The following is a 72,089-nucleotide window of genomic DNA, read 5'->3' as shown; positions in this document are numbered from 1 at the left end:
TATTTTTTGTATGCTATATTGCTTTATTGTCCCTCATTTCCTTCATTACTTTTTTTGTTTCTAATTGAGTTTTTGTATAAATAGTTTAAATTCCTCCCTCATTTCCTATTTTACATATTCTATAGCTATTTTTGTGTAGTTATCATAGAAATTGCATTAACATCCTAAAAGTATAACATTCTAATTTGAATATATAACAGCCTAACTTTAATAATAAGATTTTAAAAAAACTGTTTATTTAACTGCTCTATACCTATTCCTTTCACTTGTTGAAGGTACAAAATTATACATTGTGTGCCCTAAGATATAAACTAATAATTATTTTAATTACTTAGGCTCTTATAATTTACAGTGCAAAATGTGGACCTATAAACCAAAGTTGCAATAATGCTAGCTTTTAGACTAATAAGTTTTTTTAAAAATCTATTAGTTTCTTAAATCACACAGAAAACAAAAAGTGGAGTTAGAGAACATTGTTACAATAACAATAGTTTTTATACTTGCTCATGTATTTATCATTGGGTACTTTATTTCTTCATATAGCTTCAAGTTACTGTAACTACTTGAGTATTTTTTTCTTCTTCCTTCCTTTCTTTCTTTCTTTCTTTCTTTCTTTCTTCCTTCCTTCCTTCCTTCCTTCCTTCCTTCCTTCCTTTCTTTCTTTCTTCCTTTTTTCTTCCTTCCTTCCTTCCTTCCTTCCTTCCTTCCTTCCTTCCTTCCTTCCTTCCTTCCTTTCTTTCTTTCTTTCTTTCTTTCTTTCTTTCTTTCTTTCTTCTTTCTTTTCTTTTTTTTTTGGTAGGGCAGATCCAGTGGTTACAAACTCCCTCAGATTTGTTTATCTTGGTTGACAGGGTTTTTTGTTTTGTTTTAGCACTTTATATATATGATTCCACTTCTTTCTGGATTCCAAAGTTCTGATGAGAAATATGTTTATAATCCCTCATAAGTGATGAGTTGCTTCTCTCTTGCTGCTCTCAGGATTCTATCTTTGTCTTTTAAAAGTTTGACTTTAAAGTGTCTATTTGTGATTTTCTTTGAGTTCATCTCAGAGTTTGTTGAACTTCATAGATGTTTATAGTCATGTCTTTCATCACATTTGGGAATTTTCAGTCATTATTATATCAAATATTCCCTCTGCCCCCTTGTCTCTTTCTTTTCCCCTTTTGGGACTCCCACAATAAATATATTGGTCTACTTAATTATGTATCACAAACCCCCTTAAGTTCCGTTCACTTTTTCCAATCTTTGTTTTTTCTGTTCTCCAGCTTAATAATACCTGTTGTCCTGTCTTCAAGTTAATGGATTCTTTTTCTTCCTGTTTAAATCTGCCTTTGAATCCCTCTAGTGACTTTTTCATTTCAGTTGTGTTTTTCAGCTCTGGGATTCCATTTTGTTTTCTTTTAGATTTTCAGTTCTTTATTGATATTTCCATTTTGTTCATATATTTTTTGTTGCTGTTGACTGTCTCACTTCTTCCTATGGTTTTTGGAGTATCTTTAAGATGGTTGTTTTACAGTCTTTAATTGTAGATCTGCCATCAAGTCTTTTTCAGGACAGTTTCTGTTTATTTATTTGATCCTTGGAAGGTGCCATATTTTCCTGTTTCTTGGTATGTATTGTGATTTTTTAAAAGAAAACTGGATATTGAAATCTAATGTGTTAACTCAAAATATGAGTCCATTCCTTTTCCAGGATTTGCTGTCTTTTTTATTTATTTATTGTTTTCTTTATTGTTCTTATTTTGTTTTGTTTTGTTTTGTTTTATTGTTATAGGCTGTTGGTGTGCCCAGAATCAGCTTGAGATATAAACTTTAGGTCTCCTTGGGTCTTTTCTGAACCTGTCCCTTTTCCTGAACATATGTGGTCACTTTCTAATTTTCCACATATATGCACTTGCTTTTGAATGTTCTAATCTTTAATGTCCGGTGCTCAACAGGGGAAAAAGAGGAAAATAAAGGGGTGAATGAAAGGATGCTGACCCTTTAAATTCCAAGAATGTCACTTCAGTTAGAGAGGAGTGGCTTGAAAAAATAGAAGGTACAATACTTGCCTCTTTGACCTGCAATCTCTGTGATTGGAAGCAGCAATCAGTGATGACAGCACAGATCCCCAGTATTTGAAAGGCAGGGTCCTTTGAGCTTACTCAGGATCCCATAAGCTATGTGAAAGCGTATCCAGGGAGAGTTGCACAGTTGCCGGCCATTGGGCTAAAGGTGGGGATTGGGTAGATGCTACTGTGATATGAGCTAAAATGGATCACAATTAATGCAATTTACCATCCAAGCTTTCCCTTGGAAGTTGAAGGCCTTCCATAGTCTTCAGAATTCTAAAATAGTTACCTTAGACAGATTCTGCCAGTGCAATTATTGTCTAAGTAGGGATTCAGATTCCTGGTGCTTTTTGCTCTGCCATCTTCTTAGAACCCAAGTGAGTATATGTTAAAGAAAATAATGTAGTAACATAGATCTTTTAAATAAATAAAATATTGATTTAGACAGATATGTTCAGAGCTGAATATTTAGAATGTGAAGGTGTGATGGGAATAATAGTGTGTCCTTTAATATAAAGCAACAAAGATGTAGTTGGCCTCAAATTTACCCTGTAGTTTTCTATCTTTCTCTACAGAAAAGTGGACAGTGACCATTCCCACGGGACACTTGGTGGCTATGGTAGGAGGACAGACTGAGCTAAGCTGCCAGTTGTCCCCACCACAAAGTGCAAAACATATGGAGGTGTCCTGGTTCAAGGGTGACCATTCTACTAGTAAGCTTGTTCACCTGTACAGAGATGGCCATGAAGTGAAAGGGAAAGCTGCCCCAGAATATATGGATCGCACAGAGTTTGTGAAAGAAGCTATTGGGGCGGGCAAAGTGACTCTCAGACTTCACAATATCCGCGTTTCTGATAATGGAACATACCAGTGTTCCTTTAAGGATAGCAACTTCAGCAATATGGCAAGCATGGACCTGAATGTAGCAGGTATGTTTATGGTGGAACATTGTATATCAATGGCCTTGTGACCCCAGGAGCTGAAATATGTGGAAAATATATCATTTTTTATTTATTGTCTTTTTTATGTTTTACAAAGTATCTCAAGTTTTCTAAATAGAAGATGACCCCCTATATCTAATGCAAAATTATACTATGCAGTAAATAAACAGTGCTGAGTGACCAAAGATAGTCTAACTTGTAGCTTGGATATAGATTTGAGTATTACTTCTTCTTATATTGAAGAATACAAGATTAATGAGATATTTTTCCTTTCATCTTTCAACTCAACCTCAATACAATAACTATTTTGATTTCTGTCTCATTTACCTAGCATTAGGCTTGGAGACACAGATCCATATTCAGGCTCCTGGAACTGATGGACTTATGGTGGAGTGTAACTCAGGAGGCTGGTTCCCACAACCCCAGATGGTGTGCAGAGACAGCAAAGGAGAGGTAATTCCACATTCATCACAATCCTATTCACAGGATGGAGCTGGATTATTCCACATCAAGATGACTCTTCTCAGATACAAATCACAGGGTGATGTGATTTGCTACATTCACAACCCTCTCTCAGATGAAGAGAAACAAATAAATATCATCTTAGCTGGTGAGTGTTTGGCAGGCTTTGGTTGTCAATAAAGCAACATATAGAGAAAATAAATGAGATAATTAATGTTAAAAAGCTTTGTACGTTATCAAGCACTCTCTGAATATGACTCTATAAATGTTATGGGTTTGGGTACACAGATGTTGTCAGGTGCTGAGAGGAAGGCTTTAGAGGAAAGAATTTAGAAAGATAATTACAACCCATGAAATGAAATACACTTTACAGCTTTAAAGGAAAGTGTGTTATCTCATTAGACCCTCACAATATTGCAAGAATGACCAAACCTGTGAAGAATTTTTATAAGGGTTTATTTGAGCCAAACTGATGAAATGCCTGGAAGGAAGATCTAAAATGCTCACAAGGACAGTTTTGCAGTTCCTTTTATACATTTAGAATTAAAGAGGGATGTAAGACCTAGCCAGTTTGGCTCTGTGGATAGAGTGTTGGCCAGTGGACTGAAGGGTCCCAGGTCCAATTCCTGTCAAGAGCACATGCCCCGGTTGTGGGCTTGATCCTCAGTAGGGGGTGTATAGGAGGCAGCCAATCAATTATTCTCTCTCATCATTGATGTTTCTATCTCTCTCTCCCTCTCCCTTCTTCTCTGAAATCAATAAAAATATATTTTAAAAAATAAAGAGGGACTTAAAAAAGATTACATGGAGGTGGGAGAGAACAATGCAGGGAACTCTCTTTGATTAGATTACACAATAGTTAACAAGATTGTGTGATCCATTGAGGGTGCTTATGCCTCCAAGGAGTCTTGAAAAGAGGATTACTCTGGCATTTCAAAGATCTGTTAACTGAGGTGCACAAGATAAGTCTTGCTTAAGGTGAAAGTAAACCTTTTACTAAAGAAGTTATAGGCCTAGGATATGACTATCCACTATGACCTGCTCAGTTAGGACTTTATGATCAAACTGTTGGCCTGGTGCATGAATTTGTGCATATTGAAAGGAAATTAATTAGAAGAAATATTTTAGTATCACTATTCATCCTTTCTCTATAATAGAAGTGTCAACCAAATTCACGATGGACAATGAATGATGGAAACACATGCGTGTGATTGGCTCCAGCAAGAGCTTTATATGTATCGTGCATGCACGAGTCAACTTAGCCTTTTATAGATATAGAATAAACTTGCTTAATTATACCTGTTTTCTGATTTAGCTAAACCTTTTCCAGCCCAGTGAAGCACCCCAACTTCTCTTTCAGGTAATTGTCAACAACACAGCAGTAAATATCAACATGAGGCAGATTATTATTGTAGATCACACAGGGAGACAAAGGGTAAAATATTTACCTGCAACAGTGTTTGACTATATTCTGTGCAGTGAGAAAACCTGAAATCATTTTCAACATCCACTATTTCTTACTTTATTCAGTCGGGTCAAGTTTCTAAACTTTCTAAATCTCCATTTTCCAGCTAATGAAAAGAAAATAGTATTCCACTGAGTCTCCTATCTACCTACTTCAGGACTTTGGTGAGGATCAAATGAGATGAGGCACGATATATATATATATATATATATGCCTGTGAGTTTACTTTTGGCACTGATTTATTAAAGAGCCCTATCTTTATTCACAGTATTCATACGTAAACTTAACAAGTTTCTAGCTCAGTGATTTAAAAGATTTCACTTACCTTCCTGAATATAGTTTTCTTACCTTAGAAAGAAGTAAAATCATACTTCATGGGTTTTTGTGACAGTTTGTCATACAAATGTATTAGTAGAAGGGAAAATCTTTAAAGTATTAATAGTGCCTTTAAAACTTACTGAAAATTCAGTAAGAAGGCATTATTATGACATTTATAGGTAAACAGAGGTTGAGAGAAGCCAGTCAAACTGACAGTAAGTGAAATTTAGAACTAAAGCACAGGTTTCTTACTATTGACCAACTAGAAGCCCGGTACATGAAATTCGTGCATGGGGGTGGTATGTGTCCCTCAACCCAGCCTGCACCCTCTCCAATCTTGGATGCCTCTCACAATCCAGGACTGATGGCTCCCAACTGCTTGCCTGCCTGCCTTCCTGATTCCCCCTAACTGCTTCTGCCTGCCAACCTGATCACCCCTTAACCACTCCCCTGCCAGCCTGATCGATGCATAGGCCAGGTCAAGGGACCCCACCAGGCCTCTAGTATGCATATACAATCTTTGATTAATCTCTTCCTGCCCTTCTCCCTCCCCACTTCCCTCTGAGATTCATCAGTCTGTTCCATGTTTCCATGCCTGTGCATTGAGCATCTTCCCCCTGGTGGTCAGTGCGTGTCATAGCTACCGGTCGAATAGTCAAACATTCACTTAGGCTTTTATATATATAGATAACAAATAATTTCCATTAAAACCTCTTTATACTCTTTTGGGTATTTTCTGCTGTTTCACTAAAGATAGTTGTTTCTAAATCAGACTAAAAGGAATCTATAATAATAAAAGCATAATATGCTAATTAGACCAGACATCCTTCCAGACGTCCTTCCAGACAATCTTCTGGATGAAGCTGGGGCTGCAAGGGAAGCCCGGGCCCCAGTTGCTGGAGGGATTTTCGTGCCGGCAGCTGGGGGAAGGAGGGCCTACTCTTGCACGAATTTCATGCACTGGGCCTCAAGTTATGTAGATAAATTCAAATATTAGTTTCATATAGGATTCAAATTGGAATAGGCTTTAAAATAAGCATAGCCCTAGTTGGTTTGGCTCAGTGGATAGAGCAGTGGCCCACAGACTGAAGGGTCCTAGGTTCAATTCCAATCAAGGGCATGTACCTCAAGTATAGGCTCAATCCCTGGCCCTGGTTGGGACACGTGTGTGAGGCAACCAATCGATGTGTCTCTCTCTCTGTTTCTCCTCATCCCTTCCACTCTAAAAAAAAAAAAAAAAAAAAATCAATGAAAAAATATCCTTGGGTGAGGATTAACAAAAAAATAATATAAGCATAAGATATGAAAATTGAGTCATATCTTATGCAATTAAATGGATATTTAAAATCAAATGACAATAATAAATTGTGAAGGAAAAGTCTTTCATGGACTAGATGAGCAAATTGTTATGTTTTCACATTTTATGTAATAAATAAAGCTCTTACAACTTTACTTAATTCACAAATATTAAAACAAATTAAACATTTAACACAACATGAAATCTGTAAGAAAAAAAACACTACATGGTAAACTTTGCTTTTCCTGAAAAGCTATCCAAAAAATGTTTTTGTGATCATTAAAAAGTACCAAATATATGGTACAGGCAAATATGCAACCAAAAGACAAATATGTAAGTTATTTTCTTAATTCTGAATTAGAAAAAAGATATAATAATAAGAGGTTAAAACCCCCAAGGAAAATCTGGGAAAAAATAGCATGCACGCAACATTAGCCACAAAATATATAGAGTCAAATGGCAAATGCAGAACTTACTTGAAAAACAATACATACTAGTATTCTGTCTAAAAGGCCTCAAAAGGACAAAAATGTTTGTAGATAAATGCTTTTGTTATTGTTGTTGTTGATCCTCACCTGAGGATATTTTTCCATTGATTTTTTTTTTTTTTTTTTTTTTTTTTTTTTTTTTTTTTTAGAGAGAGAGTATAAGGGAGGGGAGAGAGAAACATCATGTGAGACACATTAATTGGTTGCCTCCCACATGTGCCCCAACCAGTGCTGGGGATCAAGCCTGCAACCAAGGTACATGTCTTTGACTAGAATCACCCATGGGAACCTTCGGTCTGTGTGCTGACACTCAACCCACTGAACAAAACTGGCTAGAATGTGGGGGAATGCTTTGAATGGGAATATTTACATCCACAAAGACAAAAATAATCCAAAATCAATATAATCACTTCATTGTAGTCAGTTTTTTAATATTTTTTTATTTTTAAATTATAATTGACACACAATACATTTCTTTTAAGTATAAAGCATAGTGATTAGACATTTATATAACTTACAAAGTGATCATCCTGATAAATCCAAAACTCGCTGGGCAGCATACATAGTTAATATATATCATTGACTATGTTCCCTATATTACACTTACATCCCCATGTATTATAGGCAGTTTTTTTTTAATCTGATAAAAGAAATTCTATCTCCATATTTATTTAATCTTTTTTCTCCTATTTACAGATATTCACTCTTCCATACTAATTTCAAAATTACTTTATCCAACTTTTTAAAAAATATATTTTATTGATTTTTTTACAGAGAGGAAGGGAGAGGGATAGAGAGTTAGAAACATCAATGAGAGAGAATCATCAATCAGCTGCCTCCTGCACACCCACTACTGGGGATGTGCCACAACCAAGGTACTTGCCCTTGACTGGAATTGAACCTGGGACCCTTCAGTGCACAGGCCTATGCTTTATCCACTGAGCCAAACCAGTCAGGGCTATCCAAATTTTTTAATAAAAAAGACCTCCAAAGCATTTCTGCCTGGAAAGTCTTTAAGTGAAGAAAGTGATTATGAACAGTGAACAGTTAAACAATTTATGATAATTCATGACCACAGAATATTATTTACTGTCACAGGAATAGGTCATTGTACCAATAATAAAAATCAAGGAGAGGTAAAAAAAAATCCAGATCATAAGGAAACAGTGTATACCAAATTATAATTAGACTAGAGGCCAGATGCATGAAGTTCGTGCAAGAGTAGGCCTTCCCCTGGCTGCCTGCACCAGCTTCCCTCTGGCACCCAGGACCCGGGCTTCCCTCGAAGCCCTGGTTTCATCCGGTCTAATTAGCATATTATGCTTTTATTATTATAGATGGCCTCAGTTTCAATTCTGTCCCCAAACAAGCTCAATCCCAGGCTCTGTATTTGTCATTAAAACAATTTCATTGCTCTTTAGCCCTGACCCAAATACAAAAAAATAAAAATAAAAATAAAAAATGCAGGATCTGGAGGGGAATCCTGCTTATTAACAGTAAAATTCCTAATGCGATAGTGATGCATGTCATGGGTTATTGAACTTCACATTGTTCTGCTCTTTCTTTCAGATGCCCTGTTTATTCCAGTCCACATTGGACTGGCGATTTTAATTTCATTTTTCTCTGTGATACTGGTTGTTATTGGTGTGCTCCTTATCTGTGGATATTTCAGAAAAACAGGTAACTGCTGTAACAAGGGTGGAATCATTTAGGGCATCTCTCTTAATGTTATGCCTAAGTCACATGGGGTGCTTAAGTAGAAGAGTATGACATTTGTCAACAAATACCAAGCCTTACATAGAATGATTTAGGGCTCATTTCTCACTTTAGAAGTGCTAAACTCCACACCTCTCAATTAGGAGCTTCCCAGGACAAGGATTATTTGAGGAATAAGGTGAGTATAAATGTCTGCTGAGCTGCTTAGCCCAGTTGCTTCTATGCCTCCCAGGAATGCTTTCTCTCTTAGGTGAGAGTCTATTCAATCAAAATTAAATGTATCTAGGATACACTTCATTTGATCACAGTCTCCTTGCCTGCACAGATTGCCATCAATGTTTAAGATACTATCTCCTTTCGGGGACTAGAACAAAATTAACATGAAAAAGAAATAGGTCTCTAAACCAACAAATCCTTTGTAACCAGACTATTCCCTCTGGTTTTATGGCTGAACTAAATGACTGTATCATCTTTATGAATAGAACACTGAATGATGCAGTAGCCCATCAAGTACAAGGATACCAGACTTTTTAAAGAAGAACTCTTTTTCTAAAATATGGCCAAGCAAAATAGGTCACATATAGTTGAGTAAACTGCTAGATGGGGGATGTGAATTTGGAGCTGGAGTACACAATTTAATGGAGATGAGTCAACAGAGAAGATAGAATTCGTTGTGCTCTTTTTTTTTTTTTTTATCAGATCCTTAAAACCTGGTACCACACTTATTCAGTGCCTACCTTATGCTAGGCATTGTGATAATAATTTTACAGAATTTATCTAAATTAATCCTGAAGGGTAGTGCTATTGTTGTCACCATTTTATGGATGAGGATACCATGGCTCACATAGCTCTTAAGTGGCAGAGCCAAGATTGGAATGCAGATGTGTTTGACTCCAATTCTCATGTTCTAATCATTTTGCTTCTTTACAGTATTTAGTTTCAGGTTTCTGCCAGCACACCTTAATTGTCTCGGAGGTTATCTAGTATGGTAGCCTGTTACATAGCTATCATGAGAATTTTCTTCATTGTGAAAATATAATCTACTGATGCATATTTACCCATTATATAACAACTAAAGGCCCAGTGCAGGAATTCAGGCATGGGTGGGGTCCAGCCTGCCCAGCCCCAATCAGGCCGGATCAGGCTGGGCCTGTCAGGAGGAAGAAATGGTGGGAGGTTGGCCAGCTGGCCCTCACAGATTGGGACCCAATCAGGGCCCCCAATTAGGGCCTGGCCAGCTGGGGAAAGGGGCCATGGGCGATTTGGGTTGAGGAGCCAATTGGGGTCGGGGCTGGCCATGGAGAGGGGCTGTGGGCGATTGGGGGCCAGGGGCCTGGGGGAGGGGCCATGGATGGTTAGCTGGCTGGCCTTGCCCTGGATCAGGGTGAGGGGGCCAATCTGGGGTGGGGCCAGGTGGGAGGTGGAAGGGCTGCAGGAGATTGGCTGGCCAGCCTTGCCCCCTTTTGGGGTAGGGGGATGATCAGGGGTGGGGCTGGCTGGGGGTAGGGGCTGCGGGCTGATCAAGATGGTGGGGGCCCATCAGGGGTGTGGCCAGCCAGGGTGAGAGGCTGCAGGAAGTTGGCCACACAGCCCTGCCCCCTATTGGAGTGGGGATGGGCTGGCTGGGGGGAGGGACTTCGGGCTTATCGTGGTGAGGCAGGCTAATTGGGGATGCAGCTGGCCAGGCGGGAAGGGAGGGGGCGTTTAGCTGGCAGGCCCTGCTATTGATCAGGATGGGAGAGTCCTATTAGGGGCAGGCCAGCAGGGGGGAGGGGCCGCGAGCTTGGCTGCTGGCCCCACCCCCTGATCAGGCTGGTTAGCTGGCCACAGTGGGTGTCATAGCGACTGGTTGTTAGGTCGTTATGGCCATTATGGTAGCTGCCTTTTTATATATATAGACTAGAGGCCCATTGCATGAAGATTCGTGCAATAGGCCTTCCTTCCCTTGGCTTCCAGCATCAGTTTTCTTCTGGCACCCAGGATCCAGGCCTTTGCTCTGGCCAGAGTCTGCCTTCTTCGTCTTTGCTGCAGACTCTGGCTGGAGTCTGCCATCTTCATCTTCACTGCTTCACTGCAGACTCAGGCCAGAGTCTACCATCTTCACTGCAGACTCCAGCCGGAGTCTGCCTTCTTCGTCTTTGCTGCAGACTCCAGCTGGAGTCTGTAGTCTTTGTCTTCACTGCGGCCAGAGTGCTGCTCCTGTAGATCCCTTCGCCCCCTGCCCTCCCTCTCATAGCAGGCGTCTTGCCCCACCTGGCCACTTCGCGCCTGGAGCAGCTGGGTGGTCGCCATCTTTGTTCTTCTAATTTGCATATTCACTCCTGATTGGCTGGTGGGCATAGGGGAGTGATGGTCAATTTGCATTTTTCTCTTTTATTATTGTAGGTGATTAGAATTTCCTTGCTTCCCCATGAAAGGCTTTGAGTGGAGATCGTCATTTTACTACAATTGAGTTTCTTTAGAAAGTACCTGAGTATTCTGGTTATTTTCCTCTGGAAGGTGATATAAATCAAAGAATAAATGAATGCATATTTTAGTAATACATTAAAAAACATTTTAATAATTTCTGTTTAGCCTGTAGAAATAAGTTTCTTGACAGTGGAATTCAGACTGAAAGGTGTAAATATATTTAGAGTCTGTGGATACAGATAGATATTTCTTTCAGACAGCTCAGTGTCACCACAGCTAGAGCTGGTCAGTCCACAATCCTAAGAATCCCCAGAAATCTGATGAAGATTCCTAGGGCCTCTCTTTAGTCCCCCCAGACAGATTAATCTTATGGTATGTTAAGTGGTGAGAACTAGGAATGGAAACTCCTCTTAGCCCTATTAGTCTACAAGTCCAATTTTACTAGGCCCTGCCACCACCCACAAACTAAACTCACATCCTGAGTCCTATCTAGGTTGAGTGGGCATGGAGCAATAGCTATGCTTTTTCTAATAATGACCCTTAGGTCAGTGACGCCCCTGATTCCTGCATTCCTCATTAATTAATTCTCTCTCTGTTCTAGTGTTCCGATATGACTACATTCACATAATGAACACAATTCCTGCTCAATTACTGGGTTTTATATGCTTTTGTATAATGCTCGGGATATATCTGAAATTCCGGATACAAGGTAAATGGGGTCAGGGACCCTCTCTATTCCTGGAAATCTGTTTCCTGGGGGGTTGCTTAGTCAAGCTGTGTGACTCTCTAATTATCACCATGAAGTGATTTGGGTGACATCTTAGAGGACTAAATTCCCACTGAAATTGTTGTGGGGATCAAGGACTGAAGGTACTGTAACTACTGACGATGTTCTCAACTGAGCTTAAGGACATAGCCCTTCCACTACAAGGAGGGAAACACATTCTGGCTCCAGAAAATATGGTTAGGTTCAACCACTCATTTACTTTACTGAGCCACTGATGGTGTGCCTTCATGACTCTAAGTTAGTGCTTTTCTATTTGCAGCTTAGTGTCTATATTGAATATACAGTGTTCCATCTGAGAGTAATATTTACATAGTAGAGGACCAGTGCACGAAATTCATGCATGGTGGTGGTGGTGGGGGGGGAGTTCCCTCAGCCCAGCCTGCACTCACTCCAATTGGGGATCCCTTGGGGGATGTCTGACCACTGGTTTAGGCCCATGGGATCAGGCCTAAACCAGCAGTCAGATACCCCTCTCACAATCTGGGACCGCTGGCTCCTAATCACTCACCTGCCTGCCTGATCACCCCTAATTTCTCTGCCTGCCTGCCTGCCTGATCACCCCTAACTGCCCTCCCTTGCTGGCCTGATCTCTCCCCCAACTTCCCTAACCTGCCATCCTGTTCTCGCCCCCAACTGTCCTCCCCTGTCAGCCTGGTTGCCCCCAACTGCCCTCCTCTGCCAGCCTGATAGCTCTTCCAATGGCCCTCCCCTGCCGGCCTGATCTCACCCCTAACTACTCTTCCCTGATGGCCTGATCACTCCTAACTTCCTCTACCTGCCTAATCACCCCTAACTGCCCTCCTCTGCCAGCCAATTTGGTTCTGATTGGTCAGTTTCTATGCCAGTCAGCATCAAAAGCTCCACCTCCTCCTAAATGGCAGCAGAATAGAGACGTGTTTCAAGCCTTTTCCAGGAGCAGAAAGAAAGAACAGCTGAGGTTCGCATGGGCAGTGTTTGTTAGCAAGCTAAGGGACAGCTGAACTCCAGGAGAAGGTAGGGGACTGCTGGACGGGGTTCCCCTGACAGGGCAGTCCCCACGGCGACTGGGTCCCCTCCCGGAGCTACGGGCTCAGAGGGGGAAATCTCGCCATCTTGAAGGGGAGAGTGGATCTTGTCAGAGGCCTGAAAATCCACAACTGCAGCGACCGCTGAACAGTTGTGAGACCCAGAACACTGCTCCCCAGAATGATTGGACTCAAAGGAGCTCTTCACTACACCATGGAAAGGTCAGATTTCCCCGGGATAGCGTAAGGTTTCTGATCCTGCCGGGAGAGAAATGCGCGCACGCACGGTGGGAGCTGGAGGACCGGGGAGGTCCCTGCCTGGAGAAGCCCATGGCTGTTGGGGCCGGTGTAATCCGTGATTGTGGAAGGGGGTCACCAGAGCTTCTAACAGGGGCGATCTCTAAAGAGCAACCCGTTTTGATCTGACGCGGAGGGATAGCCTGGGAGTTTCAGGGGTGAGCAGTCTGCTTGAACTTGCCTGCCAGCCTCCACAAACTGGTATTGAGTGCCATAGAGAAAAAAAGGCTAGAGAGGCCTTAGAGTCCTGAAAGTCAACCCAGAAACACTGCCACCCAGAGGCTGAATCACAAATTGACTCTGGTGCAATTAATAAAGGAATAGAGAAAGACACTGCCTGCTTAAAAATCAGGTCTGGCTTACAACACTGAGGAGCAGTGAAACGCAGGAAACTGCAATACTGTCTGGACTGGGAAACAGGCATGCCAAACAGAACAATAGAGGAAGTGAATGACCTTCACTACTGCACATTTTATTTTTTTTATTTCAATTTTTTAATTTTTATTTTTATTTTCATTTTGGGCATCATTTACTTAAGAAACTATTTTTTTCCTTTTTTCCTCACTTGATTTTACCTTTTTAATTATTACATTTTTATTTGCAATCAGCATTATTACTACTACTATTTTACCTTTTTATTTTATTTATTTATTTTATTATCATTATTTTTTTTAAGTGTCATTTTATTTTCTCTTTATTTTACTTCACGTTTAGTGTTCTACAGTCTATTTCCATCTTTCCTTCATCATCGTTTTATTCTATCTCAACTCTACCTTTATGCCATCACTCTCTTCCTAACCTTTCCCCTTTTGGTGTCCTGTTAATCTTAACCCTTTCCTGCTCTAGATTTTCCCTATTCTTTCTGTTTACCCCCTGCTAAAATTTCACCCTACTTATATATCTAATTTCCAATCCCCTGCTCCAAATCCATACACACCTCTCTCTTCGCTGTCTTAACTATAAAAAAAAAATTGTTTTTCTCTCTGTCCTTTTGTTGTAGTTTGCTTGAATGTTGATTATATCGAATTTTTATGCTTTTTTGTGAGATTGTTTTGCTTATTCATTTTTGTGTTTGTTTGTTTTTCTGTTTGCTTTGTTTTTGTTTTTTACTTCTGTTTTCCCTTGCCTCACTTGATATTAGTTGGTGTTGTAGTTTGTATTAATATCCAGGTACTTGTTGTTAGCATTTGCTGTAATTAGTGGTTGTTCTATTGGAGTTTTCTCCCCATATATATAGTTTGTTCCCCTTTTCTCTCTTAGTCTCGTCCTAGTCTCTCTTATTTTTTTTCTTTTTTTCTCCTTTCCCAATTTCATTTTGACACTCCTTTATTTTTTTCTTTTCTTTATTTTTACTCTTCTTTCTCTCCTACCTCCTAATTTGCCTTTCTCTGGTGGTCACCTTTATTGGAGGTCATTAATATCCTGAATACATCTCTGTTCAGTGCCTTGTGTGTTGTACCTGGTTGTGTTGTATTTCATGCCTTTAAATCAATGCAGGAGAGAGAGAACTACATAACCAGACATCTGAGAAGAGAGACCATGGGGAGACAAAGAAACAGCCCAAATATGAAAGAAAAGCAGGCATCACCAGAAAAGGAAGTAAACAAATTAGAGGCAAGCAACCTATCAGAGAGAGAATTCAGAAAAATGGTCATAAGGTGGCTGTAAAGAATGGAAGACAAATTCGACAATATGAGTAAGAACCAGGGGGAAATGAAGAAGAACCAAGAAGAAATGAAAAATGACATCGCTGCTGTAAAAAACTCAATAGAAAGCATCAAGAGTAGACTAGAAGAAGCAGAGGACTGCATCATTGAGCTAGAAGACAAGATGGAAAAAAATACCCAAGTAGAGCAGCTTCTAGGAAAAAAGATTAGAAAGCAGGAGGAGAGCCTAAGGGAACTTTGGGACAGCACAAAACAAAACAACATCGCATAATAGGGGTTCCAGAAGGAAAGGAAACTGAGCAAGGAATAGAAAACCTGTTTGAAGAAATAATGACAGAAAACTTTCCTGATATAGGGAAGAAAAAACCCACACAAATCCAAGAAGCTCACAGAGTCCCAAGCAAAATGAACCCCAAAAGACCAATGCCAAGGCACATTATAATTAAATTGGCAAACACCAACGACAAAGTAAGAATCTTAAAACTGGCCAGAGAGAGACAGAAAGTTACATACAAAGGAACCCCCATCAGACAAGCAACTGATTTCTCAACAGAAATTCATCAGGCCAGAAGGGATTGGAATGAAATATACAAAGTCATGCAAAGGAAGGGTTTGAATCCAAGAATACTGTACCCAGCAAGGCTATCAATCAAAATTGAAGGTGAAATCAGGAGCTTCACAGAAAAAAAAGGACTAAGAAAATTTATCACCACCAAACCAGCAATGCAAGAAATGCTAAAGGGTCTCCTGTAAAAAAAAAAAAAAAAAAAGAAGAAGAAGAAGAAGAAAGAGGAAGCAAAGAAGGAACACAGAGGTATAGAATAAAAATAGCGACACATAAGTACCTATCAATAATAACTTTAAATGTAAATGGATTAAATGCCCCAATCAAAAGACATAGGATAACAGATTGGATAAGAAAACAAGACCCATATATCTGCTGTCTACAAGAAACCCACCTCAGAAAAAAAGATGCACACAGACTGAAGGTGAAGGGATGGAAAAAGGTTTTCCAGGCGAATGGAAATGAAAAAAAATGCTGGGGTAGCAATAATTATATCTGACAAATTAGATCTCAAAGTGAAGGACATAACAAGAGATAAGGAAGGCCACTTCATAATACTAAAGGGCGCAATCCAACAAGAAGAAATAACTGGTAAACATATACGCACCCAATACAGGAGCACCCAAATACATAAAAAACCTCCTGGAGGATATCAAGGGAGAGATTAACAGCAATACAATCATTGTAGGAGACTTTAATACCCCACTATCAACATTGGACAAATCCTCTAAACAAAAAATCAGCAAAGAAACATCAATCCTAAATGACTCACTAGACCAGATGGAATTAATTGACATCTTCAGAACATTTCACCCCAACGCCACAGAATATACATTCTTCTCAAGTGCACATGGGTCATTTTCAAAGATAGACCATATGTTGGGACATAGGCAAAGTCTCTCCAAATTCAAGAAGATAGAAATCATATCAAGCATTTTCTCAGATCACAGTGGCATAAAACTGGAGATCAACTACAATAAAAACAATCCAAAGAAATCAAACACATGGAGACTAAACAGTATGCTACTAAACAATGACTGGGTTACCAGAAAGATCAAGAAAGAAATAAAAAACATCATGGCAACAAATGACAATGAAAACACAACAATCCAAAATCTATGGGACACAGCGAAAGCAGTCTTTAGATGGAAGTTCATAGCTCTACAAGCCTACTGCAAAAAATAAGAAACAATGGAAATAAATTACCTAACCCTACAACTCAAAGAGTTAGAAAGAGAGCAACAAGAAAAGCCCAGTGTAAGCAGAAGGAAGGAAATAGTAAAGATCAGAGCAGAGATAAACAACATAGGGACCAAAGAAACAATACAAAAGATCAACAAAACCAAGACCTGGTTCTTTGAAAGGATAAACAAGATTGATGAACCTCTAGCCAGGCTCACCAAGAAGCAAAGAGAGAGGACCCAAATAAACAAAATCAGAAATTAAAGAGGTGAAATAACAACAGACCCCTCCGAAATACAAAGGATTGTTACAAAATACTACAAACAGCTCTATTCCAACAAACTGGACAACCTGGAGGAAATGGACATATTCCTAGAAAAATATAACCTTCCAAAACTCAATCAGGAAGACTATAAACAGCTCAATAAGCCAGTAACTATGGAATAAATTGAAGCAGTCATCAAAAAGCTTCCGGAAAAGAAAAGCCCAGGGCCAGACAGCTTCACGGGAGAGTTTTACCAAACATTCAAGGAAGAACTAAAACCTATCCTTCTCAGACTATTCCAAAAAATTCAAGAGGAAGGAACACTTCCAAGCTCCTTCTATGAAGCCAGCATCACCCTAATACCAAAACCAGATAAAGACAACTCAATGAAAGAGAATTACAGGCCAATATCCCTAATGAACATAGATGCCAAAATCCTCAACAAAATTCTAGCAAATCGGCTTCAGCAGTACATCAGAAAAATCATACACCATGACCAAGTAGGATTTATCCCAGGAATGCAAGGCTGGTACAATATCCAAAAATCAATAAACATGATACATCACATAAACAAACTGAGAGATAAAAATCACATAGTCTTATCAATTGATGCAGAAAAAGCATTTGACAAAATCCAACACCCTTTCTTGATAAAAACTCTCAACAAAGTGGGAACAGAAAGATCATACCTCAACATAATAAAAGCTATATATGGCAAAACCGGTTTGGCTCAGTGGATAGAGCGTCGGCCTGCGGACTGAAAGGTCCCAGGTTTGACTCCAGTCAAGGGCATGTACCTTGGTTGCGGGCACATCCCCAGTAGGGGGTGTGCAGAAGGCAGCTGATCAATGTTTCTCTCTCATCGATGTTTCTAACTCTCTCTCTCCCTCTCCCTTCCTCTCTGTAAAAGATTAATAACATATATTAATAAATAAATAAATAAAAGCTATATATGATAAACCCACAGCAAAATCATACTCAATGGGTAAAAACTAAAACCATTTCCCCTGGGGTACAGGCATCTCTGGGGGGGGGGGGGTCTATTCTGCCTATGATAATCTGTTTCATCCCCAAAGATCCACATCTCTCCCAAACACAAAATCTATTTTACTCATCTAAGTTTCGTCTTATTAGAACATCAACTCAAAATTAATAATAAGAAGATAAAAGAATATTAAAGAGTCTATTTTATATAGTTGTTATGAGGATTAATTGGATTAGTCCATTTTAAGAAGTAAATACTAAATTATTAGTACAAGTAAAGTTACTAAATGTTGGTTCTTAAATATTCTCTTCCCCCTTGCTCGCAGTTTAATTTTCTAATTTTTACACCTTTCGCAGTTTCTATTTCAGATCCTTTCTTTTCTTTGTATAATGACTGGATATGGGATATGGCAAAGATGGTAATGATTCTGATGTTATTTTACAGTATACTTATCACTGCTTTATACCTCACAGTAAGAGGTAAGTGGTCAGGATTAGTCATGACTCTAATCTATCATTTTTCCAGCACATATTTATATTCCATTCCCTATAAGGCCCCACTTTCTGCCTGGTTATTAGCCCAAAGTTCATCCTCTTTTCAGAGAGAAAACAAAGTAAGTCTCAAATTATATTTTGTCAAGTTACACATTTATATACTAAGGTTAAGTTATAGTATCTCAATGCATAATCAAAGAGTGACTCTGCTTCTGCTCTGACCTTCAGCTAGTAATACACTAAATCATAGCTGTACGTCTCAGATTTTTCACTGTCCTTCTGCAACATGTAGGTCAATTTTTATATTGGCATCTCTATCTCTAGCACCCAAAAAGAGTGCAATGCAGGTCTCTCCAAGCTCATGTTGTGACATTGCTGTTCACATAGATTGATTTATCCAGCTCTTACGTTATTCTGTTCACTAAAAATTACTAAGACTTGATTCAAATTTGACATTATTTAACTGTTCACCCTGCCTCCTTGAATTAATTTTATCATTCCTCCACTTGTTCAGCCAGAAATCACAAGTAATAGGTAGCAAACTAAAAATTCTTAATGATTTTTTTTGTCAAGGTTTTCATATGAATGAGGGCCAATAAGTGTTCAGATATATAATTTTCTCCTAACAACTTCCTATAAGTGAATTTAAATTCATAAAACCATAAGTAATTCCAATTGCTTTCTTGACATAATTTTCTTAAATGAACATAGTATTAAATGGACAGTGAACATCTTATTTGTATCATTAAATGTTAGAAGAAACAATAACAATATATGGGATTCTAATGAGTAAGTATGTTTTTGGCCCACAATTTTAGCTATTCTAAATAATTTCTTATAAGAGCAAAAAATAGTCAAGGATGTAAAGAATTTACTATTACCATAGATTATATAAAAATTATTTAAGAAAAAAATTCAAATGGCAATGAGAATATGTAAAAAATTAGATGAAAAACAAATATATAAGAAATAAGTAAAACAATTTGATCAATAAAATATTAATTTAAAAATATTTAGTGTTATAATAGTTGCCAATATAATGATTATTTAAGTAAGTAATGTAATAATATATTAATAACCTAGTCACTGAAAACCAATGACTGCTAATATGACAGAAAGTGAGACAACCAGAGATTATTCTGGAGGTAATAACAAAATATTAATGACATATTACTGGTAAAAAAGAAAAGAAACAAAGAAAAACCTTGAATCTGATTAAACTTATATTTTAACTTCTAATTTGTAGGGCATGTAAGAAAATGAATATATGGAAGAACCAACAGAAATGCAATCAGCAAAATGTAGACATGGAAAGCACTACACAAGAAATGATCCAAGTTCTTCAATAAATGTTACAAGAAAATAAAATGAGAAAAACAGAAGATTAGCTCTATAGTTTTATAACTAAAAAATATATCAATGAATTACAACTTGTACATATATTTGTTTTTTTTTAATTTCTTTATTGATTAAGGTATCACATATTTGTCCTCATCCTCCCCATTTCCATCCCAAACCCCTCCCCATGCATGCCCCACCCCCCTGTTGTTCGTGACCACTGGTTAGGCTTATATGCACGCATACAAGTCCTTTGGTTGTTCTCTCCCCCTTACCCCCACCCTCCCCTACCTTCCCTCTGAGGTTTGACAGTCTGATTTGATGCTTCCCTGTCTCCTGGTCTGTTTTTGTTCATCAGTTTATGTTGTTCATTATTTCCCCTAGATGAGTGAGATCATGTGATACTAGAAATACACTTAAAAAACAAAAATGAGACAAGCAATAATGGTTATGCTGGGAGGCAAATGAATCAGTCTGTAGTGAGTTTCTTTCTGGGCCAACAGTTCTTTTGAGTCCCATTTTCAATGTCAAACAGTTTTTAATGTGTACATGTCAGCAATGATATTTCAGTTCTGGATGGTGGACAAATGGTGGTAATGCAGGTCCGACCCTCTCTGGTTTGGTCCTAGGCAACCTGCAGCGACGCACAGCTGCTGACTGCTAGTATAGGCAAGGCATCATCAGCGTCTTCCATCTCTGGACTGTTTCTCTTCTGTCTTCATGGCTGGAGCAGTCCTGTCAATTCCTCTCTGTTGCAGGAATCCACATGGTCTTGGAGTTGTTTTCTAAAAATATACAAACATATTCTCGACCAAAAGTTAATAAAGGAATTTTTTCTATAAATTTGACTTGGGATCCTTTTCCATTTTTTTGCCCTAACGATTTTCCTTTGGCTTCTTTTGACACCATGTGTGTTTTTCATGGGTGTCTTGCTGTTAGCATTACAAATGAAAGTTAATTTTCTAAAGTAAAAATTTTCTAGATGTAATTTACTTACAGGATATTTTCCTTACATGATATTCTTCTACTATCCCCCCTTTTTTGATTTAAATATTAAGAGGCTTTTGGAAATTTTATAATGTAGGAACAACCTAAGACAGGCACAGTCGCAGAGGGACCATCAGGAGAGAACTTGGGGGTCAACAGAGGTGGGGCACAGACCCTCAACCTCCCAACTTTGCAGGGGCCTGAACCCTCAACCTTCTGAGGGAGGTCTCCTGCCCCCATGTCTGCTTCACTTCCCATGCCCAGCTCAAATCGGGACCCAGGTAACAGACAGAGACTTGGCCAACAGCAGCTGCCCTCTCACTGCAACAAGACTTGTTTGAGTTGTCTTGTACTCGTGGTGTGAGGAAGTGGGTTTTTGATATCTAAATCCAGCCTAGCACCAGGAATGCTCAGGGCCTACTCAAGAAGGCAAATAATCCTTTCCACTAATATTTACAGGGTAAAATAAGATTGTTGTTAGAGTATTAAATTTGACAGTAAAATAATCAAGTTCTCAGACTAATTTAAATTGGCTAATTGAAGTAAGCAAATATTATAGAAAAATTAATGGTACTGGACAAAAAGCTATTCCTAAAGTGTTAACTAAAATTTCTATTGGTAGTTCATCTCATGGTAAAATTGCGTAACATGTAATGAACCTAAAGCAGTCATATTTTAGTGCAAAAAAAAAAAATTTAAAAGCTATCAAGAATACATTATAAAATTTCCAAAGCCTCCTAATATATTTGTTTTTATAAATATGTTTTTATTGACCTTAGAGAGAAAGAAAGAGAGAGGGAGAAATAGAAACATCAATGATGAGTGAGAATCATCAATATGCTGCCTCTTGTAAACACACACCCCCGCCCCCTCACTGGGGATCAAACCCACAAACCTGGCATGTTTATCATGAACAGGAATTGAACTGGTGACCTTTTGGTGCATGCGACGACACTCAACCAACAAAGCCACACTGGCCAGGGCAGTACATATATTTGGATGTCTATTTAAACCAATACACTATTAAGCAAAAATGATGAAACTGTAGCCAAACTGATCAAGAGAAAATATTGCCCAAATAAATAAAATGAAAAATTAAAGAGGAAAAATTATAACCAACAGCACAGAAAGAAAAAGAATCATTAAAGAACACTATTAACTATTATGTGCCAACAAGTGGAAAACCTACAAAAAGTGCATTAATTTCTAGAAGAAATCAACTTTCCAAGACTGGACAAGGATGAAATAGAAAATCTAAGAAGACTGATTACTAGAAATGAAATTGAAGCAGTAATAATAATTTTTTTTAAAAAACCTCCCACAAACAAAATTCTAGGACCAGACAGCTTCCTTTTCAATCTATTCCCCAAAATTGAAGAGGTGGGAATGCTTCTAATTCATTCTACAAAGCCAGCATTGCCATAAAACCAAGACCAGACAAAGATATTAACAAAACAGAAAATTAAAGTCCAATATACTTGATGAGCATAGATGCAAAAATCTCCATTAAGGGGCTTGCAGGAGGCAGCCAATCGATGTTGCTCATAGTGTTTCTATCTCTTTATCCTTCTCCTGTCCTCTTTCTGAAATTAATAAAAACATATTTTTTAAAAATTCTCAATGAAGTATTAGCAATATGGATTCAACAATACATTAAAAGGATTATAGGGAAGGGGCAGGAAGAGATTAAAGAACTTATATGCATATGTGCATAACCCATGGACACAGACAATAGTGCAGTGGGGGGAGGGGGAGTTAGGCAATGGGTGTAAAAACGGGACATCTGTAATACTTTCAATAATAAAGATAAATTAAAAATATTTTTTAAAAAAGAAATGAAAAACCAAATAAGAGGTTATACACTATGCCTAGTGGGATTTATCCCAGGAATACAGAATTCTTTAACATTCATAAATCAATCAACATGACACATCACATCAATAAAATAAGAAAATAGCTGAAACCGGTTTGGCTCAGTGGATAGAGCGTCGGCCTGCGGACTCAAGGGTCCCAGGTTCGATTCCGGTCAAGGGCATGTACCTTGGTTGCGGGCACGTCCCCAGTGGGGGGTGTGCAGGAGGCAGCTGATCGATGTTTCTTTCTCATCGATGTTTCTAACTCTCTATCCCTCTCTCTTCCTCCCTGTAAAAAATCAATAAAATATATTTAAAAAAAAAAGAAAAAAGAAAATAATTTCATCATCTCAATAGTTGCAGAAAAAGCATTTGACAAAATTCAGCATTCTTTTATAATAAAAACTCAACAAAGTGAGCATACAGAGAACATACTTTAACATAATAAAGTTGACATATCCACAGCTAATATCATTACTCAATGGTAAAAAGCTGAAAGTTTTTCCTCTAAAATCAGGAACAAGACAATGATGCCCATTATTACCACTTCTATTCACCATAGTATTGGAAGTCGTGCCACAACATTAAGACAAGAAAAAGAAATAAATGGCATCCAAATTGGTATGGAAGAAGTAAAATTGTCACTATTTGCAGATGACATTATACTATATACAGAAAACCATACTCTACCAAAAAACTGTTAGAACTAAAAAATGAATTCAGTTAATTTGCAGAATACAGAATTAATATATAGAAATCTGTTGTATTCCTATACGCAAATAATAAATGATCAAAAAATAAACTAAGAAAACAATTCCATTTACAATTGTATCAAAAATACAAAATTCCTAGGAATAAATTTAACCAAAGATGTAAAGACCTGTACTCTGAAAACTATGGACATTGAATAAATTAATTGAAGAAGGTACAAATAAATGGGAGGGCATACCATGCCCATGTATTTGAAACATTAATATTTTAAATGTCCTTACTATTTGAATAAATATACAGACTTAACACAATCTCTATTAAAATACCAATGGCATTCTTCTGAGAACAAAAACAACTAATCATAAAATTTATGTGAAGCTACAAAACACTCTGAATAGCTAAATAAATCGTGAAAAAGAATGTAGTGATCAAAATCACACTCCCAGATTTCAAACTATACTACAAACTTACAATAATCAAAACAGTGTGGTACTGACATGAAAACAGATATACAGATCTATGACATAGAATAGAGAGCCCAGAAATAAATCCTCATTTATAAGGTCAATCAATCTAAAACAAAGCATTAGAGAATATACAATGGGGTAAGGATGCTCTCTTCAATAAATGGTGCTGGGAAAACTGGACAGATATATGCAAAAAATGAAACAGGTAATTTCTTACACCACATACAAAATAAATTCAAAATGGATTAAAGATATAAATGTAAGACCTGAAACCATAGAACTCCTAGAAGAAAATATGTACACGACACTCTGACATGGATCTTAGCAATGTCTTTTTTGATATGTCTCCTCAGGTTAGGGCAACAAAAGAAGAAATAAACAAATAGAATTACATCAAACTAAAAAGTTTTTTTTAATTTAAAAAAAAATATATTTTATTGATTTTTTTACAGAGAGGAAAAGAGAAGGATAGTTAGAAACATCGATGAGAGAGAAACATCGACCAGCTGCCCCCTGCACACCCCCAACTGGGGATGTGCCCGCAACCAAGGTACATGCCCTGACTGGAATTGAACTGGGGGCCCTGCCGTCCGCAGGCCGACACTCTATCTACTGAGCCAAACCGGTTAGGGCCAAACTAAAAAGTTTTTGTGCAGTGAAGGAAACCATCAACAAAATGAAAGGAAAACTACTGAATGGGAGAATATATTCACAAATAATATATCCTATAATGAATTAATATCCAAAATATATAATTGGAAATATGAGAATTGGTTATATCTCTGAGGATACTATTAAATATATAATATATACAACTTAACATAAAAAACACCAAACAATTTGATTTAGAGATGGGCAAATGACTTGAATAGACATTTCTTCAAAGATGGTCAATAGGCATATGGAAAGATTCTTAACTAATCATCAAGGAAATGCAAATCAAAACCACAACAAAATACCACCTCATACTTATCAGAATGGCAATTATCAAAATATCAACAAATGCTAGCAAGTATGTGGAGGAAAGGTAACATTTATACACTATTAGTGGGATTTTAAATTGTTGTATACATTATGTAAAACAATATGAAGATTCCTCAAAAATATAAAGAGCTGCCATATGAGCCAGCAATATCACTTTTCATATTATTTAAAAACAAAAGAAACAAACAGACTAATTCAAAAATGATATATGCATCCCTATGTTCAATGCAGCATTGTTTATAATAGCCAAGATATGAAAGCAACCTAGGTGTCCATTGATAGATAAATGGATAAAGAAAATACCACACACACACACACACACACACACAAAGTGGAATATTATCCTACCTAATAAAAGAGTAACATGCCAATTAACCATCACTCTGCTACACCCACAAGCCATGCCCACCAGCCAATCAGAAGCAAATATGCAAATAAACCCAACCAAGATGGCTACAGCCACAGAGAGCAGGAGGGAGGCTTGGGTTTCCCAGGCGATGGAGGAAGCCAAGCTTTCCACCTGCCCTTGCCTGCCTAAGCCTCCATTCAAGGCTACAAAGTTTCAATTATAGAAGGTAAACAAATCCAAACAGAAATGGTGGCAGCCACAGAGCTGGAAAGAGCCGGTGGCTAGGGTTGCCCCTGGAAATGGAAAAAAAGCTTTCCGCACACCCTGGCCAGCCCAGGCCTCCACTCCAGGCTACAAAGTTTCAATTATATTAGATACATAAATTCCAACAGAAATGGCTGCCACCACGGAGCGAGCAGGAGACTTGGCTCCGCTCCAGGCTACAAAGTTTCAATTGTAGAAGTTAAATAAATTCCAGATACCAGGGCCTCCACTTGGGTCGCCAGGGTGTGTGGCTGGCCTGCAAACCACCACAGGCCCCTCACCCAGGCTGCCCCACGCCCCAAGGGAACCCCCACTCTGATCCAGGACATCCTGCAGGGCAAACCAGCTGGCCCACACCCATGCACCAGGCCTCTATCCTATCAAATAAAAGAGTAATATGCAGATTGACCATCACTCCAACACACAAGATGGTTGCCCCCATGTGGTCAAAGATCCTGCCCCTATGTGGACACAAGATAGCCACCACAAGGTGGCCAGCAAGGGAGGGCAGTTGGGAGGCACGAGGCCTGCAAGGGACGGCAGTTGAGAAGGACCAGGCCTGCAAGGGAGGGCAGTTGGAGGCGATCAACCCTGCAGGGGAGGGCTGTTAGGGGTGACTGGGCTGGCAGGGGAGGGCAGTTGGAGGCAACCAGGCCGGCAATGGAGGGCAGTTGGGGGCAACCAGGCCGGCAGGGGAGCAGTCAGGCATCAATCAGGCTGGCATGGTAGTAGTTAGGGGGTGATCAGGCTGGCAGGCAGAAGCGGTTAGGGGCAATCAGGAAGGCAGGCAGGCGAGCACTTGGGAGCCAGCAGTCCTGGGTGAGGGATCCCAGATTGGAAAGGGTGCAGGCTGGGCTGAGGGACACTCCTCCGCCCCCATGCACGAATTTTGTGCACTGGGCCTCTAGTTCAGCAATAAAAAAAGAATGGAATCGTCCCATTTGTAACAATATAGAAGGAACTAGAGAGTATCATGGTAAGTGAAATATAGGGTGGGGCAAAAATAGGTTTACAGTTGTTCCTTTAGAAAATAATATAATAGTTAATAAACAATAATACAAGAATAAACTGTGGTTTATGTAGTCACAACTACATTCAAAGGATGGTTGAGGGGGAAAATGAATTAGTATGGGGTGGTACTCAGTATCAATTAAAACTCTCCAAGTGCTTTTAAGAAAAAGAAAAAACAGTAAATATTTTTTAACTCATCCATTTTTGGTGGATCAGGAATTTGGACAAATTTTAGCTGAGTTTTATGTCTCTGGGTTTCTCATTAAATAAGTAAATAAATGAATAAATAATTAAATCAATAAATTATTAAAATGTTGACATCTTACCTAATAATAGACAAACATGTAAATTGACCATACCTCTGTTACGCCACCAGCCAATCAGGAGTGATATGCAAATTAACCCAACAAAGATGGAGGTTAATTTGCCTATAGAGGCACCGAGTGACAGGGGTGCTACGCTTGCATCGTCGCCATGGTGATGACGCAGGCAATCTGCCCCACCCCCGGTCTCTCAGGGCCTCTGGGCAGCATGGGAAGGCGGGCCAGAGTGGAAAGAGGCAGCTCCTGGAGCAGAAAGAGGTGGTTCCTGGAGCAGAAAGAGGCAGCTCCAGAGAGGAAAGAGTTGGCTTCAGGGCCTGAGCAGAAAGGGGCTGGGCTGGAGTGGAAAGGCGGTGCCAGCAGCAAGGGAAAGAAAAGCCCATTCTAGCACGAATCTTCGTGCATCGGGCTTCTAGTTTTTATATAATTGGAAATATGAGTATTGGTTGTATCTCTGAGGATACTATTAAATTTTTAATTTTTAGGTGTAATAATATTATTGTGACTATATTAGAGAAAATCTGCTTTTAGAGATGTGAGATATCCTATCTAATAAAGAGGGAATATGCTAATTGACCATCACTCATTCACAAAGATGGCTGCACCCACAGCTGAGGCCAAGTTCCCATAAGGAGCCTTAATGAGCAATCAGCAGGTACCTGAGGCTATGCCTTACCCTGCCCCCATGGGGCTTGACAGGGGACCTCAGGCCACGCCCCCCACCCTGGTGTCAGGCCAGGAGACTTGAGGCCACACTCCCGACCTGGCAGGGCTTGACAGGGGACCTCAAGGTGCACTTCCCCTCCTGATGCTAGGATAGGGGACCTCAGGCTGCTCCCCCTGCCCCAGCGCCAAGCCGGGGGACCTCAGGCCACACCCATCACCAGGTGGAGCTTGACAGGGAACTTCAGGACATGCCCCCCATCCCAGGTCCATGCCATGGGACCTGTGGCTGCACCCCCCTGCCTGGCTGGGCTTGACAGAGGACCTCAGGCCGTGCCCCCCACCCAGTGGGGCTTGACGGGGGCCTCAAGGTGCACCCACGTGCTGGGTCGAGGGAACACAGGCCGCACCCCTGCCCAGCAGGACTTGATGGGGGACTTGAGGCTGCACCCTCTCCCTGCACCAGGCCAGGGGACCTGAGGTTACACCTCCTGCTCAGCAGGGCTTGACAAGGGTGGAACTGCCTGGGTCTGGATCTAGCCCAATGGGGGGGGGGTTGGGTCTGGGTCTCACATGATTTTGAGATGCATGTGAGTGGGTGGGGACTTGACTCTGGGTCCCGTGGTGTGCCCCAGACTCTGACAGGAGGAAGGTTTTCATATACGTTTTACTAATTTCCTTTCATCTCTGACACTTCTATTATAGAGAAAGGGCAAATAACAATATTAAATTATTTCCTCTAATTAATTCCCTTTTAATGTGCACGAATTTCGTGCACTGGGTCACTAGTATACTAAAATATTTATGAATGAAATATGATCATGTCTAGGATTTGCTTCAAAATAACATGGCAAGGATGTGAAATGGGTAATTACATGTCTTAAAACAAACCTGTCAGTTAGGTGATATTTATTAAAGCTGGTGATGGGAACATAAATATACTAATATTTCTATTTTTGTGTATGATGGTGTCCTCTTTTATTCCTATGTTCTACCCAGGTAAATCAGTGCTCATGTATCTTCTATTCTTGGAAGTTCAGGACACCTTTTTCTCTACAAACTCAGCAGGATTCAAGAAAAGTTATGATTTTGTTGATTATCTAGCTTTTCTTTGGTGCTAGGCTTGAAGCAACACTCCAAATTTATTGATCCCAAGCAGAAGCCAAAAATCTAATTTAACACTGAATTTGGATGGGAGGAAATTGTACATTTTGATGAGATTTTTATTCATGATAGATAGATAGATAGATAGATAGATAGATAGATAGATAGATCTATACTAATAATAGGGGAATATGCAAATTGGCCAGGATGCCATCACGTAACAACCAAACAGGACTGGGGCGGGGCCATGGCAGAGAGCAGCATTCTGCGCCGGGGGTCCAAAGGGCACAGAGAGGAAGGGAGAGCAGATAGGTAGTTGGGGGATCAGGCCACGAAGGGAGAGCAGAGAGGCAGTTAGGGGGATCAGGTCAGCAGGGGAGGGCAGTTGTGGGATCAGGCCAGCAGTGGGGAGCAGATAGGCAGTTAGGGCAATAAGGCCAGGAGGGGAGAACAGTTAGGGGCATCAGGCAGACAGGCAGGTGAGCAGTTAGGAGCCAGTGGTTCTGGATTTCGAGAGGGATCCTGGATTGGAGAGGGTGCAGGCCGGGCTTGGGGCGACCCCCCCCCCGTGAACAAATTTTATGCACTGGGCCTCTAGTATAAATATATAGATATATAGATATATATATTATTGATTTCGGAGAGGAAAGGAGAGGCAGAGAGATAGAAACTCCAATGATGAAAGATAATCATTGATCAGCTGCTTCCTGGGGATTGAGCCTGCAACCTGGTGTGTGCCCTGACTGGGAATGGAACCCATACTCCTTGTTCCTAGGTCAATGCTCAACCACTGAGCCACACTGGCCTGGCCATTCTTCTTCTTTATGGTTATGCCTATGTGACCAACCTAAGAAATAACTGAAGATCATATAAACCCTCCTACATTGTTTAGAGTGGAATTTTCCCATCAACCATGATGAAACTATGACTCTGTAAACAGAGAGTGAAAGCAAGTGTTCTCATTACCTTATGCAGCAGTTAGAGATAACAGCACATGAAGCCACTTCTTTGCAAGATGAAGCTTGTTCTTCTTGACAGTGCAATCCCACACTCAGAACTAGAGAACAACAATAGCAGAGCTGATAGGATTTGGAATACCTCAAATACCCTTCCCAATACCCGCAATTCAGAAATCTTCATTACTCTGCCTCTCAAATGCTTCCTGTCAAAGCCTTCAAAATTTGTAAGTGTGTGTCAGAACTATCAATTAGCTATGGAGACATAGTTTTTAACAATTCAATCATCTCAGGGAACTTCAAAATTTACCAATGGCATCTAGAAAAACAGAACATAAATAAATCGAATAGAAGCTGAGGATTTGGGGAATCAGGGAGATGTTGTTTAAGAGTGCAAACTTTTAATAGTAGATAAACAAGTTCTGGAGATCTAAATGCACATCACAGCTATTATTGTAAACAAAACTGTGCTATAAACTTCAACGTTCCTATGAGTCTATATCTTAATCACTCTCAACACAAACAGGAAATGACAATTTGAGATGGGATAAATGTGTTAGCTAATGCTATGGTGGTAGTCATATTGCAATATATAAATGAATCAAATCAACATATGTCTTAAATTTTATCAATATGTTCATCATAGTTAAAATTTTATAAAAGAACATCACTATAATGAGGGATGCAAAGTAAAAATGTAAACAATAAAATCTGCTAATGAGTTAACAGTTTTAAAAGATGTATATTCATAAGTGGAACAGTATAATAATAAAAGCGTAATATGCTAATTAGACTGGACAGCCAAATGCCCTTCTGGACATCATTCCAGATGTCCTTCCAGACTAAGCTGTGGTGGTGGGGGCCGAGGCAGTTAGGGGCGATCAGGCAGGCAGGCAGAGGGGTTAGGGGTGGTCAGGTAGGCAGCGGGAGTGGTTAGGGGTGATCAGGCATGCAGGCAGTCAAGCAAGCGGTCAGGAGCCAGTGGTCCTGGACTGCGAGAGGGTGCAGGCCAGGCTGAGGGACCTTCCCCTCTCATGCACGAATTTCATGCACCAGGCCTCTAGTTCACCCATTAAAAAGAGTGAAGTACTGATACCTGCTACAACATGGATGAACTTTGAAAGCGTTTTTGCTAAGTGAAAGAAGTAGGTCACAAAAGCCACATACTGTATGATTCCACTGATATGAAATGTCCAGAATTGGAAGATCAACAGAGAAGGTCAGTGATTGCCGGGGATGGAGGGAGGGGGAAACTGGAAGACAGGTTTCTTTTTAGGGTGACAAAAATATTCTGGAATCAGATAGTGATGATGGTTGTATAACACTGTGAGTATACTAAAAAACCACTGACTTGCACACTTTTAAATAGTAAATGTTATGTTATGTGTATTTATTCTAAATTAAAAGTTGATACACAAAACCAAAAATAAATAAATACACACATAAATAAATAAATAATGCTAATGTTATTTCCCACTCCAAAGCTGCTCTTAAATATTCCTTAGTTGATTAAAATGTGTGATCTCGAGAGCCTGATACAGAGATATATCGGAATTGCAAGGTGGATGGATGTTCTGTTGAGGCAAAGGAGTCCCAGCCCCCTCAAGAGGGGATAGAAGATGAACACATGAGCTCTAGACCCAAACAACCAAGTGCCTCATAAACAAAACCTCCTGAGGATTCAATGTACATTCAAATCAATCTGATCAATCTGTTCCAAACCAAGCTTGTTCACAAGCATATATACACATATATTTACTCTCATGTTTAAAATTGCTCTTCTTCCCTTAAGATGTACCTCAAGAAATATTCTCTCCATTGATCTGGTCAGTTAAATGCTGAACTCTGGGAGACACTCTGAAAGTCTTTATTTCCCTCAACTTCCTCATTCCATACATTCTACCTATAAATTCCTCATCCCAAATAGATCTCAAATTGTTCTAATTATGCATTGTCTGCTCTGCACTACTTTAACTTTTCATTGTACTTGTCCCTGATTATTGATTTACATATGTATATGTGTATATGTATGTTTTTAATCTCACATATGTCCATATGTGCTATATAGTCCATATGTTTGTATATGTATAAACATAATCAAATGTGTATTCTAGACATACTGTATATATACATACTAGAGACCAAAATTAGTGCACAAAAATTAGTGCACTCGGGGGCCCCTCAGCCTGGACTGCACCTTCTTGCTCCCTAGGGAGCGGGCCTAAGCCTCAGTCAGACATCCTTAGCTGTGCCAAGGGGGTGGGAGAGGCTCTGGCCACTGCCACTACACTCACAGCCATCAGCCTGGCTTGTGGTTGAGCGGAGCTCCCCCTGTGGGAGCACACTGACCACTAGGGGGCAGCTTCTGCATTGAGTGTCTGCCCCTGGTGGTCAGTGCACATCATAGCGACTGGTCATTCCTGGTTGTTCTGCCTTTAGGTTCAATTTGCATATTATTCTTTTATTATATAGGATATCATCATTTACACATATACAGGGGTAGGCAAAAGTGTTTATGGTTGCAATACAAATAAATAATACAATAATTAATAACTAATATATAAGAATAAGCTCTGTTTTGTGTACTCACAACTGTAAACCTACTTTGCCTGCCCCTGTATATTGTACATATATACGGCATTAGGATATGTATGTACAAGCATAAAATATAGATATGACATATATTTATATTTATGCAAGCATATATGCAAAAAGATACAATTCTTTATAACTACTAGTATATACATATATGTACACACACATATATATGCTTATATATGTAGCTATATATTTTAGTACTCATCCTACTTAATAAAAGAGTAATATGCAAATTGACCGTACCTTCGCTACACCCATAAAACACACCCACCAGCCAATCAGAAGCAAGTATGCAAATAAACCCAACCAAGATGGCTGCAACCACAGAGAGCAGGAGGAAGGCTTGGGTTTCCCTGGCAACAGAGGAAGACAAGCTTTCCACCTGCCCTTGCCAGCCTAGGCCTCCACTCAAGGCTACAAAGTTTCAATTATAGAAGGTAAACAAATCCAAACAGAAATGGCGGCAGCCACTGAGCTGGAAAGAGCGGGAGGTGAGGGTTGCCCCTGGCAATGGAGGAAGCTAAGCTTCTGCAGCCCTGGCCAGCCCAGGCCTCTGCTTAAGGCTACAAAGTTTCAATTATATTAGATACATAAGTCCCAACAGAAATGGCTGCATCACAGAGCGAGCAGAAGGCTTGGCTCCACTCCAGGCTACAAAGTTTCAATTGTAGAAGGTAAATAAATACCAGATACCAGGGCCTCCGCTTGGGTAGCCAGGGGGCATGGCCGGCCTGCAAACCACCACAGGCCCCTCACCCAGGCCGCCCCACGCCCCAAGGGAACCCCCATCCTGATCCAGGACACCCTTCAGGGCAAATCAGCTGGCCCCCACCCATGCACCAGGCCTCTATCCTATCTAATATAAGAATAATATGCAGATTGACCATCACTCCAACACACAAGATGGCTGCCCTCATGTGGTCAAAGATCCTGCCCCCATGTGGACACAAGATGGCCACCACAAGATGGCCAGCAGGGGAGGGAAGTTGGGGGGGACCAAGCCTGCAGGGGACGGCAGTTATGGGTGACCAGGCCTGCAGGGGAGGGCAGTTAGGGGCAAACAGGCTGGCAGGAGAGCAGTTAGGCATCAATCAGGCTGGCAGGGGAGTGGTTAGGGGGTGATCAGGCTGGCAGGTGGAAGCGGTTAGGGGCAATCAGGAAGGCAGGCAGGTGAGCAGTTGGGAGCCAGCATTCCTGGATTGTGAGAGCGATGTCCGAGTTCCCATCTAAATAGGTAGTTGGACATCCCTCGAGGGGTCCCAGATTGGAGAGGGTGCAGGCTGGGCTAAGGGACACCCCACCCCGTGCACGAATTTCATGCACTGAGTCTCTAGTATATGTATATTATCTATATTATATGAGAATTAGGAATGAATGTGTGTGTGTGTGTGTGTGTGTGTGTGTGTGTGTATGTATGTAAATATTATACATATTTCTTAACATTCATACCACAGTTTTGCCTTTGTTTCTCTGTACAGCTCATTCACCTCATTCTCTGATCACATCTCTCATTGTAGCCACAGTAAACTACTTGAAGTTTTCTGAATTGAACATTTTCTCTCAAATGCCTTGCAAGCTGTCTCTCCCTCAGCCTAGAAAACCTATTCTGCTCCTCTGCTCCTCTTCTCATCTTCTAACTGTTCATGTTATTCAAGACTCCTCTTAGTCATCATCACCTTCCTTAAATGCCTGATCTAAATTTAGTGTCTTTTATTTGTGTCTCCATAGTTATTTTCCTTCCTTTTCTAAGTACAGTACAGCATTCAAAATAAATTCTTGATCACACCCATTTTATTCATCATAAGTTTTATAGAATACAAAAATCAGTTTGGGTGTTGCTTCCTTTCAGAGCGAGGCAAGTCTTGTTAGTACTTGTAATGTTGGTACAGCAATGCCAACTGCAATCACTAAAGCTAAACAAAGACTCCTACCCTCAGACTGGAACAGCCAGTCTCCCTGGAATTTCCCTTGGAAAGGAACATAAGGACAGCACTGCAGAATCAGGTGCCCAGAGGTGGAGGGCAGCAGTGAGAAGGAGCTTTGTTAGTACTCTGCCTGGTTCTGGCACTGTCGTTCTCTAGGGACAATGGAGAGCTGCATCAGGAACTCCGGTAAGTGTAAGATTTAGGATTGAGTTCTCTGTTCATAGATGGTCAGCACTTCTTCCATCCCTTCCTCTTCCTGTGCCTTCTGGGAGACCACCTGTCCCTACATTTCAAGGGACTTGACAGATGTATTTATAGACTAGTGAGATAGTATGAACAGAGATCCCAGTCCCCTCTAGGGAAAGTCTTCTCATTGTTTCTTTGTGGGTCATTTGAAACTCAGTCTACAGTATCATGTCACAGCAAATGTTTGGCTGGATTTCTGGAGTCTGCTTTTTTCAGGCATAAAGAAAATGTTATTCTTATGCATGTTATTCCCCAGTCACCTAGTCGTGCAACCAGTCACCATCTATGTTCCTCTCTCTCTCTCTCTCTCTCTCTCTCTCTCTCTCTCTCTCTCTCTCCTTTCCTTCCTCCTTCTAAAAATCAATACAATTTTTAAAAGAGTTGGAGTTTCCAAATCTAGCAAATAAGTATTGCAAGATGCCAAATATTGGGCGGGAAATAAGTATACCAGAAATGAATTCACTGTGTGGACAAAAAAAGGGAGGTTCTATTGAAAGTAACCTCATACAAGGTATCTGATCATAAATTCCTAATTAGGCAACTCATGGTGGGTCATCATGCCCCAGGCATATAACTTTCTAGTACAAGGTTTATCTTTGCCTAAGGAAGCTCTGTACATTGTTTCTGTGCATCTAGGTTAACATACCTTTGAAATACGCTGCAAACATCATGAGAGCCCATAATCTAGTTAGCCATCCTGTAAACCAATCCCCACCTTGCTTTTGCCCACCTTCATGGAAATCTTCCTTAATTCCAAATACATAAAAGAAGCTGCAAAGCTGTTATTCTCCAGAGCATTTGAACATATGAGCCACACATATGTATTAGTTTGGCTCATAAACTCATAAAAATTCTCTACAGGTTTGGGTGTTCTTATATCCATAACTTGATTTGATATTCAGATAGCTGGGACTCATACAGCACTCTTGCAACATTGTCTGGCAACACTACTTGAGAGTTTATTAATGCCTAAAAAACATGTTAAAATACGTGATTTCTGAAAATTCTTACTCCTGTTATCACTGTTTCTGAAACCTCCTCACTTGTTATCAAATTACAGGACCATCTCTCACCAGATACTTTGTTCCCATGCTCCTCCTTCAGATGGCAGCACCAAGTTCAGGTATGACCCTCTCTTCTACTTGCATGAGTCATGGCAGTATCAAGTATGCCAGAAAAAGCAAGGACCAAAGAAAAGGGTTAAGCTCTTTTGACCATTTGTTCCTCAGGTTTAATACATAATTATGTAATGAAGGAGTGTACTATAGGATCCAGCTTATGGCTAGGAAAAGTTATTTCTAATCAGCAAGTCTTCTTTATCACGTACTTGAATTTGTGTTAAATTCCTGGGAGAAGAAGCAAATGAAGAAGACTTAATACTTGCCCTTGTACCCAATATTCATATTGAGAAGATCAGTGTATGTGTCACTCACACAGTGAGGAAGAGGCCTAGGATATGGGTCCATGTTGGAATCCATGTGAGTTATCAGTGCAGTGGGGCATCCAAAGAGGAAGGAAGTAATAGGCTAGTGGGAGCCAACACATAAAATTTGCCTTTGTAAGGGGATCTATGCAAAGCAGAAATAAATATAGTGTATTTAGAGACAAATATAAGCAAAGAGACAATAAATGGCATAAAAGAGAAAGTTTCTAGTAAAAATTACTTATTAAATAGTAGGAATCTTACTGGTGCACTTTTTTTTTTTTTTTTGGTATAATGTCGTTGGCTGATAAAAGCAACGCTTCCATGAACATTTTACACAGGAATTTGACAAAACCTGTGAGTATATAGGTAGGAAATATTCCTATGCATAGAACTGCTGGTCAAGGTTATGTGCTATTTTATTATGTTGCAAATATTCTTCTGAAATAGTTACCAACATACATTTCCACCACCAGCATATGTGAGTTTTCCAGGTGGGTCATAATGTTACATATCCACCATTATGATTTAAATTTGGATTTCTCTGATGATTATGTTTTTGAGCATTTTTTTCATATGTCTTTTGGCCAGCTGTTTGTCCCCTTTGGAGAAATGTCTGCTCAGGTCTTCTGCCCATTTTTAGGGGATGTTTAGAAGCCATTGATATTTAGAATGGTAGAAATTCAGATTATCCTTATAAGTCATTAGAAATTAATGTGGAGTTATTAAGAACAGAAATATATAATATATATATTTGCATATTTTTACAATATGTAAATGTGGCAAAATGGCCTTTAACACCTCACTGAAACATGTGGAATGTTGTGTGTGTGTGTGTGTGTGTGTGTGTGTGTGTGTGTAGCTCATACTCTCACTATTTGCTTACCATTTCCCTTCCCAGAACAGTTTACAGTGACTGGCTTACAGGGGCCAATCTTGGCTCCATTTGGTGGCATAGTTGAGCTCAGCTGCCAACTGTCCCCACCACAAAATGCAGAACACATGGAAATACGCTGGTTCCGGGATCGCTATACACAACCTGTTCACCTATATAACAATGGCAAAGACCTGCATGTAGAAACTATCTCCAGGTATGTGGAGCGCACAGAGCTCCTGAAAGAAGCTATCAGAGAGGGTAAAGTGACCCTCAGGATCCTCAATGTCAGTGTTGATGACCATGGGCAGTACCACTGCTTCTTCAAAGATGGTGATTTCGATGAAGAAGCCATCACAGAAGTGAAGGTCACAGGTAGGGATGGATCTCTTTGAGGTTTCTACATATCCATGATTCTCAACCCATCTGAGGCTGAATAGTAGGGAAATCCTCAGTGTTTCTGAATATTGCATGGTTTGGTTAGCAAGTTCAAATTCAGGCATTTAGTCTTGGAACTGAGAAGAGTATAGGATTAAGAATCAAATTGTGCCTTCACACATTACCATTTTCAGAACTGTTTTTCTCATGTCCATATACACTGTTAGATATGTAAAGTATCAACAGACTCCTTTCAGGATTTATTACTATTCTTTTATTATTTCTGACAACACTTTAGTGAAACTTTGTAAACTAGCTAAATTTTATAATAGTCTCCTTAATGAAAAAATTTATTCCCTTTTCTCACTGATTCAATTCACCGACTACTTAGTTTCAGACTAATTTTCTTAAATCTATTTCAAAAAGCCTTCATCTACAATCTTAATATATATATATATATATATATATATATATATATATATATATATATATATATTAGAAGATACTTAAGATTGTAGATGAAGGTTTTTTGAAATAGATTTAAGAAAACTAATATATATATAATATTAGTAAATATATATACTAATAAAATGTATTAGTATATATAAAAATTAGTATATATATTAGTATATATATAGAGGCCTGGTGCATGTATTCGTGCACCGATAGGGTCCCTCAGCCTGGCCTATGCCCTCTCATAATCCAGGACCCCTCAGGCAATGTCGGACTGCTGGTTTTGGCCTGATCACCGCAGTCCTACATCCCCCGAGGAATGTAATAGTAAGTGAAGCAGCAGGTGGCCTGGGAGGATCCCAAGCCTGGGCCAGGGACCGTGCCACTCCGCTCACCCTGGCCCCACTGTGCCTGCCACCGCCCGCCCGGTAGCTACTGCCTTGATTGTCCTCAGGAGCAGGGGGAGGTGAAGAAGCCCTCAGGGGTGATCAGGGCCAGCAGCCACCATTCGTACCCGCTGACAGCGCCAAGCGGTGGGACTGGCGCTGGGCACCAGCAGCGGGTGCGAGCAGTGGATCTGGCACCAGCTGTGGGTGCGAGCAGGGCCAGCACCAGCAGTGGGTCCAAGTGGCAGCTCCGGCACCAGCAGCAGGTGCGAGCACCAGGCGGGACAGAGGCACGTGGGAGCAAAGAATTTTCAGTAACCACCAGAGGCTCGCCCTGATGACAGCAACTGGCACCCCACCTTGGTCTGGCACCCCTGCTCACCTGCTACACCATCCCACCATGGGCAATGCCTGCCATATTCCACACTGTGCCACCTGCTGCTGATGCCCGCCATATTTCATATGTGTCCCCTAGTGGTCAGCTCACATCATAGTGACCAGTTGTTCAGTTGTTTGATTTTTCAACAAACAACTGAACAACTGGTCTATTTGCATATTAGGGTTTTATGTATAGAGATTATGACACTCAGTATTATTGCTTAGAGTTGAGCTATCCAAATGACAACCATTAGCTGCATGTGACTATTTAACTTTATATTTAAGTTAAGTAAAATTACAAATCAATTCTCAGTCTCACTGGCCAAATCTCAAGTGCTTAATAGTCTCATGTAGCAAATAGCTACTGTATCAGGCAGCACTGATATAGAATATTCCCATCATTGCAGAAGCTTATTGAACAGAGCTGCTCTAGAGTAATGCTTTAAATCTCTGTTATTCTTCCTTTGTCTGCACATTTAGGCAAGCCTGATGTCCCAGGCAATGAGCTGAAATTTTTCAAAAACTAGTTATTTTCTCTAAACTGATATGAACTGCTTTATTTCTACAATATTAGTGTATTACCCATTTTATGCAAATACTCATTGCATGCAAAGACATACACATAAAATGTTATTAAAGTTTTAAACACATTTATATTATTTGTTTACTTATAACTGATGGCAGCTCAAACATGACTAATGGTGAAGATACAAGAAAAAAACATTAAGCTATAAATTCAAGAGGACAGAGATCTTGACTGTTTATGTTCATTATTATATCCATATTTATAGCTAAGTCTCCTAGATGTAGTAAATTACAAAAAAAATAGTATTTTTGAATTGATAAATGGAACAAACATGCATTTTCTCCCTGAGTTGTTAATTTGTAAACCATAACCCTTCGGCCTGGTTTATCCTGTTTGTGGTGACAATCAGAGCCCCACAGTGCTTGGCTGTCAGTATAGCTAATGAAACGGGGATTAGAGTGGGGGACGTAGGCTTTTCTTTCTCTGTTTTCCTCCTTTTCTTCAAGTAAAAATACTGTTTTCCCCCTTTCTTTCCAACCAGCTACAAGCTTAGGAATACAGATTCTTGTGCATCCTCCTAATACCAAAGGTCTTTTGGTGGAATGTAATACAGGAGGTTGGTTCCCACAGCCTCAAATGGAATGGAGAGACAGCGAAGGAGAGATCATTCCGCCTACATCCATATCCCATTCACAGGACACAGATAAATTGTTCAACATGAAGATGACCCTTCTCCTTAAAACGAGCTCCCATAGGAATGTCACTTGCTGCCTTCGAAACCCCGTAACTGACCAAGAGGAAAGGACAAGCATTGTCCTATCAGGTGAGATCAGTGTACTTGTTCTTCACATGATGACCATTGTCATAAAATTTACAAACTAAAGAGAAAAATTAATATACTTTCTTCACTTGATTTCTAGGATATTATATTCTCTTGGCTTTATTCATCATTTTGCTCATTTTCTTTCTTATTTCCTTCTGCTACTTTATCTTTTATCTCTACCCTTTGATACAGGAGTTCCCCAAGGCTTAATCTGTGAGAATTTTCTCTTGTGTCTTAATTCCATCGCGTGGCTTTCCATACCATCAATATGACAATGGCTCCCCAAATGGTATCTCCTACCCAGATCTCTCTCCCTAAATTTAGTCTTATTTCTGAACTCAGCATCTCAATGTGGAAGTCTAATAAATATCCCAAATCCCACACATCAAACACTGAACTTCCCAATCACCTCCTGACTTGGGTAATTTATTGCCTTCCCACTCCACACTTCATATTCTGTTTCAAAGAACAAATTCCTTGGAGTCATTTTTGACCCCCAACTTTCTCTCGTATTCTATATCACATTTGTCAAAAGATAATACTAGGTCTACCTTTAAAGTAAATCTAGAGTCTCACCACTTTATTTCCACCATGCAAGTCTGAGACACTATCACCCATGGTCTGAATATTGGCAATGACATCTGAAAAGACCTCCCTATTTCTAGCCTTGTCCACTATGATGTATTCTTAACATATAGGTAGGAGAATTCATTTAAAATGTAAGATACACAACATTACCTTTTATTAAAAACCCTGCAATGGTTCCCCATTTTATTCAGAGTAAAATGCCCCATGATGCCCTTCATTATCTGTGCCCCATTACCCAGCTGACCTCAACCCCTAATATTCTCCTTTATTTAACCTAGGCTATGTCCCCCAACATGCCAGGCTTGCTCCTATGTGGGGGTCTTTGCTCTAGTTGCTCCTCTTCCCAGAACACTGTAATTCCACTAAATGCCCTTTCTCCTTCCAGCTTATGCTCAACTCTCACCCTTTTCATAAGGGCTACTTTATTTTTTTCTTTTGCACATTTATGTTATCTACTTTATTTTTAAAATCTTTATTGTTGAAAGTATTATATATGTCCCCTTTCCCCCTCATTGACCTCTCCCAGTCTGCCACTGACCCCCACTCCAGGCCTTCAGCACCCTATTGTCTGTGTCCATGGGTTATGCATATACTAGTATGCATTCAAGTTCATTGGTTGATCTCTTCCCACCCAACATACATAAACTGATGAACAAGAATAGATCCATAAGGACTATTTTAACAAGATAATTTAAAAAATGCAAGCTGCCCCCACTACCCAGGATTCCCTATCTTCTTACCTTGCTTTAATGTTTTAACATAATATCCTTTTAACTTACTCTGTAACTTATTCATTATTTTTATTGTCCCTTATCTATCTCCCTCTCTAAAACATGAAGATAGAAATCTTTGTTGGTTTTATGTATTTATTATACCCCAACTGATTCAAATATTAGGTAAGCAATAAGTATTTGATACTTGAATGATTGGAATAAACCAAAATGAGTGCCTTGTCAACTGCCAAGAAAATATATATGTATTAGTATTTGTGTATATCCATGAAATTAATCTTGGAGTCAAATACTTTCAGGAATATTCTGATTCAGGAATATTATAATAGGAATAAGTTCCCTAACAAGCTTAACAATTTGCTACTTTTAGATTATTTTTGTGTTTATTTGCTCACTTGATCTTCCAGAAAACAACCAAAGCTTGATATTATGGTTGTGTCACAAACAGCAAGACACTTCTATAAGACAAGCAGTTTCAGGGTATAAAGAAAGAGTAAACTACCCACCCCCTGCCCTGAGAGTTCTAAGCCATGTATATATATTGTGTGAGAGAGAGAGAGAGAGAGAGAGAGAGAGAGAGAGAGAGAAAACAAAGAAAGGAAAATGGATAAAATCTTTGTTAACTTATTTATTTCAGTAAATAACAAGATGCATATTTTCTGAGTTAACACATTCTTAAAGTAGATACGTATATTAAAAACATATATTAAAATAAATGTAATTAACACAAACTTAGGGGATCAAGTTAAAGTTCTGGGAAATAAAGACATCTGAGGGAGATCTTATTTTTCATTCACTGTCCATTAGAAAACATGGATAAGATTCAAAAGTTATGATAAAGAAAAGATCATAATTAAAATTCAGTGTCCCTGTCTGGCCTGTGAGCTGGCAAAGTTCTTTTCAGCTCCCTTGGTTGCAGTGGAAGGTGGTGGAGGAGGGGAGGAGAACTCATCTGGATATAGGATTGGCTCCAAAGTCATGGGATTCTCAATCCCATGAATTGCACCAGCTCAATCCAGGTTCCTGCCCACCAAACACAGCCAAAATTGTGAGTAGCAGAACTTGTGACTGGCTCTCTAGCTACTTCTTGGGTTTACTTCCTTGTACATAATGGTGTGTTCTAGTTGAAATAGAGATTTTTCTCTGGGAAGAAAGACATCAGATTACCAAACAAAATGACAGATGTCCATGCCCAGCATGTACAGCCAGCAGGCCAAAGAAAATGAAAAGGAGGAAAGTTTACATAAACATATTTCTCTAAATATATTATGAAGCATAATGTCAAATGCAGTGAATATATTAGAGAATTCAGGGCTATATATTAGGGAATTCACATATATTAATTGCTTAGACAAAAGGACTGAAGGACTGAGTTGGGTCTGAGACTTGGTGGGGAGAACATGAGATAGAATGGATGGGAAGAAATGAGGTTGCGGGGGTGGCGCTGGGGGGAGCCTTCCTTCACTCACACCTGGCTCAGTCCCACTCCAGACCTTTCCTCACTATTCAACTACCCAAGTATAACTGCCTCCCCAAACTGGCCTAGTAATAATCCAGGTTCAGGGGTCTTGATTGGAAATAAGCTTTGGATGAATCATCATCCCTCGTTTGATAAGTCTAAGTGCTCCAAGTTTCCTAAGTGGTAAGTTTTGTGGCTCTCTATTTCAGATCAATTGTTTCCATGGAACTTTATTTGGAGACTGATTCTGGGCATAATTCTGGGTCTGCTGGTGATATTTATCATGGTGCCAAGTGTTGATCTATATCGCAGATTAAAAAGTAAGTACGTTTGAAAGGCGGTAGATGAAAAAGGGGGTGGGGAAGCTTAAGCTGCAATAAATTTAATTAACATTCATTGCTACAGTTTCAGAATTTTTTTCTTGTGATGAGTTCTACTCTCTTAACAACTTTCAAATATGCAATACAATATTAGCAACTATTGTTGCCATGTTGCATACATAAATTCCCATGAATTATTTAATTTCAAACTGGAAGTTGGTCTATATCTATATCTATATCTATATCTATAGCTATGTTATTGATTTCAGAGAGGAAGGAAAGAGGGAGAGAGAAAAACATCAATAATAAGAGAGAATCATTGATCAGCTGCCTCCTGCCTCCTACAGGGTTCCTACTAGGGAACGAGCCCACAACCCAGGCAGGTGCCCTTGACAGAAATCAAACCTGAGATCCTTCAGTCCACAGTGCAATGCTCTATCTACTGAGCCAAACAAGCTAGGGCAATGTTGGTATCTTTTGACTCCCTTCACCTATTTGTGCATTCTCCCATGCTCTTCCTATGGCAACCACCAATCTGTTCTCTGTATCTATAAGTTTGTTTTTTAATCCTCACCCAAGGACATTCTTTTTATTGATTTTAGAGAGAGAGGAAGGGAGAGGGAGAGAGAAACATCCATGTGAAAGTGAAACATGGATCAGTTGCCTCCCAAACATCCCCAATGAGGAATTGAACGTGCAACCTAGGTCTGTGTCATGAGCAGGAATCAAACCAGTGACTTTTGGGTGTACAGGACACCATTCCAACCAACTGAGCCACTCTGACTAGGCCCAAACTTGTTTATTTTATTTTATTTTATTTTATTTTATTTATTTTATTTTAGATTCCACATGTAAGTGAAATCATACTGTATTTGTCTTTCTCTTTCTGATTTATTTCACTTAGCATAATGCCCTCAAGTTCCATCCATGTTGACTCAAATGGCAATATTTTATTACTTTTTATGGCTGAATAATATTACATTGTGTGTGTGTGTGTGTGTGTGTGTGTGTGTGTGTGTGTGTGTGACATTTTCTTCATTCATTCATTGATGGACATTTAGCTTGTTTCTATTTCTTGGCTATTGTAAATAATGTTGCAATGAACATGGTAATGCATATATTTTTAAGTTAGTGTTTTCGTTTTCTTCAAATAAATACAGTCATGTCCCACTTAATGATGAGGATACATTCTGAGAAATGCATCATTATAAAATATCATTATTGTATGAACATTATAGAGTGCACTTACACAAATCTAGCTGGTATAGCTTAATATATACCTAGGCTATATATGGTATAGTTGATTGCTCTGTAGGGAAGAGAAACATAATTTTCCCTCTACCTTTTTTTTTGTTTGTTTGTTTGTTTTGGTTGAGACATCACAGTAATAATAATTTAAAAAATTACCAGGAGAAAAACAAACCAAAGTTTAATAACATGGGAGAGACCCAGGAAAACTGAGTAACTCACCAAAACAGCTGAAGCTAGCACCATAAATACCATCTTCAGCTGAAGACTAAACAAGATTTGGGGGTGGGGGTGGGGTTACCAGAAAATCACAGTAGACAAGGGTAAGGTTGTGATGCATATTTAAGTCATTTCCTTCTGCACTGATAAGCATTTCTAGAGATAAGACCATCCCCCTTTTCCTGGTACAACTAAGAAGACACCCTTACAAATGAAGATTTTTCCTTGCAAATGTAAATGCATTTTACAAAGGATATCTTCTACTTGGTTTTCAGCACTTCTCCCAGGGCTGCTCTTTCTTAAAATTAACCCACCTAAAATAATTCTTATGCCAAATAGACGTATTTTGGGGGTGACACATTCTGTTCCCCTACAGCTCCTAGGCTATAAATCTGTATAACATGTTACTCTATTAAATACTAATGGCAACTGTACAACACAATGGTAAGTGTTTATGTAATGCATTGTGCTGCCACATTATGATGGCTAAGACATAACTAGGAGATAGAAAACTTTCAGTTCCATTAAAATATTACTAGAGGCCTGGTGCATGGATTTGTGCACTGGTAGGGTCCCTTGGCCTGGCCTGCAGGGATTGGGCCAAAACCGATCTCTGGGTCCAGGACATGGGTGAAGCAGATTTGGGGCAACCTAACCCATATCCGATTTCGCAAGGAATTGGACTCCCTCTTCTCCTGGTTGGAGCATCTGCCCCCTGGTGGTCATTGCACATCATAGCTACCAGGCGAATGGTCGAACGGTCAGATGGTTGGACAGTGGCTTAGGCTTATATATATATACTAGAGGCCCGGTGCACAAAATTCGTGCACAGGGGAGGGGCGTGTCCCTCAGCCCAGCCTGCACACTCTCCAATCTGGGATCCCTCTCACAATCCAGGACTGCTGGCTCCCAACTGCTCGCCTGCCTGCCTTCCTGATTGCCCCTAACCACTTCTGCCTGCCAGCCTGATCACCTCCTAACCACTCCCCTGCCAGCCTGATTGATGCCTAACTGCTCCCCTGCCAGCCTGTTTGCCCCTAACTTCCCTCCCCTGCAGGCCTGGTCACCCCTAACTGCCCTCCCCTTCAGGCCTGGTCCCTCTCAATGGCTCTCCCCTGCAGGCCTGGGTCCCCCACAACTTCCCTTCCCTGCAGGCCCGGTCACCCCCAACTTCCCTCCTCTGCTGGCCTGGTCACCCCTAACTGTCCTCCCCTGCAGGCTTGATTGCACCCAACTGCCCTCCCTTTCAGGCCTGGTCCCTCCCAACTGCCGTCCCCTGATGGCCATCTTGTGGCAGTCATCTTGTGTCCACATGGGGTCAGTCATCTTTGACCACATGGGGGCAGCCATCTTGTGTGTTGGAGTGATGGTCAATTTGCATATTATTCTTTTATTAGAAAGGAGGATTAGATAGGATAGAGGCCTGGTGCATGGGTCGGGGCCAGCTGGTTTGCCCTGAAGGGTTTCCCGGATCAGGGTGGGGGTTCTCTTGGGGCGTGGGGTGGCCTGGGCGAGGGGCCTGTGGTGGTTTGCAGGCCAGTCATGCCCCCCAGCAACCCAAGTGGAGGCCCTGGTATCTGGGATTTATTTATCTTCTATAATTGAAACTTTGTAGCCTTGAGCAGAGACCAAGGCAGGCCAGGGCTGCAGAAGCTTGGCTCCCTCCATCGCCAGGGGCAACTAAAGCCTCCTGCTCCCTCCAGCTCCATGGCTGCCGCCATTTTTGTTGGGATTTATTTATCTTCTATAAAATTGAAACTTTGTAGCCTTGAGTGGAGGCCTGAGCTGGCCAGGGTGTGCAGGAAGTTTGGCTTCCTCCATTGCCTGGGAAACCCAAGCCTCCTGCTCGCTCCGTGGCTGTAGCCATCTTAGTTGGGTTAATTTGCATACTCCTTCCTGACTGGCTGGTGGATGTGGCTTGTGGGTATAGCAGAGTGATGGTTAATTTGCATATCACTCTTTTATTAGATAGGATGGGACCACGGTCATGTAGATGGCTTGTTGTTGACTTAAATGTCTTTACATATGGCACATGACTGTATCCAGAAGTTGAATTGCTGGATCATATGGAATTCCTAGTTTTAATATTTGAGGAACCTCCATACTGTTTCCAATAGTGGCCATATCAATTTAGATTCCCACCAACACTACAAGGCTTCCCATTTCTCGACATCCTGGCCAACTTTTGTGTTAAAGTCAGAAACATTCAAACCTTTGAAGAATTTTTGTGAGTTTATTTGAGCCAAAGTGTTGACAGTTGCCAGGAAGCAGAATCTCAATGGATTGAGATAATGCTCCAGAAAATGGCAGTTTTACACACTGTGTTATACATTACAATAAAACGAGGAGACACAAGTGGATACATGAAATCCATTGATGATAGATTAGGGAGGGAGGAAGAAGCAAAGCAGGGAAACCTCTGGGATTGGATAAAAAGTAAATGAGAGACACATACTTCTTTTACATAGGTGGGTACAGGATAGTTTACAGTCAATAATTAACTCAATAACAGTGAGGAGATTTGTGGTGGCCACAGAGCAGTGCCTGTGCTTTGAGGGGTCCAAAAAAAGGAAAATTACTTGGACATTCCAAAAATATGTTATCGTAGATGCAAAAAGACAATAGACAGGCCTAGTTAAGGTTAAGATTGACCTTTGTCAGGAAAGATACCACCATAAACTGCTTTTTAGTTTAAAAAGTTTTAATTTCAGACCATCCTTTCTGGTTACTTTAGTTCTCCCAGTTTGCAAGGCCGCCATGCAGGCCTTCCGTGAGCTCATCAGGTTAGTATGTGGCCCTTTTTCATCCGCATTTGTTATTGCTTGTCGTTTAATAATAGCCATTCTAACAGGTATGAGGCAATAACTCCTTGTGGTTTTGACTTGCATTTCCCATTGATCAGTGATGTTGAACATTTTTTCATGTACGTGTTGATTATCTGTATGTCTTCTTTGAAAAAAAAAAGTTTATTCAGATCCTCTTCCCATTTTTAAAACGATTCTTTTCTATTGAGCTGCTTGAATTCCTTGTATAGTTTGGATATTAACCCCTTATCAGGTGCATGACTGCAACTGCTTTAGATTCTGAGGCTCTCTCAGACCTTTTATGGATACACCTGCTCCACACTTGCACCCTTTTATGGCAGGATTCTGTAGCTTGTATATTTTTTCTTGATTTTACAGCACACCATGCTGGCTACTCTGTCTCTCTTGTTTCCCTGAAGGTGGCTACACAGTTCTCACTATCTCACACACCCTGGCCCACTTTCTGCTCATGCTGCCCTCAGGAGCAGGAACAGGGAGCCAGCCACAAAGTGGAGAGAGGTGTGGATTTGACATGTAGTGTGCTGGGTGTGCCAGCAGGCCAATTTGGAAGATCCTTGGGTTAGGCCTTCCCCATAGCTCATAGGCAGGCTTCTTGATGGGAATCCAGAATGCATTCAGCAAGAACCATATCCCATTGATAACCTCCTTAAATATTATATGCAGTCTCCTGATCTGCTCCTTCCTCCATTCCCCCACCATGGACCTTCCTGTTAAATATACTAGATACTCTGAGAGATAAATGAGTCTCTTTGGAAGCCTCCTATATAGCTGGGAAAGCCAGGCATTTTCTCATTGGCTCTCTCATCACCCAAGGGAGAAATCACAGCCATCTATTTTAGCCCTACACTGTTCCTACTTGGGGAAGTGTCGAGCTGGTCCTCTTATGCACTCCAATGCATTCACATTTTTTTTTGCTCCAATAGAGTGCTGGAACTTCTTCTCTGGAAACCTGGACTTCCACAAGGCTCTCTCGTAGGTAGCTAACCGCTTAAGTCCATGTTTTACATGTGTTTCAGAACTACAGCAGAAAGGATCCAGGCCACGGTCTTCTGTATGTTCCAGAGTCTGTACCAAAGACTGTCTGCCTAACACTGGATGCACAGGTAGGCAAGATTCCTCCTAGGTACCTTGGTGTATGGCCCTGTGTCCCACAACTCCCACTTCCTGTTGTAGATGGGTGCCAAATTTTGTTGTTGATGGGGGAGACAAAAACAAAGGACTTGTTATGCCACCATAATACTCAAGAATCTTTGTATGTGATAATTTGACCACTAAGTAAAACTGTGCCTATAACTCTCCAGCAAGAGAATGGGCACCGCTCGTGGTAGTGAGCTGCCACACCATAGAAGATTTTCATGGAGAGACTAGATAGCCCATGACAGTATAATGATATAGTTGTAGATATATAGATATAAAATCTGATTTTAAGCAATATGTTGTCTGACCCCCCTTTGCTTCATGAGATTCTTACACAGTCAGAGGTCTTCAGAGCTCTCCTTCTGGCCTCTTTCAAATCTGGGTAAAATAATAATGACCAGTGCATAACTCTTGTCTCGTGCACCTTGATTGATGGGCTAGATGGAGGAAATGAAAAATGAGTTGCTTTTCTCCAGGTCTATGTAGCGTCAGCCAAAAACTTGTCCCATCCTAGAAACACCTATGCTTCTTGACCTGGTCATCAACACCTTTAGACCTAAGCTTTTAGAACCTTTAGGTCCTTTAGATCCTTTAGACTACATCTTTGTCCTGTTCTTTTATTTTTCCCTAGTCCTATTCTAAATTAATACAGAGGGATGGCATTAAAATATAGCTCTTGCTTTCTTGGTGCATTTCCCCCCAATCCAAAGTACCTTCACAGCAATAACCAACGATTATTATGTCTCTTTTTCTTCAGATTGCTCCTGCACAATGAGAAACCCTGTACTAGTGGGCTTAATAATAATAGTGCTTTCTGTAGGTGTAATCACCTCACTCATTTCCTTTTTGCATCACAAAAGCAGAGGTAAGTAGGATCAAAAAGGTGGGAACGTCCAGAAAATATTTCCTTTTCCAATTGCCCAGTCTCTGGTAAAACATTTAACCAAAGAAGAGTGGTTTTTATTTGAATTACAGGAACAAAAAACACTTGGACCTCATGTCATAGGATTTGGATTCCAGTCTTCTGAATTTCATGAGTTTAATGATACAAACTGTTGACGCTTCTGCCCCTTAGAGAAAGAAAATGTTTTCTTCATTTTATTAGCACCATCACTTCACCTAAGAAAATATGCCAATTATTTCCATACCTTTAGCCTAGAGGAGATAGCAGTTCAGTATATCTTAAACTTTTGGCGGTCACAGATTTCTGTTAGAGACTTATGCAAAGGACCCTCTTCTCAAAATAGATTCATATGCTCACATATATATTGCTCAATTTCATGGTGTGCATGAACACATGAAACTGATTTTCCTTCTCTCTAGCTCTCTTTGAGGGTGAAATTATAAAGGTAATTGTATAAGTTGGGGGATAGCTGAAGCTAACACATTTGAAATGTACCTTCAGCTCTTATCTTTGAAGTCCCATGGAAATTATATATGTAAGGCAATGAGCAGCAAGGTAAGGTAATTCTTTATTATTAACTAAGAGATATAGCTATAGCCACAAAATCATGATGTGGAAGTCATAAAGTAGGGCTTGATTATTTTGGAGGATTTTATTTATTAATTTTCTCCTGTGAAATGAAGACACAAATGACCTTACATCAAACCAGACTGGAAGTGCTTTTTATACTTTACTCTAAGAAAGTCCATACCTGAGTCTGGCATATTAACCATGTTAGCAAACTAAATGTCACATCCATCCATGTCAGAGGAAATAAGCAAAATGTTATAATAGTAGGTTATATACTAGTATATTACATACTTATTGTGTGCTCTACAGATTTTACATAGATTAATATATAGTTGACCCTTGAACAACATGGTTTTAAACTGTATGGATCCACTTATATATAGATTTTTTTCAATAAATGTATTGGAAAACTTTTTGGAGATTTGTGACAATTTGAAGAACATTATAGCCTTGATGAACATTATAGCCTAGAAATATTTTTTAAAATAAGAAAAAATGAGGTATGTCATGAATACATAAAATATGTGTATGTGTTTTCTCTTCCTATGATTTTCTTAAGAGCATTATCTTTTCTCTAACTTACTTTATTGTAAGAATATAGTATATAATACATATAACATACAAAATATGTGTTAATTGAATGTGTGATCAACAAGGCTCTGGTTAAAAAAAATTGCTATTTTTAACTGCTAGGCTATTAGTAGTTAAATTTTGAGGGAATCAAAGTTTTAAAAGCAGATTTTCGACCATGCAGAGGATCTATGTCCCTAACCCTCAAGTTGTTCAAGAGTCAATTGTACTTACTCTTCAGGAATTAGATTTTATTGGTGATGAAATCTGGTACACAAAGAAGTTAAATAGCTCACTTACACAGTTAAGTGATGGTGGAGCCGGAATCCCAGCTTAGGAAATTAGATCTTGCAGCCTTCTGTTCCTCTATGAAAAGAAATTAAATGGAAATAAAGAAAGAGAGAGATTTAGACCTAGTAGTTTTGTGAAAATAGATCACTGCAGGGAAATATATCCTGAGCACTTAGTGATTTATGAGGCTTCCAGGAGATAGCCCATAGCGCCAAGAATAGGCTGCAGGTCTCTGTCATTGTCAAAACTGACTTGAAATCCTTAAGAATGAGTCAGGAGATTAAACTTTATTTTTGCTTGTTCTTCGCTGAGAATCTAAAATTGAGTCATCGCAGAGGTCTCTTCCCACATGGCTGACAACTCCTGATAATTAGGCAATAAACCTGGTCCATCTGCTAAACTCTTCTCCAATTGCTACTGACCCTTCTCTTTACTTAAAATGGCCTTTCTGCTGAAGATATTGCTTCCTCTGTAAATGTCTCATTTCGCAGCCTCCCACTCTATCCTGCCTTTTCTGGACTAATTTTCTTTCTTGGTGCTTATCAATTCAAAAATCACTTATCAACTCATTTAACAAATATGCATTGCCAGAAAATTCCACAAGCATATATACCTTAATTCTGTAACATCCTATGCAATGTCTGTCATCTTTTCCATCTTGGAAATGCAGATACAGAGGAACATCAAACGTGATTCCCTGTTTTCAGTTGCTCTAGCAAGTAATAAGATTATTCCTGGGATTGGAACCATGTGTCTCTTATTCTGAATACTTTACAATAAATCAGATTGCTTTCCAAAATGTAGGTAATTGTTTCTTCTAAAAAGAGGTAGCCAGCATTTGCATCTTCAACAGACATATTCTGCTGTGCCTGTTCTCTGTGGAATTTATGCACAGTGAAACCTTCGAGATGTACACCATTTCTTTCCAAGAATCAGTGCCAGACTAGAGCCAGACTTCCATGGTTATACTATTAACTGTGTGAACTTGGGAACATTATTTATAAAGTCTCTCAACTATAGTTTTTTATCTATTAAATATTGATGATACTGTATACATACTGTATAAAGTTATTTATTAATTAAATTTGTCAGTACATCAAAATCACTTAACCTGGCTTTGCACATAGTACAAGCAATGTTACTGTTTGCCATTATTATCATTATTATTGGAGATAGTTAGAAATTCTACCCTGGATCCCTTTCTGGTGACCTCATCTGGTAGGAAAACTGGGCTGCCTATGTTTGCCATTCTCCTTCTTCCCTTCCCTCCTTAGCTCATACCATTCTTTCTTCACTTGCACCCCACCATGATCTTAACTTGCCTTCTAAACAATGGGCAACTCTAGTCATATAGAAAGAAAATAAAATAAAAACTTAGCTTAGATTTAAACACACACTCCTCTGAGTAAATATTCTTAGCATCTTTGGACTATTTTATTTCCAAGTTTTTCTTCAAATTTGCTTCAAATGATTTCCTATCCTTTATGAGAAGAGGTTTGAAGTTCTCCTAAACATTATAGTTAGAAAAATAGAGGTATGTGATCAAGAAAGAGTTTGCTGACTCTTCACTCTTTTGCACACTTACCCAGAGCAATTTGGCTATGTTTTAAAATGTATGCTATTACTTTTATAAAAGGAATCTCTGACCTTAGCAAGGGCAAATAATTATAGGGGTTGAGGGAATATATATTAATTAGGTGAATTATTTCCCCTCCATTTGTATAGTCTAAGACCATATGGAATATTTTGACTTATTTATCCTCATGACATGAAAGTTGAGACCAGCAATCATAACGCCGCCAAGTCTTCTCTAAAGACAATATCATCAGTTATTTCAATGATACAGATTTAAGACTTCCTGACCCCTGCTTCCTCATCCTTGCCATATTGGTTGTCTTTCTCTATAAGATAGAAAATTTGGGGGAGGAAGAAATTTTTCTCTATCTTTCTAAGTTCTTTTAGCTGGTCTAATAATTAAATAGACATGAGACAGATTAACGGGACAAATAACAAAATTTAACTGCATCTGTATATACAAGAACCCTACTCATATAAGAGAGTCAGAGAGCCCACATACATGAGGTTTCAAGACAGAAAGCTAAAATGAAGTGTATAGGACATTCTGAGCTAAGGAATAAGGCAAAATGCCTGGGGCTACAGAGGGGAGAAGGGCAATTCACAGAACAATAATAAGAGCAGCTGTTCAGTAATTATAAGTTTGCCCTGCCCTATAGTTCTGTCATATAAGGTTATCTCTGATAATAACTCACATAATGGACAAGGACCCAATTTAAATTCTTTAAGGGAGAGATAAAATTTTTTATCTTCAGCTCAAAATAATCCCCAAGCCAAAGTAATATATACTGGGGAGGCCTGTTCTGAATCCCTTCACTAGAAATCCATGAACAATCCCTATCAGAGAGGCAAACTACAGTTTATATAGGAAAGTAGGCATAGCTGTCCAGTAATAAAACAGATACCTTAACTTTTGGTAATGGTGCTCCCTTCCCAAGATATATTAACAAATATTATGAGATGGGGATGTTTTCTACTTTAGAGTCACCCAAAAAGTGTACTTTAAAGAAGACTTCTGCTCCAGATAAGAGGATGGCTTTTGAGAATTGTAAGATCTCTCCCATCTCAGAGATTCTCCTCATTGTAAACTATTTTCTTTCTCAATACCTCTCAAAAGGTCTGGAGTTCTTCTTTAAAAAACATATATATATATTGACTTCAGAAAGGAAAGGAGATGGAGAGAGAGAGATAGAAACATCACTGGTGAGAGAGAATCATTGACCTGCTGCCTCCTACTTGTCTCCTACTGGGGATTGAGCCTGCAATCTGGGCATGTTTCCTGACTGAGAATTGAACCAGGACCTCCTGGTTCATAGGTTGATTCTCAACCACTGAGCTACACTGGCTGGACAAGGCCTGGAATTCTTGAGGGCCTACAGCACCAGATTAAAAAGATGAAGGCATTAAAAAAGATGAAGACATAAAGTGTCTACTTATGCTTTAAACTGTGGCCAACTAGAAAACAAGTGTCATGCTTCTTGAGTAGAAGAATGTGTATCTCCTCCTACACCGCCCTCTTCCACACTGAGCCCAAGTATACTCATCTCCAGGATCATCCACAGGGCCCACCCTACTTCTCCCCGCCCTCATATAAGCCCAGAAGTATGGAGGAATAGGAACTTGAAAAGAAAATTATTATAAATTTGCGACCTTCCTAATTATTGCATCTCTCTTCAGTTCCTGCTTCAGATCCACATTTCCAATTGGATACTATGTGGTTGGAAGATATCACGGTGATCCTGTGTGTTCTGACTGTCTTCATCACTATGATCATTTCCTTCATTTACTTTAGATTCCGAGGTAAATGGGATGGGAAGGGAGGTAACTCAGAAGGTACCATTCATCTGACTGACCTGCAGATGTCCCAAGAGGTGACCTTTCCAGTCCTTGTGCCTTAATAGCTGGAGGAAGAAAAAAAATCTATGCCCTATGTAAGGGTTCCCTGATTGTAGACTCCTGGAGGCTCCTGGAGTTTCTGCCCGTGTTAGTGCCTCAGATTCCAATGCCAGTCTCAGTCAGACTTCATGATGTGACAACACGCTTAGGAAACTTTGAAGGCCCCGCTGTTTTATCTAAAAACACTCACTAAAGCTTTCTGTATCCTGAGCTCTTCATAAACCAGAGGTGCTTTCTTCCATTTGGATCTCAAATGCAGAATTGAAAACTTAATATTATAGTTTCTCTTTCAGAAACTTTTAAGTGTCCACCAAAGCTGGACCAAAAACATTTCTGAATCTATATTCAAAGAGGGCATATAACTTTGAAACATCCCCTAACTAATGCCTAAAGATGAAAGATAGACTTCTTCTGAAAATGTAGGAAATGTAGAATTAGTCACCAGGAAAGAAAAATGTAATACTTGATACTTGTGTTCCACCAATGAAATCTACAACCTTAAGAAGCTCCTTTTAAAAAGGTAGGCAAGGCTATGTAAATATATATTTTTGATTACCAGCAGATTCCCCCCATCCAATATATAGAATGCAGATTCATGGTGGTTATTATGAACAATACAGAATGTTGATGGTTTTAAAACTTGAGGTTTATTTTTTAAAATATGTTTTTATTGATTTTAGAGGGTAAGGGAGAGGGAGAGGGAGATAGAAACATCAATGATGAGAGAGAATCATTGATCGGCTGCCTCCTGCAACCCCCCCCCTCCCCACTGGGGATGGAGCCCACAACCCAGGTATGTGCTCTGACCAGGAATTGAACCATGACCTCTTTGTTCATAGGTCCACACTCAACCACTGAGCCCTGCCAGCTGGACAAAACTTGAGGTTTTTAAACCACAACATCACCTACCTATACACTGCTGTTAAAGTACCTCATGCTAACCAATTGTACCACCAGAGAGCTTCCCCTGCAGGCCCTCCTAATTCTGGTCTAAGTTAAGATCTCTGTTTTAAATTTTGACCTTATAATTTATTTTTACTTACCCAAAAAAGACTCATATCCTAGAACCACGAAGAATGGGTACTTCTTTTTGCATCTTTCCATCCATTGACTCCTGCCTTTCCCGGCATTACCTGTAGAGAGCTGCCAGATGTTGAGATGGTCAATTAGGCTAACAAGCCAAAAGGAAAGTAATAGTGAAACTTTTATCCACCTGTTATGGTATAAGAAGCCAAAAAGGAAAGTAGTGCTGGCTCCTTACTCTTCCATTTGCCTCATGGAACAGCACTAAACCAAGATCAGGTGACATGCAGTGCTGGTGGGAAAATCGTGTCTCATTACAAAGGAGCACTGAACAAAAGGCTTTGCAGTTTTATGGAGTTGGAATGGGGTGGGGGTAGGAAGATAAAAGAGAGGCAGAAAAAACTGGGAATCGAAAATACTGAGTCAGAGTGAAGAATGTTTGTCAAGACAAACCCGCCCTGTCCCCCTCCTCCCCAAATAAAAAGGTTTCAGTAAAGGTGACTGGAAAGGATCTCAGCTGAAACCCCCAATAAGGTCTCCAAAAGGCCTCCTGGGCTAGGAATACAGATATGCCCCCTTGGGGTGGGGGACTAAGTCCTTGACTGCAAGGCATTGACTGTGCACCAAGCCCTATGTGGAGAGGACAGCCTTCCCACTCAGGGCCTGCTAGGCAAGGCCTTTGCAATTTCCTGTGGTCAGACACAAGGGATCACACATAGGATGTTGGTCTGGAGTCAGACTCCTCATTACTTCTGTAATATTGAGAAACAGTCTATTAGTTGAAATTAACCCAATGCAAGGTACAAGTGTGTGCTTCCAACAATACAGAATTATGCTTCTCATTCCTAGTTTCTGCCACCAAAAGCAACTGCCCAATTCTTATCCCTGCATCCATAGGCATGGATTAATGATGGGGAAGGTAGTAAGGAGCCTGTAGCCAATTTCTTCCACTAAGTCAGGTTTACTTATTAACCCAGTGGGATTAAAAGCAGGGTTAGATCAAGGAGAAGTTTTACTGTCACAGTGGAGGAGACCAGTCTTGCTAAGAAACAAATCCTATTTTCAAGTTCATGGGGCTGTAAATGCATTTCTTCTTCTTTTGTTTTTATTTTCTTTTTCAAGAACCCTTGACACATAGGTATTTTTCCACAGAACTTAGAGATATGGATTTTATCACATTTAGTATGAAGGCTTCATAATCCATTTTTTTGTTTATTTATGGAGTTGTTTTGTTGTTGTTGTTAATCCTCACCTGAGGATATTTTTCCATTGACTTTTAGAGAGAGTGGGAGAGGGAGAGACAAAGAGAAACATTGATGTGAGAGAGACACATTGATTGGTTGCCTCTCACATGTACCCCCAACCAGGGCTGGGGATCAAGCCTGCAACTGAGGTACATGCCCTTGATTGGAGTCAAACCTGGGACCCTTCGGTTGAGAGCCAATGCTCTCTCCACTGAGCCAAACCAGCTAGGGCTGTAAGTGCATTTCTTGATGCTGCGCCTCAGTATCCTATTGAGACCAATGAAAAATTTGCTTTACCAACTCAAAGATTTTTATTAAGTACCCAGAATTCCATTTAAAAAAAAGTCAAGACAATACATTAATTGATTTGGACTAGAGTTTATACAATGCAGTGAACTGAAAAGACTCAATTTATTCTATTTATCATCATTTATACTATACTAATATGTCTCCTATTGCTAATATTATAGAGTTTGATAGCAGCAACTTCATGATAGCCTAGCCAAATTGAAAATGTTCAAACTTGAAAGTGAAGTACTCTAAACTAGTGGTTAGATTTTTAAGTTAAAAAATCAACCACCTCTCATAACTAAGTCAATTTTATTTTACAGACAAAAAGTCTATAAAATATATTTTCTACAATTTTTAAATATTTCCTTTAATTATATCAAGTTTGTGTTAGGATATTATGATTATTCCTATTCCTTTTTTAGTGGCTATTTTCTTTGCCCATTTATTGAATGGTCTGAGCTTTTTTCCTATGTTGAAAGTTGATTATTCCAATTCCATTTCTCTTATGTTTTACAAATTTCCATGTTCCAGCAGGTTAAGAGGATACATAAGAATATTTAGGAAAAAAAAGATTTAAAAAGCAAATCCACAGACTCACTGCAACTTTTCATGTGTCTTGTGACATACATATCGGTTTTACTGTGCAATAGCCTTTTCAAATCAAATACTGATTTACTAGTATCTGAGTTTGAGGGTGTAGAAAAAGAGAGGGAGAGAAGAGGAGAGGAGAGGAGAGGAGAGGAGAGGAGGGGAGGGGAGGGGAGGGGAGGGGAGGGGAGAGGAGAGGAGCACAGGGGAGGGAAGAGGAGAGGAGAGGAGAGGAGAAGAGAGGAGGGGAGGGGAGAGGAGAGGAGAGGAGAGGAGAAGAGAGGAGAGGAGAGGAGAGGAGAGGAGAGGAGAGGAGAGGAGAGGAGAGGAGAGGAGAGGAGAGGAGAGGAGAGGAGAGGAGAGGAGAGGAGAGGAGAGGGAGAATTCTTAATTAAATTTCACTAAGTTATCCATTTACATTTACTTCAGTTGCAAAGAGAGAACATGCAAATTAAATCAGACCCCTTTCTAGATGCCTTTATTTCTTGTAGACTTCCACCCTACAGAAATTTCCCTCTCATTGATTTAAGCTAAAGAATTCAAGTTCATGACTTCTAAGTAAATTGTTTCTCATGGGTTTTCCAAAGATGTCTTTGACATCTCAAAGGAGGTACACATGTTCTCAAATATGTTTTCATTGAACTATTTGTCTTTAGTAAGATATGAATTTATAATTCCTTGACAGGTGTCCTAGAAATATAGGAATTAAACAAGCATCAACCATCTTGTCTGGAACTCTGGATTAAGGTATACAGTGGAAGAGGAGGCCTACGTGGCAACCTTACAAACTCAGAGACCTAAAATAACCACAAAGGATGATCTGAAATTAAAACTTTTAACTAAAATCAGTTTATGGTGGGTAGTCATATCCTAGCTAGAAATCTTCTCTGACAAAGATCAATTTTCACCTTAATTAAGCCTGTCTATTGTCTTTTTGCATCTATGATAACACACCTTTGGAATGTGATAACACACCTTTTTCTGTACCCCTCATGTTCAGGTACCACTCTGTAGAGACCACAAATCCCCTCACTGTTATTGAGTTAATTGTTGACTGTTAACTCTCCTGTACCCACCTATGTAAAGGAAATATGTATCTTTCATTTTACTGTTTATCCAATCCCAGAGGTTTCCCACTTTTCTTTCTCTTGCCTTTCAAATCTATCACCAGTGGATTTTATGTAACCCACCTTACATCTTCTCTTTTTATCATAATGTATTTTTAAAAAGGTGAAAAACTGCCATTCTCTGGAGCATTTTCTTAATCCTTTGAGATTTTGCTTCCCAGAAATTGTCAACAGTTTGGCTCACAAAAATTCTCTTTAGGTTTTAATGTTTCTTACGTTAACAGTGGCCCTACAATTTTGTGTATAACCAAGTAATTGTCAGGTGGAGGGCAAATAAAATATTTTCAAATTTGCATTTCATTTGTAGCTTTTGTACAGACTATGAATTAATGCAAAAGAGAGGAAAATGTTATCAGAGGATAACAAAATTAAGGGAATAACTGGAATAAAACCAATAATCTGCATGGTAAAATGGAAGTAACTTTGAAATTAGGAATAAATCTACATCAATAATTAAATGTCATGTCAAGCAGTAAACAAAAGAAAACTACTCTCAAATCTATGATACTTACAAGAGACTTAACTAAAGGATAATGACAGAGAAAAGTGGAAAGTACAAGGATACAAAGACCAAAAACCATACAATTTCTACCAAAAATATATGTGGAAAGATATATTAATATTGGGGGAAAATATAATTAAAAAGAAATTGGCAGGGATAGCAAGGTCACTCACAAAATGAAGATAAGGACCATATACTGAAACTTTCTAAATATTAGTGCATAGTACATATATACTAACAATGCACTCTTAAATTTATAAAGAAAACAGTTAAAGAAATGCAAGTTCAATTCTACAAATGTTGAATAAAATTTTAATATGCTTCTGGGCACCAGGAATTGGCAGATCAAACAATAGTACCTGCTTCATAGGTTCCTAATCATGATTACCTAATTTATATTTGTGTAGGTCTTTTCTCAGGATATGGTGCTACAGAAATTTCATTTATAAAATAAAATTATATGTGAAAAGATTCTTAAAAATCATAATTCAGGGTAATGAAATTCAATGTAATGACACTTCATCTTATCGCTGTCAGACTAGTAAATGTTTAAAGGAATCAAATTTTTATGATTAATTGTGGAAATGGGACATCATACATTCCTGCTTTGAAAATAAATTAGTAAAAACCACTGAGAGAGATAATTGTCAACAATTAACAAAAATTATCCTACCTAATAATAGAGTAATATGCAAATTGACTGTACCTTCACTATGCCCACGATTGGCCAGGAGGCACGGAGGGGCGGGAGTCGGGGTGGCCTGGGTGGCCGATTGGGCCGGCGGGACACTGAGCCATGGCTGTGCTGCGGCACAGAAGGGGCCTTTGGGGCAGCGAGCCCACATCCCGCCACCAACCATCAAAAGCGGGGAGCTGGGTTCCGCTCTGGCACCAGCGGACAGACACCCAGCTCCCCCGCGATCGAAAGCGGGGAGCTGTGTGTCCGCTCCGGCACCAGCAGACCCCCTGCCATCAAAAGCAGGGAGCAGGCTGCCAGCAGTGTCCGCGGAGCATGCTAGGCTTTGCGGGGCAGTGGATATGGCCTGGATGGCAGGTTAGGCCTAGGGGACCCTACATATGCATGATTTAATCATGCACTGGGCCTCTAGTTATAACATAAAAAAATAAATTAAATTTTTATATTTCCATTTGTTGTGGTTCTGAATGAAATTAGAAAGCAAGAGCAAGACAGATATGATATCCTTGTAATTAGCTAGTCTATATATATAAAAGCCTAAGCGACTGGTTGACTGGTTGCTATGATGCGCACTGACCACCAGGGGGCAGACGTTCAATAAAGGAGCTTCCCCCTGGTGGTCAGTGTGCTCTTGGAGACCGCAGCGGAATGGCAGTGAGCCTACCTAGCGGTGGTGATGGTGGCAGGTGCAGCAGGGCAGGGATGAGCAGCAGCAGCAGGCAGGAGCAGCAGGAGGCGTTGGACTGCCAGTTTCATCCAGATCCCCACAGGCTATGCTGAGGGAACCTACTAGTGTACAAATTCATGCTGCGGGCCTCTAGTCATTAATAATAGGAAAAGATCAAAGGGAGGACAGACTTTTTAAGCATGTCATCTGGGCAGCTTCATCAGGAAGCTGTAATTTCACACTCCCCAGGGTACCACTGGCCATTCCCTGCAGGTCACTGATGGGAGCAGTCCAACAAAGGGGAGATAGACACATGCACAGTGAAATTGCTAGTTTCTGTCAATCAAACCTGGGAACAAAGATCTTTGACCAGAGTGGGTGGAGCTAATGCAAGCCCATGAAAATTTGGGGATATATAATCTACCAAATAAACAAAAAGCACTTGACTCTTGGCTCTCTCTTGGCTTATGGGGCTCTTGGCTTTTGACTTGTGGGGCTCTCTTATTCCTACTTCATTGCATTTGCCTGTGTTTCCTTCATAGCCATGTGGCCCTGTGGACCCCACATGCAATGGACTGACTGATAGATTGCAACTGGAAACACAAACTAAGCTAGCTTGATGCTGGATTGGATTGCTCCAACATGGAACAGAAGCTCTGGACACTGGCTCTGATTTTAGACCTGCTAAAGACAAAATGGGACTTCTTCCTTGAGGGGCCTGAGGGAAATGGCACCTTGGAAACTCAGGGATTTGATTCCACAGAAGTAAAGCTTTCTATAGTATCTCATCCTCCCACACGAGTCTCAGGAAATTCGTTTTCTTGGGTACTGCAAGAAGCCCAGTCCCATGAGCAACAGGTGGGAATGAGGAGGACCTCTCCCCACCAATAACAAAAACATTAATTTTTCAAGGTGGAAATAAAATTTAGTAAATAAGTAAATTTCCTTTCAATGCCATGAATATATATTAAGCAGATGCCATAGTCCAATCAGACTGCTATAACAAAATGCTGTAGACTAGGTGGCTTATAAACAACAGAAATTCATTTCTCCCAGATTTGGAGGTTAGGAAGTTTAAGATCAAGGATACAATAAATTGAGTGTCTGCTGAGGGCCCACCTTCCGGTTTATAAACAGCTGTCTTTTTGCTGTGTCCTCACATGATGGAATGGCTGAGGGAGCTCTCTGGAGCTTCTTTTATAAGGGCATGATACTATTCATGAAGGTTTCACTGTCATGACCTATTCACACCCTAAAATCCCACCTCCAAATACCATTACATTGGAATCTGATTTCAAAAGTTGAATTTGGGGGGAAGGAGGACACAAACATTCAGTTTGCAGCAACAGATCATTTTAAAACATGAGTACATCTTAGAAAGAATACTCAAGTTTAGTGATATAAATTTGAAGTAAAATAAAATAATGATATATGAAATACACTGAGTGGCCAGATTATTATGATCTCTGAATGCATAATAATCTGGCCACTCAGTATACTTCTCTTGAGTACCTCATTTATTTGACATCAAAGATACTATAAATCGTGCACCTGATCAGTTTTCCCCTTTGCACTGGCTGATAGAAAGCTCAGAACAAATAGGTGGCTGATCTCCAGCAAACGTCTAGAATACTTATGGTACCCATGTGAGATACAAATACACTGAGTGGCCAGATTATTATGTGTTCAGAGATCATAATAATCTGACCACTCAGTGTATCCTCTCTAATAAAATGGTAATATGCAAATTAACCATCACTCTGCTACATAAGCCACGCCCACCCGCCAAGCCACACCCACCAGCCAATCAGAGCGAGTATGCAAATTAACCCCAATCCAAGATGGCTACAGCCACAGAGAGCAAGGTTTCCCAGGTAACAGAGCAAGCCAAGCTTTCCATAGCCGTTGCAGGCTTAAGCCTCCACTCAAGCTACAAAGTTTCAATTATAGAAGGTAAACAAATTCAAACAAATGGCGGCAGAATGGAGCTTGAGAGAGCAGGCCAGGGTTGCCGCCGGCAACAGGGGAAGCAAAGCTTTCCACACACCCTGGCCGGGCTCACCCACTTAAGGCTACAAAGTTTTAATTGTAGAAGATGAATTAACTGCCACAGAAATGGCTGCCGCCCCAGAAATGGCTGCTGCCCCAGGCTACAAAGTTTCAATTGTAGAAGGAAAATAAATTCCAGATACCAGGGCCTCCCTTTGGGTTGCCAGGGGGCATGGCCGGCCTGCAAACCACCACAGGCCCCTCGCTCAGGCCGCCCCACACCCCAAGGGAACCCCCACCCTTATCAGTGACACCCTTCAGGGCAAACCAGCTGGCCCCCACCTGTGCACCAGGCCTCTATCCTACCTAATAAAAGAGTACTATACAGATTGATCATCACTGCAACACACAATATAGCTGCCCCCATGTGGTCAAAGATCCTGCCCCCATGTGGACACAAGATGGCCACTACAAGATGGCCAGCAGGAGAGGGCAGTTGGGAGGCACCCGGCCTGCAAGGGAGGGCAGTTGAGAGGGACCAGGCTTGCAAGGAGGGCAGTTGGAGGTGATCAACCCTGCAGGAGAGGGCAGTTAGGGGTGACCAGGCTGGCAGAGGAGGGAAGTTGGGGGCAAACAGGCTGGCAGGGGAGCAATTAAGCATCAACCAGGCTGGCAGCGGAGTGGTTAGGGGGTGATCAGGCTGGCAGGCAGAAGCGGTTAGGGGCAATCAGGAAGGCAGGCAGGCAAGCAGTTGGGAGCCAGCAGTCCTGGATTGTGAGAGGGATGTCCCAGATTGGAGAGGGTACAGGCTGGGCTGAGGGACAACCCCCCGCCGTGCACGAATTTTGTGCACCGGGCTTCTAGTATACTTATAAATACATGCACACACATAATATCTACAAAAACACAAACTGCACACCAAATTCCAGGTAGTTGTGTCTGGTAAATAAATAAGAACAAATATTTATTGAATATTTGGCTGAATTGGCAAATAATTTAATACTTTAAACAAAGAGATATACATTAAACTATAACCTGTGCATAATTTAGTTTATTGTTAGTTTTACATTACAAATTGAAGAGAATTTGTTCAAGAAAATTTACTGAATCTAATTAAATACTAGAGGCCTGGTGCACAAAATTTGTGCATGGGGAGGGGTTGTCCCTCAGCCCAGCCTGCACCCTTTCCAATCTTGGACATCTCTCTCACAATCCAGGACTTCTGGCTCCCAACCACTTGCCTGCCTACCTGCCTGATTGTCCCTAACCACTTCTGTCTGCCAGCCTGATCACACCCTAACCATTCCCCTGCCAGCCTGATCAATGCCTTACTGCTCCCCTGCCAGCCCAATTTTCCCTAATTGCCCTCCCCTGCTGTCCTGGTCACCCCTAACTACCTCCCCTGCAGGCCTGGTCGCCCCAACTGCCCTCCCCTGCTGGTCCAGTCACCCATAACTGCCCTCCCTTGCCAGCCTGGTTGCCCCTAACTGCCCTTCCCTGATGGCCTGGTCATCCCAACTGCCCTCCCCTGCAGGTCTGATTGACCCTACTTGCCCTCCCCTGCCAGCCCAGTCCCCCCAACTGCCCTCTCTTGCAGGCCTGGTCCCTCCCAACTGCCCTACCCTGCTGGCCTGATCGCCCAAAACTGCCCTCCTCTGCTGTCCATCTTGTGGTGGCCATCTTATGTCCATATGGGGGCAGCCATCTTTGACCAAATGGGAGCAGCCATCTTGTGTATTGAAGTGATGGTCAATTTGCATATTACCTCTTTATTACATAGGATAATGGGAATCTGTGGCATTTTAGCCAAGGGATGCTCTCAGCACCCATATTAAATTATAAGAAAGATAAGGCTTTCTGAAAAACTAGAAAACTTGAAGCAAAAATACTGGCTTACAAAAATTCAGGCATTGACTGCACTTTTCACATGAGGGTAAAAGTATAACCTTGTTTTTAATTTTATTCAAGAGCCAGGAGATCATGGTATTTGTAAATACCTTCTTAAACTAAAGTAAAATCTCTTCTCTCAGGTAGTGATATAATTGTCTTTACTTAACCTACATTTTTAAGGCTATTGTCACGTAATCAAAACCCTAATTGGATCTTATTTCCTTTCAAAGTGTCAAATAGGTTATTTCATTGTTTCAGACCCTTTGTATTAAATGTTGAAAAAATCCGTGATGTCTTATTATTGCTTCTGTGAAGACAATGTATATTAGGTTGCTTTAAACATTTTTCCTTCACTTTGTTTTTCATAGTCTATTTATGATGTGCTTGATATGGTTAAATTTATATTTATCCTGCTTGAGTTTCACATTCCTCATTTAATACATGAATTTAAAAATAAAATTCCAACCATTATTTCTTCAAATATTTCTTCTGCATTATGGTCTTTTGATTTTGGGTGTCTAGTTACATGTATGTTAGATATTTTCATTATTTCTCTTATTTCCCAATGCCTTTTTTCTGTATATTCTATTTTTTCTTCTTTTTGTTTTTCAGTTTGGATATATTCAACTATAGAGTCTCTCAGTTCACAAATCCCTACCTACTATGCTGCTAAACTCTTCTGATGAGCTTTTTTTTTTAAGTTCCAAATATAACATTTTATTCTTCTAGAAATCCCAAGTATTTTTTTTAGATTCCACTTCTATGGTAATATTATGTAACTCTTCCTCACATGCTAGAACAAATCAATTATAGTTAGTTAAAACTTATCAGCTAATTTTACTATTTTAATTGACTATGTGACTGTTAAGTCTGTTTCTATTGTCTGTTTTTTCTCTTATTTTATGTTCAGACTAGGGACCCAGTGCACGAATTCATGCACCTTGAAAGGAAATGTGGGCCACGAGGCTGCGGTGGGCACCGGGGTAGGTCTCAGCCCATCCTCCACACCCCTCCTGCCATGGTCCCCTGTCCCCTGTCTGCCGGCAGCCCCACTTCTGCCACTGCCGCTCCCACACTCTAATAGCACCAGCCCTGCTCGCACCCACAGATGGCACAGAGCAATTGGGCCAGCGCCCGCTGTGGGTGTGAGAGGGGCTAGTGCCATCAGCAGGTGCAAGCCATCAGTGGGTGCAAGCCGCAGCTGCTGCTCCAATCGCCCCTCAGGAGCAGGGGAAGGTAGAGAAGCCCTCAGGGGCGATGGGGGCAGGCAGCCGCCACTTGCAACCATGGACAGCACTGAGCAATCAGGACTGCCACTGGGCGCTGGCAGTGGGTGCAAGTGGTGGCTCTGGTGCCAGCTGCGGGTGCAAGCGCCAGGTGGGACCATGGTGTGTGGGAGCAAAATTTTCAGTAACCACCAGAGGCTCCCCCCCATGACAGTGACTGGCGCCCGCCGCCTTGGTCTGGCAACCCCGCTCACCTGCTCCACCATCCTGCCGCGGCCAATGCCCGCCATGTTCCACACGTGCCCCCTGGTGGTTGGTACACGTCATAGCAACCAGTTGTTCGGTTATTCCACCATTCAGTCTATTTGCATATTAGGTTTTTATATCTATCTATACTAATAATAGAGGAATATGAAAATTGTCACAGTAACGACTGAACAGCAGGCTGCATGGGGCAACAAGGCTGGCAAGAGTGTTAGTGAGGGACAACCAAACAACCAAACAGCAGGTTGCAAGGGGTGACCAGGCTGACAGGGGGGTTAGTGAGGGATGACCAAATTACTAAACAGCAGGCTGCAGGGGGTGACCAGGCTGGCAGGGGTTTAGTGAGGGACAACTAAACGACTGAACAGCAGGCTGCATGGGGAGACCAGGCTGGCAGGGAGATGAAGGATGACCAAATGACTGAACAGCAGGCTGTGTGGGGGAACCAGGCCAGCAGGGGGGCTATTAGGGGCAACCATGCTGGCGGGCGGGGAGGGGCAGGTGGGGTGATCAGGCCAGCAGGGGTGGGGCAGTTAGGGCTATCAGGCCGGCAGGCAGAGGTGGTTAGGGGTGATCAGGCTGGCAGGGGGGCCATTAGGGATGATAAGGCAGGCAAGCAGGTGAGCAGTTAGGAGCCAGCGGTCCCGGATTGTGAGAGGGATGTCCGACTGCCGGTTTAGGCCCAATCCCCAGGGCCTAAACCGGCAGTTGGACATCCCCCGAGGGGTCCCAGATTGGAGAGGGTGCAGGCTGGGCTGAGCGGACCCCCCTTCTTCCTCCCCCCGACCCCCGTGCATGAATTTTGTGCACCGGGCCTCTAGTATATAGATAATATTCCATTCTACATATAAACTATATATGTATGTATATGTGTATAAGCATATTTTTAAATATTAGTTGGTCATGTATCTCTGTTCTTTATTCTTCCCCATTGATCTATGTTTTAATGCCAGTACCAGGCTGTTTTGATGAGTATAGTTTTGTATTGATATTGTTTGAAATTAGGAAGTGTGATAACTCCAGCTTTGTTCTCTCTCAAGATTGTTTTGGCTTTTGGAAGTCTTTTGTGTTTCCATGCAAATTTTAAGATTTTTTTCTATTTCTATAAAAAATGATATTAGAATCTTATTAGGGACTAGAGGCCCAGTGCACAAAATTCATGCACTGGGTGTGTGTGGGGGGGTGCCCCTCAGCCCAATCTGCACCCTCTTCAATCTGGGACCCCTCAGGGGATGTCCAACTTCCAGCAGTCGGACATCCCTCTCACAATCCGGAACCGCTGGCTCCTAACCACTCACCTGCCTGCCTGCCTGATTGCCCCTAACCCCACTGCCTGCCTGCCTGCTCTCCCCTATCTTGATCCCCTGCCAGCCTGATTGTCCCTACCTTGCCCTCCCCTATCGGCCTGATCACCCCAAACTGCCTGTGCCTTGGCCCCCAGTCTGGCCTCCCTCTCTGGGGGCACTGCCCCCATTACCCCAATGCAGCTGCCACTGCTGGCCTGAGCCTCAGCACTTCACAGCTGGTAATGGCTGCCTGAGCCTTGGCCCTTGTAGCCACTTCGGCTTTGTCTGGAAGGATGTCTGGAAGACAACCACTCTAATTAGCATATTACCCTTTTATTAGTATAGATTTGGGGACCGTTACAACCACGCAGAACTTAAAGAAAACACATCGCCCTGGTCAGTTTGGCTTAATGGAAAGAGCATCGGCCTGTGTACTGAAGAGTCCAGGTTTGATTCTGGTCAGGGGCACACATGCCTAGGTTTCGGGCTCAATCTTCAGTAGGGGGCCTGTGGGTGGCAGCTGATCAGTGATTCTTATCATTGATGTTTCTATCTCTCTCTCCCTCTCCCTTTCTGAAATTTAAAAAATATATATTTCTTAAAGAAAACACATGATCTTCACTTTGGGCTTTGTCATTTTACAATATCCTTTGTGCAGTGTTTTAACTTCCCTCAACTTTCCTTTACCCACCCTTAAAATGCAATCTATTTTGGGGAAGATGATCAGGAAAGTGATTCTAGAAGGTTTTTTTTTGAGGGGATGGGTCATGAAGATATTTAAAAATTGAGCATGGTGATGTCTGTACCACTCTGAATTTACTTTAAAAAACCAGTTCATTGTACACTTTAGGTGACATATACAGTATATGGGTTATATCTCAACAAAGCTGTTCTTTTATTTCTTTTTAAATAAAGACCAGTCTTATAATCAATTGCAGATGTTTTCAGAGGCCCCCCAAGATTTGCTTACCACGTCCCAAATCACGGCTGTGATTCCCAGTTCCAGTCCTGGTGGATCTGGATGGTGTCGTTTGCAAAGGAGAAGGTGGCAAGAGGCTTATGGAATTTCTGCAACCCCATTCCCCTGATCTCCTCATAGGGCACCAGGACCATTTCCACTGTGCCAGCTCTGCTCCCTTTAACCTGTTGGGCAAAAGAATCCTTCCTCCGTGCTCTGGCCAGAAAGTGCATTCTCTCTTAGGTGGCCTGAATGCTTTTTTTAAGGTCGTTTTATGGATTCAAAAGAATAAACAGAGATGTGGAAAGCTTTTGTCAAAATCCTTTTACATGGTTCTTCCAGTCTCATGGGAAGTGAGATGTGGCTCTGAATTCATCCCAAAGGGTATCTTTGGGCAAAAGAACCCAGAATGGTACAACTCCTTCAGGATGCTCTACACACTTTCCTGTCAGGACTCAGGGGGGCTTGAGGGTGAGCGAGGCAGTGGTGCCAGCACAGGACCCGGGAGAAGGTAGCGCTTTCTACACTACCCAGGCCACGTGGACTGCAGCTGCACCCGCCCCGGTGGGCAGGGTGTTTCTGCTGTTTTGTTTTGGTCTGGCCTCCACCCCGTCAGCCACGGACCTGTGCCTGCACTGAGACTGAGCGGTTTGATGGTCCTGCTTTTTGGTGAACAATGGACGCACTCCCACCTCCCCGAGACTGGCAGTTAGGCTCTGGCGGCTTCTGAGTCCCTCGCGGGGAGAGCCCGGCTCTAGGTCAAGAACAGATTCGGGTGTCCTCGGCCAGGAGGCCTCCTTGGGCTAAGGGCCGCCACAGTTTGAAGGCCGGCCATGACCCCAATCCTGGCAGGAGTCTCCTCTGGGGTGCTGGCAGGCCTGGGCTAGGGCTGTGGGCGGTTTGGAGGCCAGTCTCACCCCCGATCCTGGCGAGGGGTCTCCTCTGGGGAGCTGGCCGGCCTGAGTTAGGGTCACTGGCAGTTTGGAGGCCAGTCATGCCCCTGATCCTGGCGGGGGTCTCCTCTGGAGTGCTGGCAGGCCTGGACTAATGGCCGCCCGTGGTTTGGAGACTGGTCACACCCCCAATCCTGGCGGGGGCCTCCTCTGGGGTGCTGGCCAGCCTGGGCTCTGGGCGCCGCAAAGGGAGAGGTTCCTGAACCTGCTTCCCACACACCTAGGCTAGGATACATCTTGTAGGAGGCGGCTTCAATGCTGGGGGTCGGTGACCAGGTCCTCCGGAGCCTCGCCTTCTGGGCTGCAGTCCCATGTTTCCCAGTGCCCCAGCCTCGGATGCACCCCCGCAGTTGCCCCCACCACCAGCCACCTCAGCGCAGGCCACAGCAGCTGAAGCCAGCCTCTTGGAAGCCAGGCCACCACACCCACCACCGCTGGTAGCTCTCTGCTGCTCCCTCGCTGCCGAGCCCTGTCCGCGGGGTGGGGGAGTGCTCCCAGCCCAGAGGCCCTCCCTCCCTCTGCAGCCTGGCTTGGGAAGCTGGCCTCGTTGCTGGGGCTACGATGCCAGCGTCCCCACACGGCCACTATGGGTGCGACGCGGACCCCACGGAGGCCAACCTGGAGAACGCGGACCCCGCGCTCTGCATCCAGCTGCTGCAGATGCCCTCGGTGGTCAACTACCACCTGCGCCTTCCACCGGCCCCATCGGTCCCCCCTCAGTGCCGGGAGGCACGGGGGGGGGGGGGGGGCGGGGACTTGTGAGTCCCTGACCCCCGCTCCTCCCGCCAACCCAATCGGCCACCCTGAGTCCTACCCGCCCCCCCAGCCTCCTGCCGCCCAATCGTGGGTGTAGTGGAGTGATGTAATTTGCATATTACCCTTTTATTATGTAGGATGATTTTATCCTTACTCAGATATGAAAATTTTGATTTAAGGACATTGCAATAGCTTTATAATGATTCAACTTGTCTAGGCTGAAATATACTTTCCAGAATTCTCTTTCTTTCATGTTTCCAGGTTAAGTGGGTTACAAGGGAAATGTGCAGTTAGAGCTGCAATTGCTCTACTTTCCCATGAATTCTCCCAAATCTCTGACTCCTATGCCAAATGTATGTGTTAACACCGTGATGAAGAGCCCTAGATTCTGCAATATAGTCTCTTCAACGAGGTCAGAAGCAATAATCCTGAAATAGCCAGAAGCAATAAGAATAGATATTGGCTTCACTCCATCTTTGTGAGCATCTAGCTAATCCATGTGGGTTCCTCCCTGTATATATTTTTGCTAATGAGGTCCATTCTTCTCCACCTCCAGTATTAGTAAGGGAATGCAGGCTGTTATTTGCAGAGTAACCACTGAGCTGAGATGCAGAATATAAAAGGGTAATTTAAAGTACTGCAAAGCTCACTGTTCTTATCTAAATTCAGATTTTTTTTTCTGATTGTTTCCATGGTTATTGCAAGCTTTTGGTTAGTTTCCAGAGTTCCGGTAAAAGTAGATTTATGATATATTTTTCCCAGCTTACTTCTTGTTTTATAGAGGAAATGCATCAGTCAGCTTGGGGTGTCATAACAAAACACTATAGATTAGGTGATTTAAATAAGCAACGTTTATTTCCTCAAAGTTCTGGAAGCCAAAAGTTCAAGATCAATTCGTAGTAAGGTACCTCTTCCTGGCTTGTAGGTAACCATAATCTCACTGTGTGCTCTCATGACCTCTTCTTTGTTGAGAGAGAGAGAGGGAGAGATAGGGAGAGGGAGAGGGAGAGGGCGAGGGAGAGGGAGAGGGAGAGGGGGAGAGGGAGAGGGGGAAGGGGAGGGGGAGAGGGAGAGGGAAAGAAGAGCAAGTTTCCTTGTCTCTTCTTATTTTAAGGTTAATCCTATCAAAATATTCTGAACCAGCACCTCAAACTCCACAACTTATTTAACTCTGTCATTCAGTGAACTATTTATTAGGGTGTTCCTAGTTCTGATCCAACCATACAGATCTCACAGTGGACCTTTGCAAATTACCAAGAACTTAAGAGAGAAGCAAGACTGTTTAAAAACAAGCCAATCTTACAAAAACTCTATTTCTTACTTAGCTTTATTCAGTGTCCCCCTATTGTATTTTCTCTTCTTTTCTAAGCCCCCAAAGTTAACTATCTTAAATGGCCAATTTAAACTCCACATTCTCAAAATATTTTCTTTGAGGTGTTAGGTCCACATCAACTTTTTCCTTCTCTGATATTTGTATTAAGGTACAACAGTTCACTCTCAAAGTCTTATGTAGACACTTACAATTGCTTTGAATTATTTTGCACTGAGATAGACAATTGCATCATGGTCAAATATATTGCTTTTCCCTATACTTTATACTGGGTTATACTGTATATGTAGTCATCACAGAAATACAAATTAAGACGCCAATAAGATAGCACTACATGCCAACCAGAATGACTAAAATTTAAAACACTGACACCTATTATTATTATGTACCAGCAATTACATTTTCTGTATAATTACTAGTATTAATTTAGTTACACAGCTATTATGTTCTTGGTATTTATTTCTCCATCCTTTTACATTGAAGCTGCTTTTACCATTAAGTTTTAAGCATACATATTAATCAGAGTTCTCCAGAAAAATATACCCAATAGAAAATTTATTACAGAAATTGCTGCACGTGGTCTTGAAGAACAAGAAATCCCATGATCTGCCATTTTTATAGCTAGAAAACCAGGAAAGCTGGTGGTATAATTCAGCACAAGTCTGAAGGCCTGAGGACCAGGGGAGCCAGTGGTATGAGCCCCAGTTTAAGATTAATGGCCTGAGAACAAGGAGCTCTGATATCCAAGGGAAGGAGAATATGGACATCCCAACCCAACAAGGAAAACCAATTTGCTCTTTCTCCACTTTTTTGTTCTATTTGGGACCTCACTGGATTAGATGTTGCCTGCCCATATTGGTGAGAGCCATCTGTTTTACTCAGTCTACTGATTCAAATGCTAATCTCTTCCAATAACATGCTCATAGACACAAGTTGATACATAAAATTTTGTTTATTTACAGTTCTTCTTTAAAAAATTTAATGTATTGGCCCTAACTGGTTTGGCTCAGTGGATAGAGCGTTGGCCTGCAGGCTGCAAGGTCCCGGGTTCGATTCCAGTCAAGGGCATGTACCTTGGTTGCAGGCACATCCCCAGTGGGAGGTGTGCAAGAAGCAGCTGATCGATGTGTCTCTCCCATCCATGTTTCTAACTCTGTAAACCTCTCCCTTTCTCTCTGTTAAAAAATCAATAAAATATATATTTTAAAAAAAATTAATGTATTGGAGTTATATTGGTTAATAAAATTATATAGATTTCAGGTGTACATTTCTATAATACATCATCTATATATTGTACTGTGTGTTCACCACCATAAGTCAAGTCTCCTTCCATGACCATTTATTCCCCCTATGTCCTTTTCTTTCTTCCCCACCCCCCTTTTCCTCTGGTAATCACTGTACTAGTGTCTGTGTATGAACTGGTTTCTTTTTTGTTGTTTAATCCCTTCACGTTTTTCACTCAGCTCTGCAACATCCCTCCCCTTTTATAGCTGTCAATATGTTCTCTGTAAGTTGACACATAAAATTAACACATAACCATCACAGCCTATGTCATG

At 40.9% G+C, this 72,089-nt stretch overlaps 2 protein-coding genes across 2 annotated transcripts in view; both read left to right on the top strand.

Annotated features, from left to right (window-relative positions):
- Window positions 1-19,744, top strand: part of LOC307103757 (selection and upkeep of intraepithelial T-cells protein 8-like) — a 25,561-nt gene extending 5,817 nt beyond the window's left edge. The window contains exons 3-8 of the mRNA XM_079778266.1: window positions 2,626-2,979; window positions 3,323-3,601; window positions 8,591-8,701; window positions 11,748-11,855; window positions 18,255-18,377; window positions 19,639-19,744. Of these exons, the coding sequence (XP_079634392.1) occupies window positions 2,626-2,979; window positions 3,323-3,601; window positions 8,591-8,701; window positions 11,748-11,855; window positions 18,255-18,377; window positions 19,639-19,655 (992 nt within the window). The 3' untranslated portion in view covers window positions 19,656-19,744. The remainder of the gene's footprint in view (window positions 1-2,625; window positions 2,980-3,322; window positions 3,602-8,590; window positions 8,702-11,747; window positions 11,856-18,254; window positions 18,378-19,638) is intronic.
- Window positions 19,745-34,083: 14,339 nt separating this feature from the next.
- Window positions 34,084-64,443, top strand: LOC307103495 (putative selection and upkeep of intraepithelial T-cells protein 1 homolog; the record flags this gene model as incomplete). Its single annotated transcript, XM_079777855.1, has 6 exons — window positions 34,084-34,108; window positions 35,229-35,291; window positions 36,493-36,840; window positions 39,128-39,409; window positions 53,524-53,646; window positions 64,373-64,443. 6 exons carry the CDS (start codon window positions 34,084-34,086, stop codon window positions 64,441-64,443), a joined length of 912 nt encoding a protein of 303 aa, XP_079633981.1.
- Window positions 64,444-72,089: the final 7,646 nt, after the last annotated feature.

The sequence above is a fragment of the Cnephaeus nilssonii genome, assembly GCF_951640355.1.
Source record: "Cnephaeus nilssonii genome assembly, chromosome: 7".
NCBI classification, from domain to species: Eukaryota; Metazoa; Chordata; class Mammalia; order Chiroptera; family Vespertilionidae; genus Cnephaeus; species Cnephaeus nilssonii.
This window is presented reverse-complemented; position numbering and strand designations above follow the sequence as displayed.